The 57,582-nt window shown below is 33.6% G+C and overlaps 8 protein-coding genes across 10 annotated transcripts; 1 reads left to right on the top strand and 7 right to left on the bottom strand.

Moving 5' to 3' along the window:
* Positions 1-3,030: 3,030 nt before the first annotated feature.
* LOC125806926 (aluminum-activated malate transporter 8) lies at positions 3,031-6,554 on the bottom strand. Its single transcript, XM_049486680.1, has 6 exons — positions 6,279-6,554; positions 5,946-6,086; positions 5,183-5,455; positions 4,544-4,662; positions 4,260-4,403; positions 3,031-3,567 (listed from the first exon to the last, which is right to left on the bottom strand). Exons 1-6 carry the CDS (start codon positions 6,499-6,501, stop codon positions 3,031-3,033), a joined length of 1,437 nt encoding a protein of 478 aa, XP_049342637.1. The 5' UTR covers positions 6,502-6,554.
* A 4,882-nt stretch (positions 6,555-11,436) lies between these two features.
* On the top strand, positions 11,437-18,414 carry LOC125807055 (pentatricopeptide repeat-containing protein At5g65560). Its single transcript, XM_049486810.1, has 6 exons — positions 11,437-14,352; positions 14,497-14,561; positions 16,675-16,761; positions 17,226-17,353; positions 17,461-17,909; positions 18,003-18,414. Exon 1 carries the CDS (start codon positions 11,604-11,606, stop codon positions 14,349-14,351), a length of 2,748 nt encoding a protein of 915 aa, XP_049342767.1. The 5' UTR covers positions 11,437-11,603; the 3' UTR covers position 14,352; positions 14,497-14,561; positions 16,675-16,761; positions 17,226-17,353; positions 17,461-17,909; positions 18,003-18,414.
* Positions 18,415-19,843: 1,429 nt separating this feature from the next.
* On the bottom strand, positions 19,844-21,796 carry LOC125807097 (syntaxin-121-like). The gene is made up of 2 exons (XM_049486866.1): positions 21,231-21,796; positions 19,844-20,553 (listed from the first exon to the last, which is right to left on the bottom strand). Exons 1-2 carry the CDS (start codon positions 21,716-21,718, stop codon positions 20,133-20,135), a joined length of 909 nt encoding a protein of 302 aa, XP_049342823.1. The 5' UTR covers positions 21,719-21,796; the 3' UTR covers positions 19,844-20,132.
* Positions 21,797-23,282: 1,486 nt separating this feature from the next.
* LOC125806925 (nuclear transcription factor Y subunit A-10-like) lies at positions 23,283-25,067 on the bottom strand. The gene is made up of 4 exons (XM_049486679.1): positions 25,046-25,067; positions 24,120-24,205; positions 23,795-23,935; positions 23,283-23,531 (listed from the first exon to the last, which is right to left on the bottom strand). The coding sequence occupies exons 1-4, from the start codon at positions 25,065-25,067 to the stop codon at positions 23,283-23,285; spliced, it is 498 nt and encodes a 165-aa protein (XP_049342636.1).
* Positions 25,068-31,676: 6,609 nt separating this feature from the next.
* LOC125807101 (replication protein A 32 kDa subunit B) lies at positions 31,677-36,391 on the bottom strand. Of its 2 annotated transcripts, XM_049486870.1 has the most exons (10): positions 36,226-36,391; positions 35,845-35,955; positions 35,665-35,762; positions 35,428-35,469; positions 35,261-35,338; positions 34,055-34,133; positions 33,873-33,965; positions 33,679-33,755; positions 31,951-32,019; positions 31,677-31,850 (listed from the first exon to the last, which is right to left on the bottom strand). In XM_049486870.1, the coding sequence occupies exons 1-10, from the start codon at positions 36,334-36,336 to the stop codon at positions 31,766-31,768; spliced, it is 843 nt and encodes a 280-aa protein (XP_049342827.1). In that variant the 5' UTR covers positions 36,337-36,391; the 3' UTR covers positions 31,677-31,765. The 2 variants fall into 2 exon arrangements, with proteins under 2 accessions (XP_049342827.1, XP_049342828.1); XM_049486871.1 differs by lacking the exon at positions 35,845-35,955 and having other exon boundaries at positions 36,226-36,387.
* A 792-nt stretch (positions 36,392-37,183) lies between these two features.
* LOC125807108 (uncharacterized) lies at positions 37,184-43,542 on the bottom strand. The gene is made up of 3 exons (XM_049486881.1): positions 43,144-43,542; positions 37,712-37,819; positions 37,184-37,635 (listed from the first exon to the last, which is right to left on the bottom strand). Exons 1-3 carry the CDS (start codon positions 43,453-43,455, stop codon positions 37,324-37,326), a joined length of 732 nt encoding a protein of 243 aa, XP_049342838.1. The 5' UTR covers positions 43,456-43,542; the 3' UTR covers positions 37,184-37,323.
* Positions 43,543-49,414: 5,872 nt separating this feature from the next.
* LOC125807128 (uncharacterized) lies at positions 49,415-51,739 on the bottom strand. 2 transcript variants are annotated; one of them, XM_049486899.1, is made up of 4 exons: positions 51,639-51,733; positions 50,869-50,970; positions 49,824-49,981; positions 49,415-49,687 (listed from the first exon to the last, which is right to left on the bottom strand). In XM_049486899.1, the coding sequence occupies exons 1-4, from the start codon at positions 51,727-51,729 to the stop codon at positions 49,571-49,573; spliced, it is 468 nt and encodes a 155-aa protein (XP_049342856.1). In that variant the 5' UTR covers positions 51,730-51,733; the 3' UTR covers positions 49,415-49,570. The 2 variants fall into 2 exon arrangements, with proteins under 2 accessions (XP_049342856.1, XP_049342857.1); XM_049486900.1 differs by having other exon boundaries at positions 49,569-49,687; positions 51,690-51,739.
* A 305-nt stretch (positions 51,740-52,044) lies between these two features.
* Positions 52,045-54,288, bottom strand: LOC125806924 (uncharacterized). Its single transcript, XM_049486677.1, has 4 exons — positions 54,195-54,288; positions 53,251-53,352; positions 52,634-52,791; positions 52,045-52,295 (listed from the first exon to the last, which is right to left on the bottom strand). The coding sequence occupies exons 1-4, from the start codon at positions 54,286-54,288 to the stop codon at positions 52,179-52,181; spliced, it is 471 nt and encodes a 156-aa protein (XP_049342634.1). The 3' UTR covers positions 52,045-52,178.
* Positions 54,289-57,582: the final 3,294 nt, after the last annotated feature.

Genomic DNA, 57,582 nt, shown 5'->3' with positions numbered 1-57,582 from the left:
TGCTGATCATAACAAATTATAGTGGATTTCTTGCTTTAATTTTCAATAGATTATCTAGTCAAATATTTGTACACACAATAATGTCAAAAAGTAATGATTAGATCACTAGCAAAAATATAATTAAGTTGATGTATAAGAACAATGTTAAATAGAGTGTATTAACAATGTTTGCATTATCAATGTATGTATTAGTTATGCTTGTATTAATTATACAGAGATTATTTATAAGCATTGTTTGGTTTGATGCATTAAAAATAGCATGCATTACATAAAAAAAATATTTACAAAGATACCCTCCACTATTATGGTGGAAAATATGTAAAAAAAATGTTTTGAGGGTCAATTGGGTCTCTTATTATGCTAATGCATGCATTAAAACCATTGCATTGCTAATACCTAGAAAATCATGATATTAGTAATACGCACGTTAATACACAATACAATGTATAACTAATCCAAACATTAGTTATACATAAGTTGAAAAAAGTATTAAACAAGATACTAATAATACAAAGTTAATGCATGTATTATTTTTTCTAATACACTTTACCAAACGACCTCGATCGGTCACAATGATACTCAAGATATTTTATAACCAGTGTTAATATTTGAAGAAATGATCAAATGAATAAATCATTATAATGACAAATAATGCCTTTAATTTTCATATTTATACTTTACATTTTTATTTTAAAAGTTTTTGACGAAAGTTACGACTTATGCACAAAATACAATACAACAAATAAATGATTTTGTAGCAATAATATAAATATAGGTATTAACAACTAGCATTCTATATAAATATTTTTAGTGATTCTAAAAAAATAAAATAAAAAATATAATGACATTAACTCAATTGCCTTAAAATTATTATCACTCAATAATAACACATTTAGCTCCAAACATATATTTATGGGTAGGTGCTATCTGAAAAAGATTAAAGGCCAAACTAAAGTTAGTGTCAATTACCTAGTTAAACAGTTCATTTTGAACTGATCCCTAGGATGATTCCTAGTCTTTTTTCAATTAAAAATCATATAATATAAGTACTATAGTCTATATATTCATCATCGTACCCACTTGGAATTTTTTACTTGCATTTTTTTTAATTAGTGGGAAACAACTCAAAGTCCAAATGAAAAAAACTATAATCTTCCACGTTAAGTTTTCTCAATTTAATTAGGTTCAAATTAAACAGTCTAAGATAATGTCTATTTAATTTTAACCTATACATTGAATATTAGTAAAAATAAGTCTACAGGTTGGACCTCAGTTAATTAGCACTAATTATTGTCCCACAAAACACCAAAAGCAAGTTGAATACACACACATAAAATTTAAATTTATTATAGCATGGTAGTAAAAAAAAAGGGTTAAATTAAATGCACTTGATAAAATATTGGAAAAAAAACTTACATGGATCGTTAGGGAGCAAAACAAAGTGGCGGATTTACTAGCGAAGAAAGATATAAAAATGATGCTTTCTAATAATGTTGTTTATTTGACAGTTCCTAGCTCCTGTTTTTGCCATGAATTAATGATGTTATGACTCAAAATAGTGATTTTTTAAATTTTTCTTTGGTATTCGATATACAAGTCTAACTCAATTCAATTTTATGTGTTTGAAAATTTTACGCTAGTTAAATAAATTGCTCTCTAAAAAAAGTGACAAAAAAGTGAATTACGTTGTGGTTTGAGAAGTAGGGTCGTTATCAATAGGTGATAGGATTATGTGTTTAGCCACAATTAATGTTTACATACCTAATGTAGCTACTAATTAATTTAATTAACTTCAAATGGTAAGCATCATTAGTGTTGCCAAAAGGAAAAGCAGGTGGGTCATTTTTACTTTAAAGATTTTTGGTACAATAATCGTACACAAGTACATGATTTTACACGTCTTTAATTTTAATATGTTTTAGTTTTTTTTTTTTTGGTTAAAATATGTTTTAGTTAATACTACTATTACAACAACAATAAATTTAATAGACTGGTTGTATATATGGAAGGGTAAGATATGCACAAAATTTTACTATTTATCTTTGTGGGAGTAAAGATGGATTATTTTTGATAATTCCTCGACTCAAAAGAGAAGATTTCAAAGTAAGATTTCTAAAAATTATGACAACAAAATATCAAGATACAAAGCAAATGAATCAACAGATATAGTAAAACACATTGAAGCAACAAAGGGTGATAACATTCGATTACCTAACTACTAACTTTCTATCATAATCTTCGACCTCACACCTTCTTATCTAAAATTTTATCCTTAGTAACATGAGGTAGTATCCATATACTATCTAATTGTCTCCCTCAATTCGTCTTAATTTGATCTATCTCTACTTCTCCTAACTCATGCAACTCTCACAACTCCTTATTGACGCATTCACACTCCCAACTCCACTTCACATGCACGAACTTTCTCTCTTTTTTTATACCTTTTATATATTTGTATATCGAATGGGTAATTGTATACCGAAAATGACTAATTGTATATCGAGTCAGATGACAAAAAAATGGGATGATAATTTGCTGCGAATTACAATTAAAATAAACTATAACTATATCATTTAATTTGAATTAATAATTTATTATTTCATACGATTTTCCCTTTTATGAATACTTATAGTTTTACAAGAATTAATTGTATAAGCTATTCATATATTTCAGGCTAAAGTTACAAAGTAGCACATTATTGTCTTGATTTTCCGAATATAACTTAAGTAGATTGTAAGCTAGTTGCAAAAAGAAAATAGATGTAGACCAAAATACTTAATTAAAAAGAAAAATAACAAAAAGTTGCTCCTATCAAGAAGCTACATATTCATATATACAACCTATGTTGCTCGAACGTTTTTTAAAAATGATATCGCACTCATGATGAAAAAATATTCAACATTCATTTCGCGTCATTTTTAAAGAACCCGAGCAACACAGTATACAACTAACGGAAAAAACAACTTAGAAACAGAAAGTTTTAACTACTCATCAAAAAGTTCGTTTAAACTTTCCCTCCCAATACTACTCTCATTTTTTCACCACCGCCGGATTCACCTCCGCCTTTCCCGCCAGCGCTGCTCCACCACTGCAAATCTCAATCGCAACAAAATCACCACCACTGTCAACGTCGTCAACATCGACAACCGGTTTAACAATTCCGCGGTGGAGCAACTGGTGCTGCGGCGGCGGTTTCTCCGGCGACGACGAAGAAAATTCCTTGTTCTTCGCCTTTTTAAAATGTGCTTGAACCGATAGATCTTCAACGGATTCGAAGATTTTATCGATGCAATTGATGACGTCAATCAGTACGGACGCCACCGTAATCGCCGGAAAAATTTCCAATAGATCCAATTTGTTGGAGAGTAATAGTGTTTCGGTGGCGGCGAGGATCGATTTGAAGTCGTCGACGGCGGCTTTCGAGTGGCGGAGATGGATTTCTGCGGCGGAGGACGACGGTTGTGTCATGGTTTTGATGGAAAATGCTAATTCCTTTAGGACTTTACTTGACTCTATGCACATTTTTGTGCATGCTTCTTCTATTTTTTTTTGGAACTCACTTGGTACCTAAAAATAAATTAAAGTTTAATAATTAATATTAATATTAAAAAAATAATTACACAATCAAATCAATAAATAAACTATAACAAGAGGTTAAATTATTATGATAAAACTTATACTAGTATTAAACTCACATATTGGTATGAGATGGATTAAAATTAAACAGGCGTTTAACTATAGATTTCAAATATATGTATCTCGTTTCATAATTTATGGTATTATAATTGAGTTTGGTTATACTATAAATATTTGGAATAATGTTCATGTCTGAATACATTACTTAGATAGTACAATTTTAAAAGTGAAACGAGTTGGAAAACATGTATATTCCACCAAATTTTAAATACAATTTTTAGTCATGATCAAACACACCTTTTCAGATAAAGTTAAATTGTTTCGGAACAAAATGAATAATTTTCATCACTAAACGAGTTTTAAAAGTGGGACACATGAATTGCGACAGAAAAAATGTTTTTGTAATTAAGAGAATTGAGAATATTCTTTCAATAATTCCTTGTTTTGTCAGAATATTCTTCACTAACTCTATTTCGGGGAAGGAATGAAATCACTTTATAAAGTCTTACACTTCACAAATCACAATTGTGTAAGACATTTTGATTTATTTTTTTAATTTAGTGAAATTAAAATAGTAATTAATTTTTTATATGATTAAATAAAAATAATATTATATAATATACCTGAGGCTTGGAATTAAAGTAACCACTAAGTGCTTGAAGATGGCATGCACATTCTCTAGCAAGCACACCAATTTTCAAATATTGCTTCCATGGATGACGTAGCCTGAAAGATCCATGACCAGGCTCCCACCATGCAAAATTTGCCTAAACAGTATAACACGTGATGTGTGGATTAGACGTATTTTACGAGTTAGGAAGACCTTCAAGAGATTTCTCGATTATAAAAATTATAACATAAGAAGATGTTATTTGATTTTATTTTTTTTTGTTGTTGTTTTACTCACCAAAGCTTCCTCAGTGGCTTTAGAATTAAGGACTGTTTTATAGGCTCCAAGGAATCCTTCATTAGAGGCCTTTACAATTTCATCATTCTCTGAAAAGATGAAATATTCACTTCCAAAACCTGCAAAAAAAATAAAATGTATATATATATTTATTATTTGTTTTGCCCCTCATGGATCACACACATAAATAAATTTTACGTGTCACTATTTGTTTACTAGTATGTTAAAAAGGAATGACATGCAGAAGTCTCGCGTCTCACACTTTAATGAGTGGAACTGTCTTCTTCCAATATGATTGATTATGAATGGTTGACAACTAATGATTTCATTTCTATATTCATATATAACTATAAAAATATCATGACTGGCCACCAAATATAAAATCACAAGTTCTTAAACTACGTGAGTCAAATATCATCACATAAGTCGAAATGGAATAGCAACAAAGAATTTGTTTGTACCATCATACATTGTAGCATGTAATCTACCTAGCTACTTCATTCTAATATATGTAAAATCGCTACTTTTATTATTCTATATCATTTCAAACTCTAGATCATCTGCTACTCTCTGTATCGTTTCAATTTTATCAAATGTCCTTGAACGAACAAAAAAGAATGAAGTAGAAGATTCACTTACCTTCTAAGAAGTTTGCAAGTTTTTCAAGATGAGTATAAACAAGTTTATGAAGATCTTCTCCAGCCCAAACAGGACAAACAATCAAAGAGACAATCATGCATGTAGCAGCTCCAATAAGAATAGTAGACAAACGTTGATGAGCCAATTCTAATATTTTGTCCACACGATAACCAGACACAGTCACCATACTGAAGGTTAACACAAATATCAAAATTCCATAGTCATATCTCCTCTTCATGTGTGGGAAAAATCTCGTAAATGTACCTAGTGCACCTGTATATACGTTGAAAATATAATTAAGTAAATGAAAAAAAAAAGTTGAAAATTATAATTTAGTAATGTTGGCGGTTAAACTTTCTTGTTTTAGTATTTGAAGTAGAGTTGAACATCGATCATTCAGATTACGATTAAAATTGAGTGTGTATACATAAGTTTTAAATTAGATAGCTACACACTTTATTTTTTTTTGTTATTACTCTTCAATGTAAGACGTGGATGAAGTATTGAGGCCAAACTCATCTAAATTCAATATTTTCAACGTGAAACATAAGTTTTTGCATAAAAATATATTAATATTACAATAGATAATATGTATAGAAAAGTTTTTATGTCATTTATATATATCATGATTATTAATTGTTTTGTGAACCATCCATATTTTTTTTGGTGAAATGAGATTGAAGTTACTTTTTATTTTCTCATCATTATTATTTCATGAAGCTAATTATGGATTATATAATATGCTTTGACTTGCATAATATACCTAGTGTAAAGACCAAAATACCCAAAACAATGGGTTCCCCTTCTTTCCCAAATAAGTCAGCAAAATATTTTGCTCCAACACCTAATGCCCCAGCTGTTAATGTGGCAAAGCCTCTATTTAAACACTTGCTCAAAGTTGCACCTGAAAAACCAAAATAAATAAATAATTAACATTTCTAGAATCGAAAAGTTGACTCCAACACCACAATTATTCATTTCTTCAAGTTTTACTAGATAAAAGTACAGGTATCTCGTAAAATTAATTGAAGTGCAGACAAACTGACTCAGACATCACAATTATCACAAAAAAAAAGGGATAAAAGTTAGAACTTGCCTGCTGTGAATTCAAAAACAACCACCACAGTTAAAACAGCCCATATAGCTGATTGTCCAAAGCCATCATAAAGAGGCCTATAATAGTAAAACAATGAAATTAAAGTGAGTGACAATCCCACTTTAAATGCATGCCAAATTTTTCTTGGATCATCTTTTCCAATTTTCATTGTTTTCTTCACAATTTCCACAATTTTTTCCTTCAATTTTTTTGGAAAATCCATTGAAAATGATGGATGATTAATTTGGAAAATTATGGCTAAGTGTTGTTATGGAGAAGAAATTATTGAGCTAGAGTGCACTATATTTCAACAAAGCTAAGTGTAATTATTTATAGTTGGCTATAAAAGTTGAGTGAGGTTTTTTTTTATTCATTTACACATGATAATGTGTCTCTACTTAGATCTTTCGTGAGAAGGACAATTTATAAAAAAATAATTGTACTCTTTTTTTTTTTGGCTGACTGGGATTTTACTTGGATCTGAACTATATTTAATTGAAATGAACTTAAAAACTGTTTTTTCTTCAGAAATTTTGAAAAATAATGGCGACATTCTTTGCTTTTTCTGACGTATTAATGTGTTGCTATGGTAATGCTCAATGCCTTTTAATGTTCAAGGTAAATTTTAGTAATAACGGACATAATAGACTCTATAATTATAATTTCGATAATTGCACTCCATAACTATAGTTTTGTTTGCTAAGAAGGTTGTAGTTTGTATATTTCGTTTGTGAATATACAAATAAGACAAGTATATACAAATTCTATATTTATTCATTTAAGAATTTTTCAAAACTACGTTTGTATATTTCGCTTGCCAATTACAAAGAGGGTAATTTATTATGTACTTTTCATAAATCATATACAAATAGCTAGGGTAAACATATACAAAATTAAGGATTTATATAATCAGGAACCAAATTATACAAATTCTAGATTTATATAAATCAGGCGAATAGCACGAATTGAGAAAACTTTGTAACTGCAAATTACAATTTTCTTAAACTATAGTTATAATATCGAATATAAACTAAATGTTTGCTATTCTACGTAATTTTCCTTTTCTTTTTTTACTAGATGGAAAGCTGTAAAAATAAAAAGTGTGAAAACTTTGCATTGATTTACTACAAGTTCCTAGTTTTTTTTCTCTAATATTTTCTTTGTTTCATATTATTTGATTTATGAGAGAAGTATTGAAAACACTCTTAATGGCACATATTATTAGTTTCGTCCCTTAACTATTGATAGTCTTAAAAACACTCCTATACTTCAATAACTTAGATACACCTTGGATACACCCCGATCTGCCACATGACATAGCAAGTGGACTCAAACTCTTGTAGGAGTATGAGACTCTTAATAAAAAGTCGAGAGAAGTGTTGAAAACACCCCTAAACTTGACCAGAATTTAGGGGTGTATTTCACTCACCGCAAGATCGGGGGTGTTAAGTTTAATTATTTAAGTAAAATAATATTTTTAATACTGTCAATAGTTCACGGATGAAACTAATAATTCACACCGAATTTAGAGGTGTTTTCAATACTTCTTTCATTGATGTATTTTGCTAAACTAACATTATTGATGATGTTTTGAAACTCTAAATTAAACTGTTATTACTTTATATAGTTATTTAATGCTAAGAATAATATGCTCAGAAAAATAATAAAACTCATTGATTATTTAAAATAGATAAATAAAATGACTTCTTTATGATATAGAGGTCGAGAAAAATGAAATGCAAAGACTATTTGCTTATTGCTATTATGTTATAGATTATAATGTACATAGACGTCGAATGAACATAGATACATCTTCCTATAGAATACATAACATTATCATAGGTATAAATATTTAAAGGTTTTTTTTAATTCTGTTTTTCATAGATAGACACCTATACATTACAAACACTTCTTTTTGAACTAATTATACAATATTGAAATTGTTCCATTCTCACTGTACTTTACTAATTTGGCTTAGCTTTCTTGAATTTTCCTAACTCCTCAAATAGTTAAGTCAACAAATTTTGAACGTACATATGTAATACTTGATATATATGTTTTTGCAACTCACTTTTGTTCATTTTTTGGAGATGAAATAAAATGCTAGCTTAGTTGATTGAAAGAAACTAACAATTAATTACGATAAAATTGACTTTTATAATTAAGTAGTTATATCTATATAATAAATTTTCATATTTCAAATTTATAGCATGTACTGTCGTCTGTTTTGATCCAACAGACCTCATAGATTTATTTTTTTGAGCTAGATTATCTAGTCCAAAAGCATTCATTTAGTACCATATAAACTTATAAAATTCATTCTTATGCTTTTGATGAATAGTAGTGGGTAGTTATCAATACATATTATCATTGTTTTTGTTTGATTTTAATTCTTAATTGGACTCTAATCAAGACTAGATGACTTCCGAATCTTAGGTTTGATTTGATCAAAGTATTTTGTGGCTTTATGTACAAATATGTTATGTTGTTACTGTATCAAAAATGATTTTTAGGAGTAATTAATTAACGAAAATAACTTAATTGCCGTTAAATATATATTTTACAGGCAATTACTAGCTAGTGTCAATTACATTTTAGTACTCTTTACCGCTAAAGCCTACAACGATATTGGATCCAATGACAATTAACTAATGTCAATAAAAACTTTTTAACACTCTTTTGTTAATGTACGTGCATATTTATTGACACTAAAAAACTATTTTTATTATAGTGTTTCATACTTAACTTATCTAGAAAAATAAATATTTAGTTATTTTTAGAAGTAGGGTTATTCTTGGAAAATGAGTTCATCAAAACTTAGTTAGCATCATAACATTGGCAATTAGTGACTTTGAAGATGACCACTTAAAATATATATATATATATATTTTAAAAAGAAGTATAAATGACAAAGAAGAACTAGATAATGACTCACCTACTTTTATTATAAAGATCTCTATTTTATTCTTTTATTTTCATTTTTGCCCAATCTATCTATATTAATAATAGGACAAAACTGAAATCTAATACAAGTAGTTTTTTATTTTTATTTTAACAATATGCAAATAAAATTACAAATCACATGCATACTACCATATATTATCTCGGACATTCCATCTTCTATTATAATTTTTCATATATTCATTTCTTTATAATTGTATATGGTGTGTTTAGACAGCTTACGCGCATCTTAACTAATTTTATGAAATATTTATCATCTCATATCGATAATAGGTATCAAATAACTCACTTCATTGACAACTAAATTAAACCTCGGAGGCTATTCATAGATCCATTTGTTAAAAGTATATATCTCATTTGTCCCAATACTATGTATGTTATATACTTTACAAGCTTTAGTCAGCATTCAATAGTGAATACAGGATCTGATTAATTTTATAATAATTTATAATATCTAATCTTGTGTGGTATACACCTAATTAAAAAGAGAAAATATGCAGAAATCATTTGGATATTGGAATATCCACGAGGAGCTTATGGTGTTATCATCATCATAATTATTTTTGTTTCTTTTGCCCTTTTGGATGTACTTTTCAATTAAAATGCACAAATTATATCGAAAAGGTTCATAAAATGTGACACTTTATTGTGATACTATATGGTTAATTATCCATAATTAAAATGTATCTCTGGATATTAATTATAAGTAGCTACAACGATTAAACAGCAAATCACAACATGTTTTCATATATTATTATTATTTCATATTTTTAATTCTTTTTGTTAAAGGTTTGTCAGCTACCTTATCTATTCATAATGCAAATTTATGTTTGTTTTTTGTGTATCACCAATATGTTTTTCATTTATACAGTATTAGTTTGTGTAATTATAAAACTTAAGACAGACAATATTTTGCCTTGTGCCATTGAACAATAATCACCTCTTTGGAGCTAAAGGGATTTGTTAATTTGAGGGGAGAGAATGTATTTCTTGTAAAACAATAATACAAGTATATTACATGCTAAAAAAACAGGATAGTTATTATGAGAAATTTATAAGGAACACTACATTATTAGACATACATTTATATTATAAATATTAATTTTATATATACTTTCAAATAATTACGTATCTTATCACTAATTAAGAATTTTCTATCATATATTAAGAAAAAATACACCTAGATACATGTATTTTTACTATCAGATACACTAAAATAGAGAGAGAGACGAGCGAGATGGGGAGAGAGATAGTCATGTATCCAGATACATACAAATCACACCAAATACCTATAGATTATGTATGCATCTGATGTGATTCACATGTATATGGGATACCAAATACATAGAAGAGTGGCGAGCGAGGTGTGACAGAGGCGACCAAAATTTGTTGTCTATGTATCCTAGATACATGCGAATCCAATTGAATACAATGTATCTAAAACAAATTACACCTAAGTTTGACCCTATGTATCCCGAGATACATGCATTTGGACGTATCTGAACTCACCAAAATCTGGTAAGATTCTTAATATTGCATTAAAGAATATTTAAGTAATTAACTCCTAAATTAGTGAAATTTGTGTAAGTTTCCCAAAATTGCTAGAACTTTAAGTAGAGTGGCATTTATACTTAAGGGCCGTTTCATTTTAAAGCCCAGTTTTTCTGTTGGGCTAGGTGTCCACGTTAAAGTTCAGATCAAGAGAAGATTATGGGCTTGACGAAGGGCATAATCATGGGGCAAGTTTTTGCATGATTAACCTATTAAGGCGATTTTTAATTTTTGTCCTTTAAATTATAGACTAAATACTTCTAATTTTGATCTAATTTCGCATAACATAAGTTGTGCAATATCTAATTCATAACATGTACATTTATAAAACTTTTATCTTTTGTTGGAATAAATTCTCTCTCTTAAGGCATTGTACGGTTTGAAACTGAATTTATGTCTCTATCGAACATAAGTTTGGTAAAAACTATGTAAAATATAACTTATGACCTGTGGGTTATGAACTTCTTGAGGCAAAACATTCTGAAAATGAACTTATACCTCTATTGATAGGAGGGATACAATAATATATCACATCCCATCAACCAAACGACCTTCTAAATGTGGTTACAATTTATAATTTTTTGGCCAAACCCTAAATAGGGTCCTAAAAATGGTTATTTTTGTGTTTATTTTTCTTCATTTTGCAACTTCACCCCCTCTAATGTCAGCGTACTATCACCTAAGTCCGCCTCTGTCACTCAGCAAGAAATAAGTATTGCCACAGCAAAATCGCCGCTCTGTTTACCTCCATGAATACCCAAACTTGATCTCTTCTCTCTTCTTCTTCCTTCTTGGAATCGATTTTCCAAGACAATGATACAATGGACGGCGTTGTCTACTCCATTTCCATTCCGTTCAGGTCAGTCGATTTCTCTTTTCTTCTCCTTAATCAAATCTTTCCCATTTTCTGTAGCTTCTTCTCCTTCTTCTTCTCCTTCACCCATTTTGTCACCAGAAGAATCAGAACCCATTTCCATTGACCCCCTTTCTTCTCAGCTCCTCAATCTCCTTTCACACCCAAATTGGCAAAAACACCCATCTCTCAAGAATCTGATTCCTTCACTTTCCCCTTCTCGTCTCTCTTCTTTCCTCTCACAGAATCCAAATCTTAATCCCCATATCGCGTTTTCCTTCTTTGATTACCTCTCACGGCTTCCTTCTTTCAAACCCAGTGTTCAATCTTATGCACCCCTTTTGCGTATTTTGATTTCCAATAAGCTTTTTCAGGTCGCGGAAAGAACGAGACTTTCTATGATTAAATCATGTGGAACAACTGAGGATGTCGTTTTTGTGATGGGTTTTGTGCGGGAGATGAATAAATGTGATGATGGGTTTAGGTTTAAGCTTAATGGGTGGGGTTATAATACATTGTTGATGGCGTTATCGCGGTTTGTTATGGTTGATGATATGAAATGTGTGTATAATGAGATGTTGAATGATATGATTAAGCCTGATGTTTATACTTTTAATACTATGATTAATGGTTATTGTAAATTGGGTAATGTAGTTGAGGCTGAGGTTTATTTTAGTAAGATTTTGCAAGCTGGTTTGAAGCCGGATACACATACGTACACGTCGTTTATATTGGGGCATTGTAGGAGAAAAGATGTAAATAGTGCTTTTAAGGTTTTTAGGGAAATGCAGAATAAGGGTTGTCGAAGAAATGTGGTATCGTACAATAATTTGATTCATGGCTTGTGTGAAACGAGGAGGATTGATGAAGCGATGAAGCTGTTTTTGGAAATGGGAGATGATGGTTGTTCTCCTAATGTCCGGACATATACGATTCTCATTGATGCATTGTGTCGATTGGATAGAAGGGTAGAAGCATTGAGTTTGTTTGATGAGATGAGGGAGAAAGGTTGTGAGCCCAATGTTCATACTTACACTGTTCTCATCGATGGTTTGTGTAAAGACTCTAAGCTTGACAAAGCAAGAGAGTTACTAAATGTTATGTCGGAAAAGGGGATAGTTCCGAGTGTGGTGACATACAATGCTTTGATTGATGGATACTGTAAGAAAGGTTTGGTTGATGTTGCATTAAGTATTTTAGACACAATGGAATCGAATAGTTGTATCCCAAATGTACGTACATACAATGAATTGATTTCTGGCTTTTGTAGGGCGAAAAAGGTGCATAAGGCAATGTCACTACTTGATAAGATGCTTGAGCGCAAACTGTCTCCTAGTAATGTCACTTTTAACTTGTTAGTTCATGGACAGTGTAAAGAGGGTGAAATAGATAGTGCATTTAGGTTGCTTAGATTGATGGAGGAGAATGGTTTAGCTCCTGATGAGTGGACTTATGGTGCTCTAGTTGATGGCTTATGTGAAAGAGGTAGAGTTGAAGAAGCTAACACCATTTTTAGTTCTGTGAAAGAGAAGGGTATAAAGGTTAATGTTGCAATGTACACTGCTCTAATTGATGGACATTGCAAAACTGAAAAATTTGATTTTGCCTTCACATTGTTTAAGAAGATGATCGAGGAAGGTTGCTCCCCAAACACATGTACTTATAATGTGCTGATTAACGGGTTGTGTAAACAGGGTAAGCAGCTAGAAGCAGCACAATTACTTGAAAGCATGCCAGAAAGTGGTGTAGAACCCACAATTGAATCCTACAGTATCTTTATTGAGCAACTACTAAAAGAATGTGCCTTTGACCATGCTGACAAAGTTTTTAGTTTAATGATATCTAAGGGGCACAAGCCGGATGTCTGCATTTACACTTCATTTCTAGTTGCATATCACAATGAAGGGAAATTGAAAGAAGCGGAAGATGTGATGGCTAAGATGGCAGAGGCAGGAATTAGGCCAGATTTGATGACCTATACAGTAATGATTGATGGTTATGGTCGTGCAGGATTATTAAATCGAGCCTTTGATATGCTAAAATGTATGTTTGATTTTGGATATGAACCTTCTCATTACACCTATTCTGTTTTGATTAAACATTTGTCCCAAGGAGGACTTGATCTCAAAATAGAGGCCAGTTCGATTAATATTGCTGATGTGTGGAAAGTAGTGAAATATGAAACTTTGCTTAAACTCTTTGATAAAATGGAGGAACACGGATGTCCTCCTAATACAAACGTTTTTAGTTCGCTTGTTATTGGTCTCTGTAGAGAAGGACGTCTTGGGGAGGCTTCGAGGTTACTTGATCATATGCAAAGTTGCGGAATGTCTTCTTCTGAAGATATGTACACCTCAATGGTAAATTGTTGTTGCAAGTTGAGAATGTATGAGGATGCAACAAGATTTCTTGACACTATGCTTACACAAGGTTTTTTACCACGCTTAGAGTCATACAAGCTCCTTATATGTGGGTTGTATGATGATGGAAATAATGATAAAGCTAAGGCAGCCTTCTTTCGACTTCTTGATTGTGGGTACAATAATGATGAAGTAGCTTGGAAACTTCTAATTGATGGCTTACTTAAGAGGGGACTTGTAGATAGATGTTCTGAGTTGTTGGATATTATGGAGAAAAATGGTTCTCGACTTAGTTCCCAGACATATACATTTCTGCTAGAGGGACTTGATAGAACAGACAACAAATGAAGTATGAAGTTCCAGCTATTTGTGATTCTATTCCATATGTTTGTTCAGTCAAGCATGTCCACAACTAGAATTCACGTGCACCTTAGTACCCTGTGGCCCAAATAATGATTTCTCATTTCCATTCTTGTGGGCTGTTCTTTTTAAGGGGAATTTGCCTTCCATGAGATCAGTTTGGAGTCCCCATATGGTATATGCAGCTACGTCTGACAGGTAACAGGCAAGTTTCCGTTGCTTTCTTAACTTGTTCTTCCACTCCTCCATCTATTTTCATCTTTAGTGTGTTCTTTATACTTTTTATTAAAGTGGAAGGTGGATAAAATTGTAAAAAAAATTATGTCTCGTTTGTGGATCTAAAACATGTTCTATTGATTCTATTTCAAAATGCTGTGAACTATTTATAATTATGTCATTTTATTGCTGTAGAGATCACATTTCTAGGCATGGGGGCAACCTTTAATGGCAGAAATTGCTAAAAACGTACCTTCATCACCCAAGAACTCCATTAGAACCCTCTCTTAAGCTTTCTTTCTGGTTCTGAAAAGAAATGTTTTTATGGGTTAAAACGTTGTATAGCCGACATACCATATTTTTGACCCGACCCGGTTTGCAACCCGGATTCTGCCCAGACAGTCTGCAGTAAAACACTCATAACTTCTTACTCCGATGTTGGTTTGATGTTAGGTTTTCTTCATTGCAAACTAGACTTGTAGACCTTCGATTTGATAGGTCATGGGCCTTATTAAATCTTTATATATTGGGAGAAAACATCAAAGACATTTGACCCAAAGTTCAGAAAATTTTATTAGAGAAACTTACAATAACTTTTGCCGACCTTTGTTTCGCTACTTTTCTTGACTTCAAAACTTAAAATACAACCATTGTGCTATTATTATACCTCATAAAACATTATTCTTAGCATAGACACTCATAGGCTCTTCCCGGGAGGTATGGGTTCATTTAAGCCTTTCAAATGGGCGAGGTGCTACATGAGCCATTTCTTTAACCCCGAACCTTTGTTTGAGGGATTCCTTTGACATGATTTTCAGAACTCTCAATTATAACTTAAATGTTTAAACTATTAATACACTTGATTTTTGAAATACTCTCTTTATAAGTAGTTTGAAGAGATATGGTAGGTGTTTGGTTTTGATGAATCATCTGTTTAGGCTAGCAGCCGTGAGCTGCTACTCTGTGACAGTCAAAAAGATTTTTCAATAATAAGCTAGTTTTCTCCTCTCTAAAACAAAAATAATTTAAGCAAATTGTAACTAGAAAAACATCTTATTCATCAGAGATGGAGTCAAGTTCCGTTCTTCTATTCTTTAAAGTTTTAACAAAAGTACTCTTAAGCAAGATGCTGTGTTTTTAAGACTCTGCTAGAATTCACATTGTTAAGCAAGATGGTTTTACCCTGAAACCTTACCCCTGCCTCTACCCTTCCCTTGTTTTATGAGAAACACTGTGTACTATGATTCAGTATGTGCAATTCTATTTCCTTTTCAGGATAAGCACTACTCTGTCTCTTTAGGTGGTACATATTGCTAGATATTTTCTTGATGCTGATGATTTCTGGAATTTCTATTTTGGTTATGGGATTAAGTCAATTTTTTGATGGTTTCTTTTTATATTCAACTTGTGTTAAATGGTATACATGAGTAGTTTTTGGTCATGACGGGAGGGGAGGCTTGGGTTTGTTTGACTCATCAGGCACAGACAGTGGCTTTTTCTGTTTTAAATCTTTTAGTTCTTTCCTTCTATCGCGATTCCTTCACCATTATGTGTTGTCTTTTCTCACATTTGTATTTCTTGGTGTTGATCCATGTGATTTATTTATAGGTATGTTGATCCATGCGATTAATATATTGCCTTTCTCCATAAATCAATTTGCAAGGAACCAGTAGAGACAAAAGGGGTTGGTGTCTTATCTTTTATCATTTGATGATGTTATATTCTACATTGTTTTCGATGTATTTGGTTTGGACTGTGGCGTGCGGTTAATACTCTGCTTCAAAAGTTAAGAAAGCAAGGGAATGGAAGAGACAAGTAGAGAAAATCAAAACATGTCTCTTGCCTAGTTTGGTCGTAATCTATGCGGTGGTGGGAAGTTTTAGAAGAGACCACAGGGAGGAGATAACATTACTCTGGATAAGCGAGAGAAGAAAATCATTTTCTTTTCACTCTTTCTTATTTTTCTCTTCATTTCCCTTTATAATTTCTCTCCTTTCCCTTGGTGTTTTTTTTATATTCCAAAACTAAAAGAAGCAATTAGACTAGAGATATTTTCTTCTCCTTATCCATCCTCACATGTTCTTCATCTATGCAGGGAGTGCCAGCACTTGATGTGCCAGAATTGTTGGCATATTAGTTAGGCAGTCGCGCCCATTTCTGGATCAATTTGGAATAAGAAAAGGTAATAGTTCATTTGTGATTTACAAATATACGTGTTGATTTTTGATTATCTTAGTTGCTTATATTCTGTTTGCATTACCTCTTCATGGAATGCTAAATATTTTCTCATTCTCAAAAAAATATTTGTTCTGTTTGCAATACTTGACCTGTGCATTTAGTCTACGTGAGTGCTCTTTATTTTCTTTTTCTTTTTGATGCTTAGTCTATTTAATTGTTGAAGGTAAGATAATCTTCACTAGCATAAGTAGCTATGGTGATATTACCTATGCTCCTGTTTTGATATTTTATCAGTGCTTTAACTTTGCTCTAGATATTCACTTATTCTTTTTGGACATATATAGTAGGACAGATAGCCTACTCTTGCACATAAAGTAGGATGGTTAGCTTACCTTTGCATCAAGGTGTGAAATTTCTAAAAGATATTCTCATTTTATATTTATTGTAAATTGTTGCACATATATCCAGGAACATTTTCATCTTGTGTGAATTCTGCAGTAGGACTGTTACTTACAGGCTTTCAACAAGTAAAATGGGATAGTTTCTCCATCATTTATCCTTGACATGTCCAGCATGAAGCATTTACATGATATACTGTGAGTAATAGACAGATGTTAGTTGGATGTCATAATTTAACAATCAAGCTTGATGTGTCGATGGACACTATAAGTTATCTTCTCTGGCTCTTAAATTTATTTATCAGAAAAGATTGTGGATGTCTGTGCAGCAAGGGTCGAAGCAAACTTTTACTACACCACTTACCCGGAGGAGGGTCCTCATGGTTGAAAGTGAAATTATGAATGATGATCTGGATATAAGAACCATGGTCATTGTTATGAAGGTGGATTTTGAGGAGATTCTACCAAGCAGAATCTATCAGATGATAGAAGGCATGTAGTCACAACGGCTAGCCTTCCTTCAATAACAGGAACTGCTGTAAATCTTCTATTCCAAACAGCTCACTTAGCCAGATCAGAAAAGCAGAATGCTATGTTACTGGTTCCATGGCTATGTAAATCTGACCAAGAGCTAATTTTTCCTAACCATCTTTCATTAAGTTCTCCTGAAGATCAGGACCTTTATATATGCAATTGGCTTGAGGAGCGAATTGGTTTCAAGGCTGACTTCAGGATTTCATTTTACCCTGGAAAGGTAGTCCCTGATTAACAGCTAAATAAATTATAATATGATAGGCGAAGATGTTGAGATGGATGTGATTATTAACAAATATTTTTTCCCTTGCAGTTCTCCAAAGAAAGGCGGAGTATAATACCAGCTGGAGATACTTCTCAGTCTATCCCGTCAAGGGATGCCGATGTTGCAAAATTTTAGAGGAGCCAGAACATCTCAGTTGGTACCACCCAGGCAAATGTTGGAGTGATAAATTTAAATCATCTTGTTGGCGTTGTCCACACAAACTATTTGGAATATATCAAGAGGGAAATGAATGGGGCTCTTCAAGCTTTTTTTGTGAAACATACTAACAATTGGGTAACGAGAGCATACCAAGACAAGGTATGTTTAGTCTATGGATTAATTCTCCTCCATAGAAGAAGAAAGAAGGAAACTGTGGTCACATGCATTTAGCATTAGAAGATGCCTTAACTGCATTTTAGAGCACCATGTTCTTTTATTAATATTAAAACACCCTACCTGTTATTTCATTTTTGTCTTAATTGAGATGTCAATATTGCTGTTTAGGTATCCAGGATTTACTCAAGTTTTTGGTCTGCAATGTTCACAGTGTCGGTCCAAAGTTTCTGAAAAAGGAGAAAAAGTGGCAGCAGATAGATGAAGCGACCAGCAAGTTTTCTCTAATTGAGCATCTTTCTTAGGCAAAATGGTCTGGGCGAATATACTGGGAGTTAATAGATCTCTTAAGCAAAGCACAAGAATGACCTTAATGGCTTTAATTTGGAGGTATATGGCAATGGGGAAGATGCTCATGAGGTGCAGAGTACAGCAAAGAGGTTAAATCTTGATGTCAGCGTCATGAAAGTAGAGACAATACACATGATTTTCTTCATGGGTAAGAATCCTAATGTAGAACTTAGGGCATTATTTAGTGCATCTTTTTTCCGTTTTTGTCCAATGATCTATAAAGCATCATTAGGGATAACATTCTGTTCCCTGTGGCAAAATGATTTTAGAATGACTGTTAATGCATAAATGACTAAGATGGTAAAGAGTATTCGTATGATCTGCAATGTTAACCTGAAAACTAATTGAGCACATTCTTACCTGATTTCTGTGATGTAGAGTATGAGACAGATATACTCACCTGGGAGATTTTCAATCTTACTCGGATACAAATGTTCTTATTCATTTAAAGGGTGAAATCTCCTGAATTACTTCACTTGTGTAAAGTCTTAAACTTTTTCTCCTTGACATCTTCTACAAATACTGAATACAATTTTTTTTTTCTTGGGATTTTTCATTGACATGGTACTTCCAATTGCTAGATCTTAAGCTTGATCAACTATGTTGAATGCAGACCCTTTGCTGCCTTTTGTTTGATGCTAGTTATTGTTTTCCCCATTTCCTTGTTCTCTGTTAGATTCTTTACTGTTCAGCTTTTAACATAGTTTTGCTTCCAGTGCTGTGCTTTGCACTACCATGGCTGAGCTCTTGCAATGCGGAAATTTGGACCACTGTTGGATGAATTTTTCCAGGTATTCCCAATCCTGCTCGACTTACATGATGCCTGAAGACTTTGTAGCAAAATTTGAAGAGGTACACAGACGTTCATGGAGTTTTCTGGCCTCGATAAGGTTTTGACTATTGAAACCAGACTGGACAGGAGACGTTGGAAGGGCCCTGGATTAATCTTGTAATGCTAGGTTGGTAACACTACAAATATAAGAAGACAAGTCATGTGTGCTGGCTAATTAAATTTTATTGATGTATGCTAAATGTCTTGTTTAATTGTTCTATTATCAAACTTTCTCAAGGTTATAATAAACTTTTACAAGTATAATATGACATGTTCCTTGAAATCTTGTACTGAAACTGCAGGCTTAAATCTTCATAGTGTCATGCCACATGCATTTATGAATTCAGAAAAGTTCTAAAAAAACAAACAAAAGTATCACCAACAAAAGATTAGATATAAACCCAAATGTGTATAAACAAGCAAATAGCACAAAACAGTCTCCCTCAGCTCCATTTCTACTTTAGCAATAATTTAATTACAAAGAGAACTCCAAACATTAGAAATATGAAAAAAAGAAAGATACTCCGATGCACAAAGCATCTCGTGTTGATGCAGGGCCAGGGAAAGGCGACACCCTAAGGGGATGTTATGTAGACAGACTATCTTGACGTGCAAGTATTAGTGACTAATTTCACGGTTCAAGCCCAACATGTGAGTAATTCTTATTTCTTCCATGGTTGAATAGAAAGAACCACCACCAAGACAATAATGAGCAAAATAATAATGGCAATACAAGTCCATTTTCTTGAACTTTTCTGGTGTTTTCTTGCTACCTCAAGCTGCTGAGCACCACCTCTCACAAATGAACTGGCTCTATTGACTTGACTTTCAATGTCATCTAGCTGTGCTCCTTGACTTTCCACTAAAACAGCCATGTCCATGAAAACTTGATGCAATTCTTTCAGATTTCTCTCTAATTCCTTCACAGCTTCATGCCTTTCTTGAATCTCCATAACTGTGTCCATTACTTGTCCTCTTCCTTGCTCCTGTATTGCTTTCTGCAAAAATGTCTCACTTTGGCCAGTGGATATTAGAGTATCCAGTGTACCTTCATCTGGATTTTCTCCCGTCACCGTGTAGTACCTGTTGATTTAAACTCTTAAAGTAGTCAGAAGTCGTGATCCCGAGTCTCATCCACATTCATTATAAAAAGAATCAGAGCCACATCATACATGAGAGGATCAACATTGTGTTCTCTCTAACAGTTTCAGCTTTCAGATGAGATAACCACATACTTCAATCTAAACAGAATAGGTAAAGGTCCGGATTTCAAATGTCCTTAGAAAAATCTCATATTTTCCCTTGATCCATAACGGAGCTTCAACATGAAGGTAATTTTAAACCATAGTCTAAAGTTGAGGGCCTTTTTCTTGAAGAATTTGGACAAGTAGACCTACGTTTCACCCGGAGCTCCATTAATCCATAAGGAACAAATACAAAACAATTTACTAACGGCAAGAACACGAATGAATCAAAAGTCAAAGATGCTCCGTGTAATTCCACAAAGTGGGATCTGGAAGGGTAGAATGTATGACGTTATCCCTACTATAGAGAGACTGTTTCCAATAGACCTCGATTCACACACAAAAAAAAAAACAGTCCAAAGCAGTCCAAAGAAAGAACAAATGGAAGTCAAAACAATTAGGTGAAAGTTCAGATAACCAGCCAACTGAGTTACTAACATTTCTCGGGAAAATAACAAATAGTAACAAAAACATCACATAACACAAATGCAAGATTTAAAGTTGATTCAACAATACCTTCTCTGAACAGTTTCTCTATACTCAGATGCCATTCTTTGCCTTAATTCATTGAACTGATTCATAGATTCTTGAAGTTTTTTCCTCAATCCATTCACAACAGAGGTTCTTGTTCTATCTGATGAACTTCCAGGTCCACAACCAGGTACACTTCGATTAGCAGCATTAGATCGATCTAATGCTTCTAATCGAACTTTGATAAATTTCGCCTTTTTCAAAGCTATCGAAACATCATTATCCATCTTTGTTCTGAGATCTTTGACATTTTTGGCATTGTGCAGAGTCTTGCTCTGTTCATGTGAATTGTGGAGTTGGGTATGAATCTTTTCGAGTTCTTTAAGCTCGTCTTTAATGGTTTCTACATCTTCGAAGAATTTATCAAGATTGACACCTCCAGTTTGTCTCATTTGTATTCCAGGTGATTCTTGATTTGGGGATTGTTCTTCATTTCTGAAACGAGAAAATGATCCTGAGAATAGATCATTCATTGTGAAATTCTTATGCTAGAAACAATTTCAAGATTTTGATTGGAAATTTTGGTTGAGATGGGTTTTGAAGGGTTGAAGTGGGGGTGGGAAGGGGGTGGGGGTAAGGGGTTGAAATTAACTAGTTCTTGAATGGCAGGCTGGAGAGAAGACTTGTCAAAATGGTTGTCTACTTCAACAACTATGGTGACAAGTTGGAAGGAAAAAATATGAGTTTAAAAAGTCAATTGATATTAATGTATTAGTCTTCACTATTCAATGTATATTAAAATAGATAGTGACTTCGGGTTGTGGTGGAGTGGTGGATATTCGTTCATCCTTAACTAGATGTTATATATTCGATGTCTTCCCTATGGTGGCACGGGTCATAGTCATGCTTGAAATGAAGTTTGTGTGGTAGACTTAGTTAAAAAATAAAATTGTGCATTTGCTATAAACTATAGATTTTGATATGATGGTAAGAACTCAAATCTAAGATTCGAGAGTTGGATATAGAGTCGTCCTAGGTTTGAAGCGCTTTGAAACTTTATTGATGTGAATCTAAATTAGTCGAGCTCTATAGCTGATAACTGACACTAAGTGAGAAACCAAAAAAATAAATATATAGAGACTAAAGGTTATGGTAGAATGATGATTACTCCTCCATCTTTAACTAAATATTTCGGGTTTCAAAGTCTAACAAAAAAGATTAATATAGACTAGGGTAGTGAGCATTCCTCTATCATATACCACATGTCTCAAGTTCAAGTTTTGAATATATAATTAGTTTTGATAGGAATCACTCTACCTTCTAAATTGAACTTTCCGACACGATTTCAAAGTAATCTGACCTGAAAGCGAATACCCTTAGAAAAAAGAAGGAAATGGTCAAAACTCACAAGTATGGTTAAGATTGACTGGGTCTAAGTCTAACAGGGCCGGGGTTTATACGTCAGAGAATTTTGAGTACCATAGAGAATGTTCTCATCTGAAAGGCTGTTTTGGCTTACATATTAATCATGGACAAATTATAACACTAGAATTGTCTAAGTAACAAATAAATATGAAAAACTAATACTTGGATACAATTTTAAATGGACTGAACATCTGGAGCTTGAACAATATAAGACACGACCCAACATCAGAAACAATGAATTGAAATGAGTCTTACTCTGATACCATAGTACAAGTCCAGTCTCAAACACACCAAATACTAAATCAATACTTCAATTCAATTTTTACAAATCAACATATACACAACATCACATACTCGATAATTTGAACCTTCATAAACTTATATCGATTTAGGATATACGTCCTACTATAAAGAAAAAGTGCATTAAGGTTTTAGCACTTCGTAACATCCATGTAGCTATCTGAATAGCTACATGGAATGATATATAGAAGCAACCTTAATGAGTATAGCCAAGGATGATCTGCCTATTCTAGAAACCAAATCGCGGTAGGAACAGAGTCCATAGACCTCAATTTGGTTGTAGTAAGGGTAAAACGTCATCAATTTCTGGGGTTTCTGCAGCAGTAGCTATCAACTGCTGCTGCAGAACCCCACTTACTGGCCATGAAAATTTCATGGCCAGTATCCAATAGAGGACATATTGTTAGTTGTTTCCTTTATTGAGTTAAAATTGAATACATCAGACTGCAAAACTTCAGAATTTTGTGATATAGTGTGATGACATTTCTTGTTGCTAGTCTTGGTTGTACCGTTTGCATTATCGTTGATACTTCCATTCGTCTTCCTCGTGTTCAAGAAGCGGCCCCCACCTCCCCTAGGTCTACTCTTGGCATGGAGATGGCGCGAGAGGTGCAAGAATGGCTGTAACCATTAAACCAATACAAAAATTAAGCAACCAAAGTGAGAACATGAAAGGAACTTTGGGTACGAGGAAAGAGAAGAAGCTAGCTGGAAGTAATCTCTTCGTCTCAATTAACTATCATTCCTTTCTAAAGAGAGTGCTAAAATTTATGCACTTAATAGGGATAGAGAGCACATTGCTAACATGAAAATGCCAGTTGTTACCATAGTAACTACATGAATCAAAGTCATCTATAACTATTTAGCCAAAAGAAGAATTTTACCTTACGCGGTTTAAGTAAGTTCTTCTCCATTTCCTTTGCGCGGAATTTTCTACGCCTAAGTATCCCATGATATTGCTTGGCATTGACAAATATTGGGCTTTCATCATGGGAGGTCAAATTCAATGGTAGCATAATCCGGCCCTTCAAAATTTTGAGAATACAAAGTCCATTATTAGTATATTACTTTCTGCGTTTTGATAAATATAGTTGCTGATAATTCAGATACAAAACTTGCATATAAAAAAATAGGGATACTTAAGGTGTAATAGTATGAAAAGGCCTTTTATATCGATGATGTATATAATTTTAATCTAGAAAACTTTACCAGGGGTTGACCAAATAAACCTAGATCAAAGTGGCCTTGATAGTCCATAGTATATGATTGCATAGAAACACCTGATTCATGAGAGTCTGCATAGATATTAATAAGAGTTTAATGGAAGTTTCATACAAAAGCATAACTCCAATTTTGTTAATTAAATCAATATAGAAGGTATCCTTAGTAAAAACAGATGAAGGAAAGGTGAAATTGGTTAGATAGTGAATCGAAGGGTCTCTCAGAAACAACCTCTCTATCGTACTAAGTTAGAAGTTGTGTACATTCTACGTTCCTCCTAGAGAAATTACAACCATTTCCTTCAAATCTCTTGTTGATCTTCCGTTTGTGTGTTGGGCTAAGACAATTTAAAGATATTCTCAACAATGATATGTGTGATACCATTCGTTTTGAGACAATTTCACATGATTTAATTTTCTTCAAAAAGTTTTTTGTAGTTTCACATGACCAATAAAAGTATCTTTATACTTTATATTATGTTTCTTTTCGCTATCAATATGAGATTTTGTTCGTTCACCCAACAATTTCCCTTTTGAACTAAATTCCACAATATGGGCCATTGTCAATCCCTCAAACTAAATTCTACATGACTCATCACTCAAAACAATTAGGACAATTATTAATTACTGAGACGGTAATTATTTCAAATTATAAAGTAAATTAGTATTTATGGTAGAATATTTGTGTAATTATTCGAATAGTTTTTCCTTATTTTATATACAATATGTGCCTAAGCCCATGGTGAAGCAAGATTAAAATTAGAAATAGAAGTTTATTGTAATTTATTTAATTATAATCAAAACACATATTTTATATTATATATCCTTTATTATTTAATTTCAACATGTATTATAACTCAGAATTGTTCTCTATAAATAACCTAAATTAACTATAAAAGATAAAGAGAATATTACCAGAGGACATAGGCTGCTCCATAGATAATATTATTCTAAAATAAATTCCTGCAATCCAACAACAAACAATAATTGGACATCAAATTAAATAAGGACATTTTTTCACACTTAACTTCACCAACCAAATTATACAAAAAAATAAAATAAAAATGAATTGAACTTCTTAAACAGTGGTACTTAAACAACATAGAATGAATTAAGATTGGTAATCAATTGAATATCCTTTGCCAGAAAATCATATTATGTATACTAAAAATTGAATTGTGTATACAAATCGAAAATTACACTATACATAAAATCTTGAACGTCTTTTAATGAAATTTTTATCTACGCCATCACTGGTAGTAACTCTTCTAGCCACAATTATAAATCTTAATTTCTTACATATCTAACTCTACATTATTATATATAGTAAGGGAAATCAAGATAAATTAGAAGAAAAACAAGGAACATATAAATGAAATTCAAATAAAATTAAAATTACTAGTCACTCACTACATAAAAATACTAAGAGTATGAACATAACTAAGATCATTAATCACATATGGATCACACAAAGTTAGTAGATATAAAAAAAAAAAAATACTAAAAGCAAATTAAACAAGAGCTCTACTAAATATAAAATTTGAAGCATGTATTTTATTTTATTTTTGAAAAAAAAAAAAAACTAAAGAAGTTAGCTGAAGAAGAGAAGAGTGACATACTCACAAAGAGAGAGGAAAGAAATGGCAAATAGATAGAAGTATCCTATGAAATCTAGCCCAATTAAAGACTATATATATCATAAGGAAAAAAAAAGGAAAATGTTTATCTTTTATTTTCCTAATAAATCTCTGTCCAATTGGTCCCTAGCCAAGTGTCATCAATTGTATGTATGTGCACTTTGATCATTTAGTCATATGCTTTTATGAATACCTATGTTATTAGGTGTACATATAATTTTGTGCTATTTAGATTTGTGGTTTAGCTATTCAGTTGGTTAGTTAAAGGGTGCGTAAGGGTATTTTTGAGTTAAAAATATAACGTTAAGGAGGATAAAATTAATCTATTTCATATGCATTTTATATTCTTACCTTTATGATGAACATTGTTTGATATTCTTGATGTTATTTTTTTTTAATTGAAAAATAAGGGCAAGAAAAAGAACTCATAAGAAGTGGTAATTTTACTGTTATTAGTGGGTGGAAAGAGGATGACAACTATAATCTTGTAGTATAAATATTTGAGTTAATTATGTATTTCGAGTTTGAGTTTTAAAAATAAAAAATATTTGGATTAGGAGTGTTCCCCTTTAATGAATCTTACTGTTTATAAATGACAAATGTAATGTTGTGGGTGGGGGAATGACTAGGGCTTTTAGATAATTGATAATTGAGGTGCTTTTTTGTTGGTTTTCACACTTGGCATAAATCTATACAATTGGCTCCCACTATTATAATTGGTTGGTGAAGTATTTTAGTATCTCTAGATGACCACTATAGATAATAACGAATGTAGTGGGATGAATAAGATATTTTCGTACTTTAATTTAAGATTTCGAGTTTGAATTTTGAAAAAAAAAATCATAATAGAAAGCGTTTCTTTTTTGAATGAATCCTATATAGTAAGAACTTAGATTAGACTACTCAATAGATTTTGAATACCATATGTATGAGCAAATGCATTTGGAAAAAATATTGTTATGTTTTTCTCCTCTTTTCTTTTTTTAATAATTGTGGTAGTATCATATATAAAAAGTAATCATCTAGTGTTGTTGTCTTTACTGAAATTTGAACTTGAAACTTCATGATTTTCAATTCACTTCGTTGATCATTAGGCCACGTAATGTTTTTTTCTCTTTGTTGTTGTTGGACACTTCTAAATCAAAGTACACTTTTATTTTGGTTAAAAGAATGTATTGTATGACAAGAAAAAATCCAAATTCTTTTCATCATTACTAAAAGTTTTTAAAATCACAAAAATAAATAAATTATAGATCAACTTTCAACAACAACAAAAAAAAAAGGAGGAAGAAGAGGAGTAGCTTCAAAGAACTGCAAAAATGGTTCATAGCTTTAGATAATTATTGCAAAAATGGCAAAAAGATGTCTTAAATGGAACTCATCATACTTTGCCAAATGCATCATTAGTATCCACATTAATAATGTTACAATTTTTTATTACTTCTATAATGAACTTAATTTTGATGATATATAAATAAAATAATAAAAACCTATTCCAACAATTCTTAAAAGGTATATTAATCAACTACATGAAAATGATCTTTGTTATTAAGACTAGAGAACCCTTATTTGGTAACTTTACTTAGATACTTTTTTTGGTAAATAAATATATACATTGGATATATATTAAAAAAGATTCCATAAATAATTACAAACTCAACGTGTAGGTACACGTGTTACTCCTTAATTAGTGAAAAAGCATTTCGAACATTTAGCACTAGAATAAATCTTATTTTTATATTCAGGTGTTATCTTAGGATGAATAATATTTCTTTATTGTTAATTAAAAGCTTTTGATTGACGCCTTGCAATTTGATTTTTTTTTTGGTTGGTGAGTATTTTGTTCCTAAATGAGTCGTATACAATCTGAATTTAAACTAATTAAAACTTCAATAAAAATATCAAATATTATTTAAAAACCAAAAGAAATATTAAATTAAAACCTTGATAATTTGGGGAAAAAGAAATAGTTATATCATATATGAGTGTTCTTGTAGATGCATTTTGGTGGATGATATATTGAAGATTTATTGGAAGCCATAAGATAGCTACATGTGGAATACACTTATTAGTGCCACATAAAAAGTTACTTATATGATTCTTTTTGTTGCAAATCTTCGTAAGATTTAACTTTTTCATTAAAGATTCGAAATTTCTTTATTTATAATTTAAAGATTTTAGATTTAAGCCTTCAAAAATAGATTATTTTTTTTTACCAAAGATCAATATATTAAAATAAAAGCATTGCAATCCGCAAATTCACATTTAACGAAATTTTAGTGACATATAAAAATCTTAAACAAAACCTCTGTCTGTCTTCTTGAATCAATTCCAAAGGGTGAAAACTTCAAAAAAAATATTTATCTGTATTGCTTGGATCTTAAAATTTACTGCCGGATCGTTCAAAACCTATCCGACACGGGTGTGACAACATTTTTGGAGGGTCCAAGCAGTATAGTATTGATAGTGTATTTTATTTGCTTGTAATTGATTGAGAATATACACCACAATAGACGAGTTTCACTACAAGTTTACTGGAAACGGTTGATGTGGGAGATGAAATTGATAAGCAACTTTATAAGATATGTCATTTTCCCTGTATATGTGCTGTTTTTGTCGGATATATTGTTGTTTCTTCCCTCAAAGAGTCTTTTGTGCACTATGTTTGTTAGCTTTTGACTATTGCAACTTTTTATCTCATCTTTTAGAATTTTAGCCATGGAACAATATGGCCTTGTCTTTTGAGAACATCACTCTCACTTGAAATGATGTTTATATAAGGTTGAGACAAGTTTATTATTATGAATGAGCATTTTCGATATGTTTATTCATGAAGTCTAAAGATTCACCATACAACAACCCACACGCCCCGTGTTATTTCACAAGTTGTGTCTGAGAAAGGTGATGTGTACGCAGTCATTTATCTCTATTTTGTGAAAATAGAGAGATGGTTTTTGATAGACTTTCGGTAAAGATTCACTATGAGGTTTACTAATATATCAAAACCTTGATGTACTAAACAAACCTAACCTACCTAATGTGATAAATTAGTAATTAAAATCTTGGTTTGTACTATGATTAGAAATATAATTAGGGACTAACCTCCACTTTCTAGTTAGTTCCTCCCTCACTAAAAGATTCTGGTATTAATTCATTTGGGTTGGGAAGATACTGATTTGTTGTCAATGTATTCAGAATCGTTAAAGTGTTTAGCGGCATTTAAGTTGAAGCTTGATTAATTGATTAGTCAAGTCAGTATTAAGTATACTATTTGTCTATTATCAAGAATTGACAGTATATTTACTTACTATTTATTATGATTTAAATTTAACATATGTTACATTATCAGACAGACTCTTATCACTAATATAATAAAACTTTTCGAAAATGTTTTTTGACAGATTTTCTTTCAAAAATTCCATATTTTTGATGGAAACGTTCATAAAAAATTATATTTTTTCAATAAGCAAACTTCATTTAATAAGGTTCCAAATCTGCACATGTCTTTAAATTTTTCGTCCTTTTTCCCTTAAAAAAAGATTTTAATAAAGTCTTTTTAACATAACATGTATATAAATACAGATAAGTCCAAAGTTGGCTTGTCCTTTTTCATAAAGTTGGTTTACTAAAAGTTCTTATCATATATCCAGACAAGAGAAAATGATCAAAATAGTCCTCAATGTATGGACTTAGATTGATTTGGTCCATCATATATGCAACTTATGGAAAAAGTTTTTTATTTATGTTAAAAACTTATCAATTTAGTCTTTCACCCTAAAAACCTAATGACACAAAAAAAAAATTCTGTCAAATTTAACAGAGATGTGCAACTCACGTGACATACAAAAATCTTAAACAAAACCTCTATCTTATTGAATCAATTCCAAAGGGCGAAAACTCCCACCTTTCCAATAAAAATCATTTTCTTGTAAATCAATCAACACAAATTTTTCCATTGTTGATAGTGTTTGGGTAGGTTCCGACGAAGGTGAAGAAGACGGCTACTAACACACTCATCAAAATTGTTATTTATCAAACACACAAGAGTAGAACAATAAAAACTATAAATTGGCAGAATTGGAGATACTGGAATCATGCACCAGATGCATTCTGATAAGAATCAAATTTGACATTTCAAAGTTATTGAGTAGAATTGTAGCACTCGATAACATATTGTTTGGCTGGTTGATGTTTTATCAATCCTTTATGATAAACTTTGATACTAAAAAAAGACTCCTCGAACACAAAATCTGCAGTTGAAAGATTACATATTTAAGCCGATTAAGACCACATTCTAGATGTTACAAAGAATGTATATTTTGTACACCATAACTTCTAAATATTCTTGAATACACAAACCAAAAAAAGTCAACAACAAAAAAATAAAAAAGTAGATTTTCATATCACCAAAAAGAAAAAAAAGAATCTTATATAAAACGATTGGCTAAATAGTACTAACAACCCTGCAAATTTTGAATACCAAATTGGTTGGCCTTTGGATTGTCTCGACTAAAAGCAAGATAAATTCTTACCATAACAGGGGCTCAATCCCTTGGAATTTTTTTTGATTAACATCGTTCAACAATGAAAAAATTTGTGTAGATTGATTTACAAGAAAATGATTTTTATTGGAAAGATGAGAGTTTTCACCCTTTGGAATTGATTCAAGAAGACAGATATTTTGTTTAAGATTTTTGTACGTCACGTGAGTTGCACATCTCTATTAAATTTGACAAATTTTTTTTTGTGTCATTAGGTTTTTAGGGTGAAAGATTAAATTGATAAGTTTTTAACTTAGATAAAAGACCTTTTTCATGAGCTGTATATATGAGGGACCAAATCAATACAAGTCCATACATTAAGGACTATTTTGATCATTTTCTCTTGTCCGGATATATGATAAGAACTTTTAGTAAACCAACTTTATGAAAAAGGACGAGCCAACTTTGGACTTAATCTGTATTTATATACATGTTATGTTAAAAAGACTTTATTAAAACCTTTTTTAAAGGAAAAAGGGAGAAAAAAAATATAAAGACGTGTGCAAATTTGGTACCTTAATTTGAAGTTTGCTTATTGACAAAATATAATTTTTTTATGAACGTTTCCATCAAAATATCATCAAAAATATGAATTTTTTTAAAGAAAACCTGTCAAAAAACATTTGCGAAAAGTCTTATTAGTGATAGAGTCTGATAATATAACATATGTTAAATTTAAACCATAATAAATAGTAAGTGAACAGGTTAATGCACTGTCAAATCTTGATAATAGACAAATAGTATACTTAATACTGACTTGACTAATCAATTAATCAAGCTTCAACTTAAATGCCGCTAAACACTTTAACGATTCTGAATACATTGACAACAAATCAGTATCTTCCCAACCCAAATGAATTAATACCAGAATCTTTTAGTGAGGGAGGAACCAACTAGCAAGTGGAGGTTAGTCCCTAATTATTATATTCCTAATCATAGTACAAACCAAGATTTTAATTACTAATTTATCACATTAGGTAGGTTAGGTTTGTTTAGTACATCAAGGTTTTGATATATTAGTAAACCTCATAGTGAATCTTTACCGAAAGTCTATCAAAAACCACTTCTCTATTTTCACAAAGTAGAAATAAAAGGCTGCGTACACATCACCCTTCTTAGACACAACTTGTGAAATAACACGGTATGTGTGGGTTGTTGTATGGTGAAGCTTTAGACTTCATGAATAAACATATTGAAAATGCTCATTCATAATAATAAACTTGGCTCAACCTTATATAAACATCATTTCAAGTGAGATTGATGTTCTCAAAAGACAAGGCCATATTGTTCCATGGCTAAAATTCTAAAAGATGAGATAAAAGTTGCAACAGTCAAAAGCTAATAGTGCACAAAAGACTCTTTGAGGTTAAAAAACAACAATATATCTGACAAAAACAGCACATATACAGGGAAAAGGACATATCTTATAAAGTTGCTTATCAATTTCATCTCCCACATCAACCGTTTCCGGTAGACTTGTAGTGAAACTCGTCTATTGTGGTGTAAATTAGACCTTCCGATTCGAGAGAGTCAAGAGCTTCTCTGTCATACAGAAACAATAAGGAATAAGGAAAATAAGCAAGAGCAGAAATGATCTAATGTTATGAATCATGAAAGAGAACGAGAGGGGAGAGAGAGGTACGAGATCTTCTCTGAAGGGACTTGTAGCTGTTGGACAAGCTCATTGCGATGAACCCCTTTCTCAAGTGCACTGAAATAGAAATAATAGAGATTATTAGCACAGCAAAATCATTAAGGAGCTTGGTAGTCATATTCTCAATCAATTACAAGCAAATAAAATAAACTATCAATACTATGCTGTTTGGACCCTCCAAAAATGTTGTCACACCCGTGTCCGATAGGTTTTGGACGATCCGGCAGTTAACTTTAAGATCCAAGCAATACAGATAATTTATTTTTTTTATGAAAAACAAAATTTTAAGTCAGTTGGGGGACAGTTTTCAACACTTGAAAACGAATTTGTTTGGTTTTGGAAAAAAACTATTTTGAAAATTAATCTTAAAAAATAAAAGTTTTATTTTGGAAACAAGGTGGATTTGTCCTTTGATCCAAATGAAAGATCTTCCTCACCATTCTCATCCCATGATCATAAAACCAAGGTGAAAATAGAAAAAGAAACCAAGTTTTCAGAACCAAACAAACGCTTTCCAAAACCAAATCCAATCAACGTGGTAAATACAATGTAAGAACGATGTTGCACTACCAAGAACAGCAAGCATCTCTGCAAGCTCCTCAAGCAATCCAAATTTAGTCTCTTGATGGAAGTTCCCATTTACACTACAATGAAATACATAAAGGCATGCTCATGCCTGAGTTTAGCTAAACAAAACGTGAGTATATTAAGATCTTTCCAATGACTTCTGAATGGAGATCAGTATCGTATTGCTAAAAAACTCCTAAAGTTATCCCGTCTACAAAGTTCCTATGTGGTGTAAGCAGTGACAACGGCAACTTCTAGTTTTCTTTTGATAGGGTGTAGCCATTATGAATTTGACAAAAAGATTTCATGATACATCCCGAACATCCCAATGATGGGAGAGATGTTCGCAATATCTACCACAAGAAGCCGCTCCCTTCTCCAAAGGCGATCCTCTCGAAGTTCTGGTTATTTCATAGATTGAAGAAGCTCTGTTTTATAAACAGGAAGATGAGGAGATAAGGCGCAAAGGATATTCAAATACAAAGTGAATTTTTTTTTTGATAACCGAGAGACCCGCCCTTTGGACCAGTCACAGCCTTCTAAACTTGGTGGATAATGGACCCGCCCCTCTACCCTTCTCTCGCTTTGCATGGTGTGGGGCTTGAACTTGCAACCTAAGACACAAATCCTCCACCTTTTGCCACTTGAGCTAGGCCTTGGGGGTAAATTCAAAGTGGATTTGACATGCAAAAAAAGGCGTCATGACCCACTACCTACGGATAGGTGAGAACAGACTCTTTTAGACTGTATCACTTATCTGTTCTATTCCATACATCCCTTTCTTTTCCTTAAGATATTTTATAGGCATTGAACTCCACCTTAGGTGCCTGACTGAGCGCAAAAGCAAGACAAGGATAAAGGAGAAGTACCCGAACTGGAAAAGAACCTGTTAAGCATTCGTTCTCAATTCTTCTCTAAAGCAAGTGAATGATTTGAAATTCGAGTTATACCAAGGAATAACACACTTATAATTTTATTTCAATGTCATGTGACAGAACAAGATTATCTGACAAAATCAGTAGCCATGAAATAAGCACTTGACATGTAATAAGAAGCATTCATTTATACTGATGTGATTTTATTGGTATTTGCACTAGAACTGCAAGCACTGCCCAGTGAGCGAAAGTGCTGGAGATTCAAATGACTTACAGGCATGATGGTTGTTGCAAGAAGTCCAAGACCATTTTATCTACACCTCTGATCCCGTCCATGCTGTATCCAGGAAACTGAAACATAAAAGATAAAGATAAAATCATTGACTAAAAAGGAAATGTGAAAAATCTGAAAATGCATATAAAATTAACTACACAAATTAAAAGGAAGAGAAATGTAATTTGAAATACTTGATTTGACGCTGAAGCTTGGTATCCCTTTAAAGGAGTGTTGAAAGCTGAGCTAGGCACTTGAGCTGGCATAGAGGAACTATCATGTTGCTTCTGGAGTGGCAAAGGAAATGCATCTCAATCACAATCTTATGTACAGCATATTGTTTAGCTCAACATATGCAAGGCAGTTTGTTAAGTACCCGTAGACTACTGTTGTAGGTATGAACATAAATGACTTGAGCAAAGTGGTATGCAATCTCATTGTAGTCATCCACAGGCCTAAAAACCACACATATAAGAAATTAGGATCTTTACCACCAACTCGTTAAGGCTGATACAAAGGTAACAGGGGAAAGGGGGAATCCTTCCTCCTCTAACCTCCCCAGCGACATAGTATGAGTAGAAATAACAACTCTCGTGAAAAATTTGCATGTTTCCTGCCCTCGCCATTCATACACTAATATAAAAGGATAGGTGTATGGTTCAATCCATAAAGATGCTTTTTCATATACCAGAATCTTTTTCTTGCAAACTATCTTTCCATGTCAAGTTGGAGTTTACCGGATGCTCATTGGTTTAAGAACAAATTTTAAAACATGGTTAATGAAAATAATGATCACCAATTATATATGGAAATATAGTTAACAACTTTGGTTTACCCAGTTATTGATTCAACACAACTAAGGGATTTATCAAATAATGCAAAAAACCCCATTTGTAACAATTTTACACACCAGTTTTGCTCAATTGTTCTCCTTGTGCCTGTTCATAAAAGGATGCATGGAACAGATATAATTGCCTCATTTTGACAAACAACTATCATGTCATTTCACGTGCTTCTGAGAAAATACCAGTTGTACACACTCCCTCCACCTTCTACCTGATGAACTTCCTCTAAACCTTACGTCCCCCAAAAGAAAGGAAAAAGAATTTATGCTAATTAAACAATTATAAAAACAGCAATATACATGTATAGTTAACACTTGAAAAGGACAGAGATCCTAGATACATTACAAAGAAATTGATTAATAAAGGCATGCAGGGATTAACTAGGTGAACAAGGGAAAGTAACTTACTAAGACCATACGAGGACCTTGAAAATACTAAAATCAACATTAATATAAGTTTCATGTTTTTGCAGTGTCTCAAGTAAAGATGAGTTAGTAACTTTGTGCTGAAACAATGTTGTGCAATGCATTGCATACACGAATGTTGGATAGATTACAAACTATGTATTAAAAATCTTTTCTTTGAGAAAACCTAAAGCCCCACAGAATAGCTTTTTGCAAGGCAGAGGCAACCACCTCTCACTACCGGAGAAGAGTAATAACTTGTGCATATGCTCACCAACATTAGTATACTGAAGGGAAACAAAATGAGCAATTCAGAAACCCATACTGAAATACCTGACTGAGTAAGCCATCAACTGCTTTTTACCGTGAAAGCCTTTTAAGTGTCCATGGACTCGAACATACATGCCATTTCTATTTAACAAAGAACCCAAAAATATGATAAAACATGATATTAAGATATATTATGTGAAAAAAATAACACTATTGAGAAGAAGAATTACGTGACTGCTTCCATTTCCTTGGTATCAACAGCTTCATTTACCCTGCGTAGTACGCATCAACCAAATTTATAATTAAATTTTAAAAACACAAAGTCAAGTATGTCGAACATAGTAGACTGTGGTTTAGTGTTTTACACAAGTATAACAATTCTAAATCCTTTACGAACAAGTGATACAGTATAATGTACTTGTGGTCTATGATGACAAAAATGAGGGGAAAACGAAACTGACTATTACCATCGAAAACAGTCAAGGCGCCCTGTTCCATCATCAACAACAAATGATACATCTGTAACTCTTTCCATTTTGTTGCATAAAATACCCACCAGTTTTACCTACGAGCATGTCAGATTCTAAATCATACATATCTTATACAGCATAACAAAACAGCAAAAGCCACGAGTATAAAAAACTTACATTATTCACATCAACTCCATCAATGAGAAAATTTGTCTTATCATCACTTGATTGAAAGGCTTCACTAATTTGCTTGACGGTTAATGGAATCAAAGTCTGTGAATCACGATTCTGCCAATAGAGAAACAAAAAGAAAATTTTAAAAAAATGTTTGAGCAATAAAATTCAAATACTTCTCAATTAAAAGAAAAAGGGCTAAAAAACCTAAAATCCGAAAGCAAAAACTTTGCTTGATAAATCTTCTAGATTTATGTTCAGAGTTCTCATCTTCTCTGTTCCTATCAGTTCCAGCAGGGAGGAATAGATATTTCTGGAGAAAAATAGCATAACGAAAAACTAAAGCCTTGTTCACATTTCACGTGCTAAGGAAGTAGAGCATACCTTGGCCGGAGAGAAAGAATGATCGCCGGCGGTTTGAGTAGCCTGCGACGGCATGAAACCGCCGCCGGAAAACGCCGCGTTGCCGTCGAATTGGTTGTTCCCACCGTACATCTCTCCGTCACTGTGTGTCACTCTATTGGGTTCCCGCCTCTTTAACTCTTCCTTCTCCAGCAATCTTTTCGCGCTTAGCACTGTAATATAAGAAAACTACGATTTGGCCCTTTAGCTTTCTCAAAAGTACTTTCAACCAAAAACTATCTTTTTTAACTTCTAAAAGTTAACTTCTGTTACTCTCCAAAAACACTTATTTTTTCACTAAAGTTTTGACCAATTACCTTACTTTACTAAAATAAACACTTTAGGAAAAGAAAAAAAATACTAATTATTATCATTAATATAAAAAAATATTATTATTATGCTACCTTTTTTGGATCTTGTCTAATAGTAATAAATGACTTAAGAATATATAAAAATTAGTAATAACTACATGTTGATGAGTGAAAACCTTAGAATTTTTACCATATATTTTCGGACTCTTTAATTTTTAAAATGTTTTTTTCTCTATATCATATATTTTAGGACTCAATTATTAATTCTCATAGTATATTTCCCATATAGATTAAAACTCCTAGATTTTTAAAATATACTTTCCTTTTATCATATATTCTAGAACGCCTTAATTTTAAGTATTAGTATAAAGATAATTAATTAGTAATTTGAAAAAATAGTAAATCACTATCTTTTTTTATCATATAGTTTTTTAATAGAAGACCAAAAAACTCAATTTAACATTTATAAGGACCATCGAACAATTAATATTTCCTCCGTTTCATTTCACTTGACTCATGTTAACTTGATACTATTAGAAGAAAATGAAACTTGTGGTCTCACTTTCTCCATTTTGAGTTTTAACACTTTCATTCACATAGAAAAAAAAACTACTAAATGAAGCAAATAGGAAGAGAAATGTTGTCAAATGATCTCCACATGGATACAAAGTAAATAAACAAATAACAAAGAGAACACTCAGAAACAGAGTAAGAGAAGCCATTATAAAACAAGTAAATTATACAAAATACAGCTCTAACATACATATAATCAGAAGAATTTGTTGTATTGATCTGTGAGAGAACCGCGGAGATTGGAATAAAGGCCATACAGAGAGTACTGTCGAAGATTCTTCACTTCAAACCATGAATTGAAAACGGATGCATGCTTATCGGTGCCAGAAAATGTAAGTTGTATACCGAGGCTACAATCAACATTGCCACCTCGATTCTTGCAGTTATTAGTCCTGATAGCACAGTCCTGACCGTTGAGGCACACAAAGTTAGAGTTGCCTGAGCAAGACGAGCATCCATCTCTCTTCCAATACAGGTTTTCCAGCCTACCCTTTTTGAATTCATGTACCTATGGATCAAACACGCTGTAAGATACCAAATCAACCGATGTGACACCAGATCTTGTTGACAGCAATTTCACTTACCAGAGTAAAACTTGTTACAGTGAATGTACCATTAGCAACGAAAGCAGGTAAAGACCTAGCAGCATATTTCCGACCAGCAAATGCAACCATGTAGCCTCCATAAGAATCCTGTGGTACAGTAGAAGAAGCATCGGAGGTTAGTAGATCCATATACAACAACAACAACAACAACATACCAGTAGGGTGGTATGTACGTTGCCTTACCCCTACCTTGTGAAGGTAGAGAGGTTAGTAGATGCATTCAAAATAGAAATACAGGAAATAGCAGTTTCGGTCCTTCAGTTATTGCTAAGTTTCTTTGTTGGTCTTTGTGATATTGGACCTAGCACATTCATCCTTGTGCTCCAACTACTAATGGAAGCCCAGAAAAGACACGATCTCTTAATTTCAAGAAAGGCAATTTAAGTATCTCACAAACTAAATTCAGCATCAAATACTTGCGCAAAAAAAAAACCTGATTCTCTATTTTACCAGAAGGATTTTTCATAGCACGGCTTCCCAATTACCTCTATAATTTTGCCCTGACGATGATAAAAATTAGCCTAATGCCTAAACCTGATGGAGTGGAGGGTGCCGGCTTAAGTTATAAAGAAAAAGAAAGTGTGGCTTTGATTGACAGAATAAAAAGATGGTTGTTGAAAAAAATGGAGAGTCGATTCTAACACCATCTTTGGATGATCAAGACTTCCCGTTCCTTGATTTCACTAGAAATGGGTTGCATACTCAACTATCTATTTACTACTTGTTTCCTACAATAAAAAAGATGATTTGCAGAATCAAATTGAAACACAGAAGCACAGCATATTTGTGGAGCTAGTGATTTTTATTGTTGGTTATCTTCTTTTCACACTATCTAAGGAAATTGAAAGTGTGTTTCTCTTCATTTCTTTTCTTCAGGTGTTGCAGACAAGATAGCTTCAAAACTTTGAGAGAGCCGAGAGGAAGAAAAGATGACAGGAGAAAAAATGGATAGCCAGAGTGGCATTCATATAACCGAATTGCCATTTTGAGCTTGTTAACAATTTGTTTTCTCTATTGGCTTCCGTTAGTAGTTGGATGAAAAGCACATACTTCATTTAATCGAAGATGCATGTGATAAGTCCAATATCACAAGGACAGAAAAATAATTAAGCAATAACTCGAACCAAAATTGCAATTTTACAAACTATCCCCAGGTAAGCGTATTGGATGATGAATGCAGAAAGATAGCGAACATGAAGAAACAATGCATGCATACTTTCCTGTAACAGTTGAAAAATAAACAGTTGTCTCTAGCTACAAAGGCGCAGCAAAAAGGGTCCAGATAGGAGAAGAAACATGAAAGGAACACAACAATACTTGATGATAAATTAATTCAAAAAATCCTTAACTCAGTACGAATCAGTAAATAAATCACTCCCCTTCTCCCAATATCCCCACCCCTCTCCCATAGAATTAACAGAGAAGAAAAAAAGGGAAACAGAAGAGGCTTCTCAAGGATGCAGCAAAAAAAAGAGGGACTAGAAGTTGAAATAAGCAAACGAGCATAAACACTGAATGAAATTATCAAAAGAGGTTCCAAAATGATCTGCAGATCATGAGCTATTAAGTGTAATAAGACTCCTATATTTGAAGAAGACAACTTCTGTGATATAAGAGGGTAGCAACTAGGGCTGGCAAAATGGTTAAACAAAACAAGTAACCATCCAATCCAATCAAATCCATTAGAGATGGGTTGGATAGCCGACTTTTTGAAAAAGGGTCAAAGATGGAAATTATCCATGAAAAAATGAATATCCAGATGGATTGATATGGATATCCATATAATGATATAATTAACACCCATTTATCTGCTTGTTATTTTTCATGAGTTCTTACTTTCTGAGAGTCCTAAGATTATTTTGGCTTTTAGCTTGTGTTCTCACCAGACTATTCCTAAAGCCATGTATGATATGTATATCCATATTATCTGTCGGTTAACCCATTTTTTATCCACATTAAATATGGGTGGATTGGACATTTCCTTTTCTAAAACCCATTTTCAACCCAACCATATCCCATCTGTCCCACCCGTTTTTCACTCCTAGAGCAACAATGGCAAAGATAAAAAGGTAAGGCACATTTTCCAAGATGATAGTCAACTAATAGCACGGTCATATTGCAGGTATGTAAAGCTTTGGAAACGTATTCTAAAGTATTGACAACATTGGCAGACCCTTCATATTCTACACGTTACAGTTTGGAAACATTGGCACAACCATTAATCTTGATTCTTGAATATAAATGCGAGAACAAGACAATAAATGGTATTTGAAATGATTTACATTCCCAGCACCCACTCACCCTGCTGCCGTGAACCCTAAAATACAGTTAGTAGAGCATATTGCTTTCTCACTAAAGCTCTCTGATAGACAAAAAAAAAAAACTAAGGACCATTAAGCACTACTCCCTCCATCCTAAATGATAGAAGGTGGAAATGGGCCTCCTTTGAAAATTGAAATCAGCAAGCAGAAGGTACAACTAAGCCCAAACCAGCAGCACCAGTATTGGGCTGTCCATTACAAAAACCTAATTTGGGAATCCATCAGCTCTTCTTCGTCTCAACCTTAATTGAAGAATACAGTAAGACAGATAGAGGAGGCTGTAGGGCATTCCATGCTTGCCATGCTGCCAATTATGGATGATGGAGTGAGTACGAGGTGCAGAGGAGGGAACGAATGCCGAAGACGAGATCCCTCAGAAGGTCAGCCATTGTGCAAACCCCAGAAACCATGTCAGAAGCTAATTGCTGCTTCAATTGCGGTGATCATCAAGTTGAGGGGTCAAATAGCACAAGGGGAAGGCATCAGAAGGTGAAAAGACATATTTACCACGTTTAGTCAACAAGACGTACGTAAGTCGACATAGCTCCATGTATATGTTCTTTGGAGCTAGAGCCAATCAATAGAATGAAATGAAAGAATGGTAACCCTTGGGCGACGAACATGGCTCAAGAGTGTCTATACAAAGCCCCTCTCCTCTTCACTCAAAGAGGCAATGCACCCTTTGTTTGAATGGTACTTGATTCATAAAGAATGATTCTTTTGAAGTTATACGGACTTGCTGATATCCGAATGGCGTACGGAGCTGCTTACCCTAAGACTTCAACTCCATCTTACATCGAAGTAAGTTCGGCTGGATCAAGAGAATCTGTTACGGGGGGAACGAAATCAAAGAATATATAGACTGGTAAGAGGCCCTCTATGTAGTTGTCTATCTAGGGCGATCGATCTACATCTTTCCCCATAGCCCTGGGGCCGTGTCTCGATCTCCTATGTGCGAAAGTATATATATTGGACATTTTGAGGCAATTATAGATCCTGGAAGACAATTCTGATTGGTCAATAAAAATCGATTCCAATGCTATTTTTTTGTTTTTGTTTTTTATGAGTTTAGCCAATTTATCATGAAAGGTAAAAGGGGATAAAGGAACCTATTGCCCCAAAACTTAGAGTTAGTACTTAACTAAAGAGGAGAACCTATTTTTATGATACAGACTTAATCCACCCCAAGCTTAAAGCTAACCCGATATCTGAAAATGTCCTTAATATTAACATGATGTGCAAATGGGTCCATGTAGTTCCCACTTCCCAGATTGTGGTCAGACAGGAGAAGATGCTGATGGCTAAAGGCAGCTGGCGTCTGGAACACCACAAATCACAGTTCAACACTCATATCCTATTTTCTTAAATAGTAAAGAAACTTTTAGCACCATTTGCTCTATTTTCTAAGCTCAGTTACTTGGATCTTTAAGTATATAAATGATAACAATTCTTTACTGTTGATGTTTTCATACTAATATTTATTAAAAGTTAGCTATAAGTGCATACAATTGCTTTCAATAAATATATAAATGATTGCAATTGTTCTCTTGATGATGTTGTATTACTAATTTATGTCAACCTATAAGTTGCACACTGGTGCTACCAATCACTCCAAAAACAAAATTCAAGACTGCATTAAGTCATAGACATCTGGCAGACAGGACCAGCAAGATTAAGTTAGAATTAGTGGTAGGAGGCAAACATCAGATTAAGAAAGAAACAAGAATTCATCAGCACATACCCAAACAGTAATGATACTAAAGGAAAATTAAGATAGTTACAAATCATGGGATATTGTTACAAAGAAGGAAACTCGCATTCATCACTATAAGAATATTAATCAAGTCCAACAGTTTTAGTTCTAGAACTAAGAACCAACGGATACTCAGCCACAAGAAATATATGGAAAACAGATGCTTAGGAAATAATTGACCTCCATAAGCTAAAGTGAATGAGATAAAAAGTTAAAAACATCAGCAGAAGAAAACCCAACCACATTACATTCTTCATACATACCAAGTACTCTATCTCAATTTGTGTATCATATTTTACTATTTCGTCTGGACCAAAACAACTAACGCTATTCTATATTTAGAAATAATTTACCTTTAAACCTCTCATTTAGCCACCGAATTGTCTATTATATGTTCAAATCACCAGTTTTAAAAGCTTCTTTTCTTAATCTTCATAACCAGACAAACATCCTCACATAAATTGGGGCTGACATAGTTGTCTTTTTTCTAGGAAGACACCAACAGCATACCCAGTGTATACACAACCTTACCCCTACCCAGTGAAGGTAGAGATGTTGTTTGCGTTAGGCCACCGGCTCAAGTAAAGCATATCATAGTCAAGTATGGAACGAAAATATGGTAATGAATACGTCATGCTATAAATAAAGGACAAAGAGAACAATAGCAACAACAAATAACACGGTAACTACAGCAAAGGACCGGAGCGAAACAACAGGTAATAATAAAATCGAAAACTAAGATAGTATTATGAGAGTAATAATAATAATACTAAGGAAAACTAAATACCTACTAAACGTCTACCCTAATACTCGACCTCTCCATCCTCCTCTCTAGGAAAACAATGTCCAAAAAACTGTGGCTATACCTTTCTACCTTCGAAATACATAATCAACAGTTAAAATCAGAACAACTGCAAACCCTTCTCATTCTCACTTAGCTTCCAACCCCACCCCAACTAAACCTAAAAGCAGAACAAACCCATTTCAAATCTAACCCCATTTCACCATATTTCCCCAGCAATCATGAAAACTTCAACTTTTAGCCCACTTTAAAAAAAAAAAAATCAACTTTCAGCCAAATTTCAAAAAAAAAAAACTTCAGCTTTCAGCCTTTTACAAAAAATTACATCCAAGGCATTTTTCCTTAGCCCCCACCCCACCCCACAGCAAAAACCCCCAAACCAAACCTAAATTTCAGATCTAACCCCATTTCACCATATTTCCCCAAGTAAACAAAAAAACCCTCAACTTTCAGCCTTATACAAACAATTAACAATATATAACTCAAATACAAGCGACATAAACAAAGACAAAGTTAATCGAGGCTGGGATCATACAGGGAAGAAACTGGAAGTGTTAATTGTAAGCAGAGAGATCTCATCCACTTTAGGTCTGAACACAGCAATTTGAGAATTTGCCGACGAAAGAGATAGCCTCTTATCACAAGGAGACAATTGAACTGAGCTGTTGACGAAGAATGATGTTCTTGAAGCAAATGCTATTCCAAAGCTAAACCCATCCGATCTCTGCACTTTTGCGTCGGCACACGGTGAGTACACATGGTTCGTGTCGCTGCGCGATTGTGCTAAAAGGGTCAGAGATGAGATTAGTAGAAAGACCAGTAGTAATGGTAGCCTTTGAATCGCCATTGTTAGAGAACTCTGATTCTGTGAAGACTCAAAAAGAGTGGAAAAGACAGCGGGACAATTTGGGCAAGGCCAGAGAAGGCACAACAATTATTATATTCTACCAAACACAAATAACATGTTGTCAACTTTTGTGTTCAACACTCTCTCGTCTTTTTTTAATTGTCATATTGTGCTTTTCGATATCATAAAATATTGATTAAAGTTTTTATTATTTAACTTTTAAAAAAAATACATGATAACTAAAAAAAGATGAAGAGAGTACATATTTTAACTTAATTTGAGAGTTGGTTCCATAAGTATTTCAACTTTAAAAATGTATATTTAGATTCCACTCCATTTAAAGAAATTTAGATATGCATTTTTAGAGTTGATGTTTGAGTTGAACGGTTTAATTGGTCATAATGAAAAGTGAGGTGTTCTATTGTTAGTGGAGAGTTCTATTTTATGTTGTGTTGTTTACCTAGATATTGAGTAATATTTTCTTTTTTGAAGCATATGATTAAGAACAGATATTTGTGAACCAAATTGCTAAGTCACACAATATAAATTTGGGAAAGACTGATGAAGATGAGGGTGAGAAGAATTGTGTTTATTACTGAGAATTAAAGAAGCTAAATGAAGATGAAATATTTTCCATATCAGTATCATATATTCTGATTTCATTATTGTATATTCTCTGATTCTTTACCTTTAATTACTTGATAGGATTCATTAGTTTTACTGATATTGTGGGATCTTTTACCACATAATTCTTTGTATTTAAACAACACATTGTATCAATGAAACATACAAAAACATTTCTCTTGTGTATTCTGCTCCTTTATGGTATTAGAGCTATCAACACTCAAACGAGTATAAACTTGTAATCATCTTCCCATCTTTTTCATTTTTTTTTTCCTTTCCTTTCCAAACCACCTAAAAACAATGGTGAACTCATCTGCTTCGGACATCAATCTGAACAGTGATGACCCAATCAACACTTCATCCACAATTGTGAATGTTGCTTCAACCAAAACGCAAATCATTAACATCAACCCAACTACACAACTTCCAATCAAACTTACTGGTGGTGCAAACTTTGCAACATGGAAAGCTCAAATTCAAAATGTCATGAATGGGTTTGACTTAATGAGCTATCTCGATGGATCCATAACGCCGCCACCACGCACCATTAAGCAAGACACACAAGATGTCGTTAATCCAGATTTCAAAATCTGGTTTCAGCAAGATAATCTCATCTGCAACGCCTTAATGGCATCTGTTGACTCCACTATTGCACCATCAGTTGCCTCTGCTGAAACTTCAAAGGAAGCATGGGACTATTTGCATACTACATATGCAAATAGATCTCAAACCAGGATCTACAGTCTTCGAGATGCATTGGCGAAAGTTCAGCGAGATCAAAAATCTGTCACTGATTATCTCAGGGAGATAAGAACTATCACTGATGAATTAGCTGCTGCCGGTGCTCGCATTTCTAATGAAGAGTTGGTTGTAAAAATTTTGAGTGGCCTTGGACCTGAATATGAGGCTTTAAGTACTGTTATTCGTTCAAGAGACTCTCCTATTTCATATGAGGAATTGGCTCACAAGCTCACGGATCATGAACTTTATCTAAAGCAAACTGATAAGAAGCAACCACCAACTCCAATCACTGCTCAAGTTGCACAGAGAACAAATAATCACAATAACAATAGCAACAGGCAAACTCGCCGCTGGTCTGGTCAGCCTCAATGGCGTTCGCAAACTACTCCTTCTGAAACGCAACAATGGCGTACCCCCCACACTCAAAGCAATGGAAACTTTTCCCAGCCATGGCGTCCCTCTATTCCTATGCAGGCGAAAATGCAAATCCAATGTCAGTTATGTGAAAAATTTGGTCACACTGCAAATGTTTGTCGTTCCAAGTCGCATAACCATTTTGACGCTAAGGCCATGTTTGCTGCTCGGTCTTTTCCCAATACTGCTCCATGGATTCTGGATTCCGGTGCCTCACATCATATCACTGCTGATTCTCAGAACATAGCCTCTCCACATGAATACACGGGTCCTGAACAAGTTTCAATGGGTGATGGTAACGGTATTTCGATCACCCACACTGGTTCCACTACATTAAACTCTCCCATACATTCTTTTTCTTTTCATAATATTCTGTGTACTCCATCTATCAAAAAGAATCTTATATCTGTTTCAAAATTTTGTCAACAAAACCAAACATCTATTGAATTTTTTCTTTTCTCTTTTGTTGTGAAGGCACTGACTACGGGGGCACCACTATTACAAGGCCGGAATAGAGATGATTTGTACGAATGGCCAACGTTTGCGACCTCAACACATTCATCTCCTACAGCCTTCACGGCAAATACTTCTCAAGTTCCTTTATCTCTGTGGCATCGTCGTCTAGGACATCCTAATATCCGTCTTTTGAAGCTTCTTTTAAGAAATTACCAGTTGCCTTATTTTGATAATTTTCAATCTTGTAATTCATGTCATTGCAATAAAAGCCACAAGATTCCTTTCTCACGTAACTCTTTGCAAAGTTCAAGACCATTTGAAACACTCTATACCGATGTTTGGGGTCCTTCACCTGTTCTATCCCTTGATCAAAAGCGCTATTACGTCATCTTTGTCGATCAGTTTACCAAATATATTTGGCTCTATACACTTAAACAAAAAAGTGATGTAGTCAAGGTCTTCACTGAATTTCGGCCACTCATTGAGAACTTTTTCAATACTAAGATTCTCACCTTATATTCTGATGGGGGAGGAGAATTTAAGGGACTAAAATCACTTCTTACTGAATTTGGGATTCAACACTTATCCTCTCCCCCATATACCCCACAAAGAATTGCCTTAGCTGAAAGACGTCATAGGCACATTATCGAAACTGCTAGAACCCTACTTCACCAAGCATCACTACCACCCCAATTTTGGAGTTTTGCTTGTCAAACTGCTGTTTACTTAATTAATAGATTTCCTACATCCTCAGATAATATTTCTCCATATCAAGCTCTTTTTGGTACAGCTCCCAATATTTTCTCACTTTTTACGTTTGGTTGCTTATGCTATCCTTGGCTAAAGCCATATACTAAAAATAAACTTGAACCAAGATCAACACCATGTGTCTATTTAGGATTCTCCACTCACTTTCATAGTCATCAATGCTTTGATCCTGAATCCTCAAAAATATATTTCTCCAGAGACGTAAAATTTTTGGAAGATATTTTTCCTTATGAAAATATTTTTTCCAAGTATAAGGGAATCCCTCAGAATATCTTATGGTTTAATTCCACATCCGATTCGGATACATCTTCCTCTACTCTATCTTGTCCAGATCATACAATATCTTTTCCTATTACTCTAAGAAGTCCACTTCCAATCGAAGATCCAAACTTGGTTGTTCGTCCAAATGACTCTACTGCACCAGCAATAGTTGTGCGTCCTCCGTCAGAACTTCCAGCAATCCGACGAAATCAGGTAACTTCCTCCCCTCTAGATAATTCATTTTTTACTGCTGAATCGTCCACAACTCCCCCTTCTAATTCCCTTCCTCAGCAGCAGCACTCACCACAACTTAACCTCCCTTCTCAGACCAACCAGTCTTTACCACCACGACGCCCTGTCACCCGCTCCCAACATCAAATCACTAAGCCTAATCCAAAGTATGCATCCATGGCCACCCTTACATCCCAAATACCACCAGTCACAGTTAAACAAGCTTGTAAGGACCCACAATGGAGACAAGCTATGCAAAGTGAATTTGACGCTCTTATGAGCAACCAAACATGGAACTTTATTCCTCCATCTGATCACCAAAATATTGTGGAGAATAAATGGATCTTCCGTATTAAGTGCAAACCTGATGGATCAATTGAACGGTACAAGGCTCGCCTTGTTGCCAAAGGTTTCACTCAACGGCCTGGAATCGATTATGTTGATACTTTCAGTCCGGTTGTCAAACCAACAACCATTCGAACAGTACTTGCCATCGCCACACAAAACAAATGGCCACTCCATCAACTAGACATAAATAATGCTTTTCTACAAGGTACACTGACTGAGGAAGTCTTTATGAAACAACCGAAAGGTTTTGAGAATCCTGATTACCCAAACTATGTATGCAAACTAAACAAAGCCATATATGGTCTCAAACAAGCACCCCGTGCTTGGTACACCGAGCTCACGAATTTTCTCATTTCTGCTGGATTTCGCAAGACTCATTCTGATCACTCTTTATTTACCTTACACTCTCATAACACTGTCATTTTCTTGCTTGTATATGTAGATGATATTGTTATTACAGGAAATAACTTGCAAACTATTAACAACATCAAGAGCGCACTCTCCAACCGTTTTTCACTCAAAGACCTTGGACCACTACATTTTTTCCTAGGCATTGAAGTCCTTCCACAATCAGCTGGATTATTTCTTTCTCAAACCAAGTACATAATGGACATCTTACAGGAGTTCTCTATGCAGGACTGCCAGGGTGTTTCTACACCATTATCCACCACGATTTCACTTAGGTTGAATGATGGCTCCCCTCCTACAGATGCAAAACAATATCGAAGTGCAATTGGCAAGCTCCAGTATCTTGCATTTACTAGACCAGACATAAGCTTTGTTGTTAATAAGCTCTCCCAATTTATGCATCAGCCATCTCACACACACTGGCAAGCAGTGAAGCGCCTCCTTCGGTATCTCAAATCAACTATCCATCATGGGCTTCTTTTTCACCATGGATCTAATGCTGCCCTTCATGTTTATACCGATGCAGATTGGGCAGGGGACCACGATGATCGTACCTCTACTTCTGCTTATGTTATCTATCTTGGCTTAACACCAATCAGTTAGTCATCAAAGAAACAGAGAACAGTCGCTCGATCTTCAACTGAGGCCGAGTATCGTGTCGTTGCTCATGCTGTTGCAGAAACAAATTGGCTTACCAATCTTCTCAAAGAGCTTCGTATCTCTCTTGATAATGTACCAACTATCTACTGCGACAACATTGGCACCACCTATTTGTGCCAAAATCCAGTTTTCCACAGTAGAATGAAGCACATAGCCATTGATTTCCATTTTGTCAGGGACCAAGTCCAACGTCAACAACTCCGGATAGTACATGTTCACTCAGCTGATCAGCTAGCTGACATACTTACGAAATCTTTATCCAAATCCCAAACTCAATGGGCTGTCTCCAAGTTAGGGGTCGTTCCACCACCCGCTAACTTGCGGGGGCATAAAGAAGCTAAATGAAGATGAAATATTTTCCATATCAGTATCATATATTCTGATTTCATTATTGTATATTCTCTGATTCTTTACCTTTAATTACTTGATAGGATTCATTAGTTTTACTGATATTGTGGGATCTTTTACCACATAATTCTTTGTATTTAAACAACACATTGTATCAATGAAACATACAAAAACATTTCTCTTGTGTATTCTGCTCCTTTAAGAATCAATTTAGATTTATGTCTGTGTCGATCAATTATAGAAATCATTCATTCTATGGAACAATATGAGAAGATGAAAAGAGACTTACATTTGATTTTTATTAACTCAGAAAAAGTATAGGACAAAGTCCCTGAGAAGTTCTGTAGGAGATGTTTGAATGTTAGAAGTGTACTCATTACTTGTATTGTGCAATTAAGGACATGTACGATGGATTCAAGACTCAAGTGAGGACGGTAGGAAATGAGACCTAAAGAACTTCCAATCATGATGAGGTTGTATCAGGAATTAACTTTTATCTCATTTCTATTTGTCTTGGTGATAAATAAATTGACGCGACATATTCAAGAAAAATTCCATGTTCACGTACTCCATATTTCACCCATTAAATTCACCCCAACCTGAACCGTTGGTACTTCTAACAACTGTCTCCGATCTACTAAAGAGAAACTGAGACAGACATCACATGAAAAAGAGATTTTATACCACACGAACAACATATACAGGGTGTAATCCCATAAAATGGGGGTGTGAAGGGTAGAATGTACACCGACTATACCTCTACCTCATAGGTAGAGATGATATTTCCAATAGATCCTCAAATCAATAAAAAATAACATAAAGTAATGTATGTACAATAATTAACAGTTATGACGACTTAAGCATCTGCTACTCCTATGGATTCTGCAATTAAACTCATACTGAAGCCAAAGGTTATGCATGACAATTCTTGATTGTTTCCATCCACCATTTTCATCGTAAGAGTATATGAGCCCTGTATAAAACCAACCCCCTGTTAGGTTCGACAACACAGGCAAGCCCGCCTTCTTATAGAGGGAAGTTATGCAGAATGAAGCAGCAGAAAATGATATCATAACAAATTTAGAGCAAAACTGGAAAAAAAGACTTACTGGAGGAGCAATTCCAGGTAAAGCTTGAGAGTGTGAAAGCACAAAATCACCAGAAACAGGGCAAGATGTCTCTTTACAAATGTCATGAGTCTCATGGTGGACGTGAAGGAATAGATACTTGACGTCAATAATCAACTTTCCACCACTGATATTATCATCTGCAAGAGAAAATCTCAGTCACTTTTCTACTCTTATCCCAGAAATGTACACAAGTCATGCTTGACATCTAATTTTGAGAGGTCAAAAGCTTCCTGTGTCCTGCAAATCTCACATAAACTAAGCATGACGAATAGCTGCAAAAGAAGGGGAAAAGATACCTAATACAGACCCATACTAGTGCATATTGGTAATATGCAGCAACACGAGCTATTAAAGAAAGCACATGGTAGATATATATATATATATATATATATATATATATATTTCATAGTAAAGTGATTGCACGATCACGACTGACCATAAGTACATAACCAAGTAAAGTAAAAGCATTCCAAGAATTCAATTTTCCAGGCTACTGCCATTCTCAACAATACCTCCTCTAGTAGTATCGTTGCCATTCCAACCAACAAAGCCAACTGGTGACGTAAAAGTTAGCCTTTCCAAACATCAAAATGAAGGAACAGACCGACTTTATCAACATCACTTTACTTATGAACTTCAACATTATTACAAGGTTCAATTGTGTGTATAAATTAAATGGACATGGGTGATGGGAGACTCCCACAAATTGACTTACTACAAAAGAACAGACGCCTTGAACCCCCGATTCTCCTTCAAAGATAACATAATTTATTCCCTCCACTCTTTCCTTATGGCATAGCATTCCTGCCACCATTTTCCCGTAAAAACAAGTGTGTCCCATGGCAGGCAAAAGTACCAATCATTTCTAATCTTTTGTAACTAGGAAATAACCAACAAGTTGATCAATTATAACTTCTTACTCATTTCAGATCACGAATCACTACGTCAAGGTGTTAACTACTGATGAACGTGAGTAAGGACTAAAAAAACCAAAAAAGATAGAACAAATTAAGACGCGAATTACCTGTAGTTGCAGCAATACTGAAAGTAGCCTCTTTACCTCCTTTAACAGGATAAGGTGTTATATCTACTCCACTGACCTTAACAGCATAATTGGGCTTCTTATCTGCATTGTCAAACCAAAAAACTCTGGCTGTTGGAAATTAGAATCTAGATTATCGATAGTACAGTTTGTGCCTATGCTTTCCCGTGAATAAAAGATATTGCCGGATAAAAAAATTTAAAAAAGGAACAAGCAAAGGAGGATGCAAAATCGAAAGAAGTAAACACACAAACTAGCAGTAGAAGGGATTCAACATCTACGTATAAACATAAAAAGTAATTTTAACCATATATAAATAGTAATTTTCTACCGAAGAGGTACATCTTCTGGCCGGCTCCGCCCCTCATTACAAGGGCTTTTGCTGTGATTATGTGATGCAGTAAGTTAATATGTATAACCATTTTTTATAACCTCTACCGAGGATCGTTTACAAGTACTTTTTTAATCAAACAAACATTATGACAGGTTTAAAATCACTACTTGCAAACATTTTATAACCACACACAATACTATGATTAATTCAAATTATATCACATAAATTGAATCCGAAATGAAGCAAACAGTAAAATTCTCAATTTTTCCATTTTAGAAACCGGAATCGAAGCAATTTGAGGAAAAGGAAAACAATTTTCGGCCCATATTCTGGGTGTGCCATGGGGGCGCATTCCCGCAATTTAGATGAAGCCAAATGTAATGATGAACTCATTCGAAGCGAATGGAAAAAAACTAACTGCAATAATGGAAGTCGGTAGATTTAGCTGATGAAAATGGACGGAGAATACACATCGAGAACACGAGAATAACGATCAATTTCACCGCCATTGCTGGATTCCGATGAGAAAAGGGGAAAACAGAGAAGAAGAAAGTTCTTTGGGAATTTTTATTGGGCTTTTTGGGAATTGGGGTATGTGGCAATGTAGATAATGTTTGTATGATTCTAAAAAACAAAAATTACATTATATCAACTTTAATATTTAAAATGTTCAATTTTTTTAAAACAAATATCTGGTTTAGTGTGTAGTAAAAAAATCTACATATCCTTTTTAACCAATCAATTGCACGATCGTGTTCGTGTAATAATAATAATCAGCAAACCGGAGGGCATGTACATAACATTTACTCCGCGCCAACCACTTCGTCAAGTCTATTTATTATAGATGAGACCTAAAACCAGCAAAGTTGGGACAAAGTCTTGAAAAAGTAGGAAACTTATTTACATGTTTTGCAGATCAACATAATGTGTACACTTGGTTCACAAGTGTACAACTTAACTACATATCTGCTACTGCTTTTGATTCCGCGATTAAATTAATACTGAAGCCAAAGGTTATGCAAGACAATTCGTGATTGCTTCCGTCCAACATTCTCATCGTAAGAGTATATGAACCCTGTATGTATAAAAACACTCTGTTAAGCTCGACAAAACTCGCAAAATAACATTTTTCTTCAAAATCATACGAATATCAGGGAAATGAAACAAGAGTTGGCAACTAATTGTATCGCAAGTAAAGATATGAAATGCATGTAAGTCCATTGAAAGATTTCTCTTTTGTAAATTATTAATTAAAATTGTATCTTTACTCGGACGAATAAAGAGCTGAAGCTAGCCAAAACCGAAGTAACTAGCTAACAAGAATGAACAACTTTGAACTCTGAATAAATATATGATCTGCTTATCACAAGCAATAAAATCAGGGCATAGAGCAAAACTTGAAAGATGACTTACCGGAGGAGTTATTCCAGGCAAGGCTTGAGAGTGAGAAATCACAAAATCACCGGACACAGGGCAAGATGTTTCTTTACAAATGTCATGGGACTCCTTGTGGACGTGAAGGAATAGGTACTTGACGTCAATCACTAACTTTCCGCCACTGATATTCTCATCTGCAAGAGAAAACTCACTTAGATTAGTCATTCTTCTACCGAAGGACTCTTTTATCCCATCACCGTGCCGTTATCACGCTTGACATCTAATTTTAAGAGATTAGAGCTTTTTCTATACTGCAAATCATGCCACCAATCACTCACCATTTTCCACACAAAAACATAGTGTCCTATTGCCTATATTAAAGAGGTTCAAAATATGAAAGAAGTAAGCACACAAAGAAACCAAAAGGAGTTCAACGTCTACGTAACCCCCTTCGGCCTTACATGGCTCCGCCCCTGCCTATCGCATGCAAAAGTACCAATTATTTCCAATCTAATGAAGTAGACAATCACAATAACCATAACAATCAACATAATTTGTTATATCAGGGAGTATGTTCATAACTTTAGTTGAAAGTGAGGACTAACTAAAGACCAATTAAAACAAAAGAACATGTTATTATCACGCGAAATTACCTGTAGTCGCAGCAATACTGAAAGTGGTCTCTTTACCTCCTTTGACAGGGTAAGGTGTGATATCTAATCCACGGACCTTAACAACATAATTTGCCGCCTTATCTGCGTTATTAAACCAAAAAAAGTCTTAAATCTTAGTACAGAGTTGTGTCTAACGTTTTTTCGAAGATAATCTAGATTAACATTTTATAAGAATCCTTCTGCCAATCAGGAAAATTATGAGCATTGTATCATAAGGTAGAGACTACGTAAATTGAACAACGCAGATATATTGCAGGATAACCAAAGAGTGAACAGTCAATACAAGAGCTAACAATTACTGTGATTATGTCATCAATTGTTTAGTACTACCTCTGTTCCAATTTACGTGGCTTGATTTGGTGTACGAGGGTTAGACTAATTAACTAATGTTTAGATTTGAATCCACACATAAAATCTTCAATTTTTTTAGTTTAAAATTTACATATTTAGAAATTATATAAAAAGTAGTAGTATAAATCATAATAGTTAACCATTCAGATTATTTTGAAGTATTTTCCTCCTATCCGGATTGCGGAGTACAATTCAATCATATCTTAGATTTGAAACTAGACCAAGAAGAACCACACTCCAAAACTAGCTATTAAAGAGGTAGAGTCCAAGGTTATATATATATATATATATAAGCCCCTCATCAGCTCATTGGGTGGATGTATTCTTTAATAATGAGTTCATCTGAATCCATAACTTTCAGACACAAAATATATATGTAAGAACATACTAAAATCTTAGTAAATATTAGATCCAATACAATGAGGTCATTGATGAAATCTTAAAAGTTAAACCCATTAAATTTAAATCTTGAACTCGCCTCTGATTTGCTCATATAACACTCAACCAAATTACATCATTTAAAATTGATACTCGTAAAATATACAATTATGAATTCAATAACGAAAACTCACTGCAATATTGGAAGTCGGTGGAATTGGCTGAAGCCAGAGGGAAGAGAACAGAGAATGAGAAGAAGAGAGCAACAACGAAGAGTTTCACTGCCATCGAATAATATTGATCTATCTCCCACAACCAAAGAGCCAGAATTTTTTGACAATTAAGTGATAGAGAACAGAGACGTGGAAGTTTTGTTAGAATACACATGGCAAACATGCATGTCAACGCGTAAGTAATACGAAGCTCATAATAAATAAATGTGTCCTTTAATTTGTCTGTCTAGCTCTTTCTAGAGGCGGAGTCAAGATTAGAAGTTTGGAGGTTTTAACACTAGTGTGAAAACATTTTCACCACCACTCCCTTGCCACAGAATTGTCAATTAATTTTGTTAAGAGATTCACAAATTAATATATATATATGAGTCAAGATTAGAAGTTTAGGGGTTTTAACACTAGTGTGAAAACATTTTCACCACCACTCCCTTACCACAGAACTGTCAATTAATTTTGTTAAGAGATTCACAAATTAATATATATATTTATTTAATTTTCTAATACAAATACAAAATTTATTGAAAAGCTTTGTCCGAACTCACAAACCCCATCTACCAAAACAAATCTTGAAAGATCATGAGTAAGAAGACAAACGAGAAATACACCAAAAAACACAGATTTAACGTGATTCAGTCAATCGACCTACACCCACAAAGGAGATGAGCAATCCACTATAAATATAAGAATACAAAATATAGAAAGATATAATATCAACCAATTCGCTCAGAATATAAGGAGGTTCACAAATTCTCCCTCATAACCAAAAACTCTCAAAATCCTAGGATTACATTGTGAATGCTGATTAAATTAGAAGGAACAAGTCTATATTTATAGAAATCTAAAACTTTTCATACATCAAAACATTAAACCTTTTCCTAAAAGAAAAATCTCGTTTATGGTAAAAAAATCAGGAAAAATAAAACCCAACATAAATATCTATTTAGGCCAAATTTAAGTAGTATGCTTATATTTTCATTAATCCTTCTCCGTCCCAAATTAGTTTTTAGGGAGAGATTTTTAGTTTAAATTTTTGTTAATTTGAATCTCATTCTAATTAGGATTGATTTGTCTATATATTGGGTTATTTTTGTTCATCTTTTTCATCAGATTGAATTCGAAAAATTGATTTTTGAAAACTCAGGAATAAGAAGATGGACCAGCTGGACGAACAAACTATGCAGATGGCGGAGGAGCAAATAGCTTTGGAGAGAAAAAAGCTCCCTTCTCTAAATTTGCTTCCACAAGAAGAGAGGAAGAGAATTGTGCACAGAGTTATTATTTTAACTACTCCAATGATAATTCATGAGGACAACAATCTTCGTGCAAGAGGAACGGAAATCATATCTGATTTTAGCAAAACAGTTGGTATAGCTACTATGATTGATGTAATGCGTCACGATATTGATGACATGGATGAATATGTCAGGAACGGAGCTGCTGTATGTTTTAGTATTGTTGCATCTACTTTAGGTATTCCTGCTATACTTCCATTATTAAGAGAAATTTGTCATAACATGAAATCTTGGCAGGCTCGTCATACAGGTATTATGATTGTTCACAAAATCACGATTATCATGCGTTCTACTGCTCTTCTTGTTGGTTCGGATGCTATTCAACCACATTTGGTGTCTTTAATGGAAATTATTGAACCTCGTCTTAAAGATGAAACCAAAAAGGTCAGGAACATTACAACTCTTGCTATGGATGTTCTTACTGAAGTTGCTGCAATACGGTATTGAGAGTATTATTTTTTTTATTTTTTTAGGTACAACACAATAGAAGAGGATTATTCTTATTGGTTTTATGTTTTTTGAGATCCTTAATTTTTTATGGAAATATTACTGAAATACATGTCTTATTGTTTTTCTTATTTCCAATATCCCCTTCTATTTCTAAAAACCTCTAAAATCTCTTATTTCTTTAATGTATTCGAGCTATATATTAATGTATCCGAGCCAGTATTTAATGTATTTGAGCTACATATTATGTATCCAATTTATTTTATAATGTATCCGATCTAATTTTTAATGTATTCGAGCTACATATTATGTATCCGAGCTACATATTATGTATCCGGTTTATGTTATAATGTATCCAAGATACTCTTTAATGTATTCGAGCTACATATTATGTATTCGGTTTGTGTTATTTTTTAAGGAATTAATGTAATTATAAACTAAAGAGGAATAGATTATAATTTTTTTATAGGTAGGTCAACTGACCAATTCACCATAAAATATTTTCTTTATTCTTGTTCTCTCAATTGGTTTTATGTCTTAGTTTTTCATATTAGGCCAATTGGCTGACCCATAGTAATCTATATTATGGTTTTCCAGTATAATTTTCTTTGTCGGATTTATTGGCTTTTCAAGTTAAAAAGTCAATTTGATTTCTATAACGCTAGAGTGAAAACAACTATAAATTATGATACCCAGTGAAATCATTTAATTTGAAGACCTGAAATAGTGATCGAATTAAAGCTAGGATATGAACTCAATTAAATTATATATCTTTCTATACTTCAGAACCTGATGACATATTTCTTTAAAAAGTCGATGAGTTTTATATGATTCTTTAGAACTTTTCTTTTTCTTGAAAGAGGTTGTTTTCACAATCATTTGGTTTGATTCACTTCAATTTTTTATTTTTTTTCTTGGAAATCCTAGTTGGTCACTTTTTTTTTTAGGCAATGTGTTCCTAGGGCTAATTTTATTAACAAACATAAAAGGATCTCAATGAGAAAAGTACAAGCAAAAAGTACAAGCAAAAAGTACAAGGCCTTACCTTACTAATCTTAATGAGGTAAAAATCTCTACTAATTAACAAGTATGAAGAAAATAAGAGCTAGAGAAAACTAGATATTCTATGATCATCATAGAGTTGATAATACATTATGTGATGATACTACAAATGAGGATGCTTAAGTAATGCAAAAAATACAAAATCTAAGAATAAAGTTGAGTTTGCCTGTGTAAAGTAACCTGTAGTATTTCCCTCTTGTCTTCTTCGTCAAATATGTCGAACAAAACTTGATAGTTCTTCACTTCTTTTTGGATTTACTGGATCGTGTTGTTGTTGAAACTGTCATATGATTTTGCTTTGCCAGTCGCATTGGCCGGTAGGTGCCTTGGAATAAATTCCTCAGTCACGTTATCATCCCAATTATGTTGCCTTTCATGTGTCTTCTTTTTGTTTTTGTTGCTTCCACTTCTTTGTTGCCTAAGCAAGAGATCTCTATCCTTACAACTCTTGCTTTGAACCTCGTCTTAAAGATGAAACCAAAAAGGTCAGGATCATTACAACTCTTGCTATGGATGTTCTTACTGAAGTTGCTGCTATACGGTATTGA

The sequence above is a fragment of the Solanum verrucosum genome, unplaced genomic scaffold (genome assembly GCF_900185275.1).
Source record: "Solanum verrucosum unplaced genomic scaffold, falcon-dt-bn FXZP01000196.1, whole genome shotgun sequence".
Taxonomy (NCBI): domain Eukaryota; kingdom Viridiplantae; phylum Streptophyta; class Magnoliopsida; order Solanales; family Solanaceae; genus Solanum; species Solanum verrucosum.
Note: the sequence above shows the minus strand (reverse complement) of the source record. Positions and strands in the feature narration are given on the sequence as shown.

Excerpts from the sequence above, each read along its gene's own strand:
- LOC125806924 (XM_049486677.1), bottom strand. The coding sequence starts at position 54,288 with ATGGCAGTGAAACTCTTCGTTGTTGCTCTCTTCTTCTCATTCTCTGTT. Across the intron at positions 53,353-54,194 it reads CACCGACTTCCAATATTGCA|ATAAGGCGGCAAATTATGTT; the intron begins GTGAGTTTTCGT and ends TTAATAACGCAG. Across the intron at positions 52,296-52,633 it reads TGCCTGGAATAACTCCTCCG|GGTTCATATACTCTTACGAT; the intron begins GTAAGTCATCTT and ends TTATACATACAG.
- LOC125807101 (XM_049486870.1), bottom strand. The coding sequence starts at position 36,336 with ATGTACGGTGGGAACAACCAATTCGACGGCAACGCGGCGTTTTCCGGC. Across the intron at positions 34,134-35,260 it reads TTGATGGCTTACTCAGTCAG|GCCTGTGGATGACTACAATG; the intron begins GTATTTCAGTAT and ends TGTGGTTTTTAG. Across the intron at positions 31,851-31,950 it reads GTCCCTTCAGAGAAGATCTC|AGAAGCTCTTGACTCTCTCG; the intron begins GTACCTCTCTCT and ends TCTGTATGACAG.
- LOC125806925 (XM_049486679.1), bottom strand. The coding sequence starts at position 25,067 with ATGGAGCAGCCTATGTCCTCTG. Across the intron at positions 24,206-25,045 it reads GGAGCAGCCTATGTCCTCTG|ACTCTCATGAATCAGGTGTT; the intron begins GTAATATTCTCT and ends ATATCTATGCAG. Across the intron at positions 23,532-23,794 it reads ACTTACTTAAACCGCGTAAG|CCATTCTTGCACCTCTCGCG; the intron begins GTAAAATTCTTC and ends TAATGGTTACAG.
- LOC125807128 (XM_049486899.1), bottom strand. The coding sequence starts at position 51,729 with ATGGCGGTGAAATTGATCGTTATTCTCGTGTTCTCGATGTGTATTCTC. Across the intron at positions 50,971-51,638 it reads TACCGACTTCCATTATTGCA|ATAAGAAGCCCAATTATGCT; the intron begins GTTAGTTTTTTT and ends TTGACAATGCAG. Across the intron at positions 49,982-50,868 it reads CAGTATTGCTGCAACTACAG|ATGATAATATCAGTGGTGGA; the intron begins GTAATTCGCGTC and ends TTTCTCTTGCAG.
- LOC125807055 (XM_049486810.1), top strand. The coding sequence starts at position 11,604 with ATGATACAATGGACGGCGTTGTCTACTCCATTTCCATTCCGTTCAGGT.
- LOC125806926 (XM_049486680.1), bottom strand. The coding sequence starts at position 6,501 with ATGGATTTTCCAAAAAAATTGAAGGAAAAAATTGTGGAAATTGTGAAG. Across the intron at positions 5,456-5,945 it reads TATTTTGGTCTTTACACTAG|GTGCACTAGGTACATTTACG; the intron begins GTATATTATGCA and ends ACGTATATACAG. Across the intron at positions 3,568-4,259 it reads ACTTTAATTCCAAGCCTCAG|GTACCAAGTGAGTTCCAAAA; the intron begins GTATATTATATA and ends ATTTATTTTTAG.
- LOC125807097 (XM_049486866.1), bottom strand. The coding sequence starts at position 21,718 with ATGAATGATCTATTCTCAGGATCATTTTCTCGTTTCAGAAATGAAGAA. Across the intron at positions 20,554-21,230 it reads AGAGAAACTGTTCAGAGAAG|GTACTACACGGTGACGGGAG; the intron begins GTATTGTTGAAT and ends TTAAATCAACAG.
- LOC125807108 (XM_049486881.1), bottom strand. The coding sequence starts at position 43,455 with ATGGCGATTCAAAGGCTACCATTACTACTGGTCTTTCTACTAATCTCA. Across the intron at positions 37,820-43,143 it reads ACACTTCCAGTTTCTTCCCT|GATTCTTATGGAGGCTACAT; the intron begins GTATGATCCCAG and ends ACTGTACCACAG. Across the intron at positions 37,636-37,711 it reads CTGTAACAAGTTTTACTCTG|GTACATGAATTCAAAAAGGG; the intron begins GTAAGTGAAATT and ends TTTGATCCATAG.